The sequence below is a fragment of the Bos javanicus genome, chromosome 10, assembly GCF_032452875.1.
Source record: "Bos javanicus breed banteng chromosome 10, ARS-OSU_banteng_1.0, whole genome shotgun sequence".
Taxonomy (NCBI): domain Eukaryota; kingdom Metazoa; phylum Chordata; class Mammalia; order Artiodactyla; family Bovidae; genus Bos; species Bos javanicus.
The window spans coordinates 75,368,685-75,440,773 of record NC_083877.1 but is presented as its reverse complement, the minus strand read 5'-3'; the positions used below and the strand labels follow the sequence as shown (position 1 = coordinate 75,440,773).

The 72,089-nt window shown below is 40.2% G+C and overlaps 1 protein-coding gene and 1 long non-coding RNA gene across 6 annotated transcripts; one reads left to right on the top strand and one right to left on the bottom strand.

Annotated features, from left to right (window-relative positions):
* Window positions 1-17,255: 17,255 nt before the first annotated feature.
* LOC133254810 (uncharacterized) lies at window positions 17,256-20,774 on the bottom strand. Its single transcript, XR_009738772.1, has 2 exons — window positions 20,040-20,774; window positions 17,256-19,449 (listed from the first exon to the last, which is right to left on the bottom strand). It is a non-coding gene; the product is annotated as an uncharacterized LOC133254810 (long non-coding RNA).
* A 90-nt stretch (window positions 20,775-20,864) lies between these two features.
* On the top strand, window positions 20,865-69,973 carry WDR89 (WD repeat domain 89). Of its 5 annotated transcripts, none has more exons than XM_061429081.1 (4): window positions 20,871-20,954; window positions 40,950-41,014; window positions 58,960-59,096; window positions 67,707-69,973. In XM_061429081.1, exons 3-4 carry the CDS (start codon window positions 59,073-59,075, stop codon window positions 68,895-68,897), a joined length of 1,215 nt encoding a protein of 404 aa, XP_061285065.1. In that variant the 5' UTR covers window positions 20,871-20,954; window positions 40,950-41,014; window positions 58,960-59,072; the 3' UTR covers window positions 68,898-69,973. The 5 variants fall into 5 exon arrangements, with proteins under 5 accessions (XP_061285067.1, XP_061285065.1, XP_061285064.1 ...); XM_061429080.1 differs by having other exon boundaries at window positions 40,950-41,074; XM_061429084.1 differs by lacking the exon at window positions 58,960-59,096 and having other exon boundaries at window positions 20,872-20,954.
* Window positions 69,974-72,089: the final 2,116 nt, after the last annotated feature.

Genomic DNA, 72,089 nt, shown 5'->3' with positions numbered 1-72,089 from the left:
ACATGAGTTTGAGTGAACTCCGGGAGTTGGTGATGGACAGGGAGGCCTGGTGTGCTGCAGTTCATGGGGTCACAGAGTCTGACATGACTGAGCAACTGAACTGAACTAAAAACTCATTTGAAAAGACCCTGATGCTGGCAAAGATTGAGGGCAGGAGGAGAAGGGGACAACAAGGAGGGACAAGGAGGAGAAGGATGAGATGGTTGTATGTCATCACTGACTCAGTGGACATGAAAGAAAAGAAAGAAAGTGAAGTCACTCAGTCGTGTCCAACTCTTTGTGACCCCATGGACTGTAGCCTACCAGGCTCCTCCATCCATGGGATTTTCCAGGCAAGAGTACCAGAGTGGGTTGCCGTTTCCTTCTCCAGGGGATCTTCCTGGCCCAGGGATTGAACCCAGGTCTCCCACATTGCGGGCAGATGCTTTACCGTCTGAGCCACCAGGGAAGTTCAAACATGAGTTTGGGTAAACCCTGGGTGTTGGTGATGGACAGGGAGGCCTGGTGTGCTGCAGTCCATGGGGTTGCAAAGAGTCGGACACGACTGAGCAACTGAACTGAACGTATAAAAAACCATACCTTAAAAAGGTACTAAGATTTAAAAGGAAGTGGTACAAAATGAGTATTCTCTTTTTTTCTTACATATATCCTAATTATGGAAAGGTTTTTGTTGAAATTCCACTAGAAATATCTATCTTCCCTAATATCAGTCAGATGTTATATATTTGTATCTGACATATGGATTAAATATCTATTGTCACTCTTCATTTGGAAAATTTTCAAACAAGTTTGACAGTTCTGTTTCCCAATATCAGCATACTTGAATTTTTACAGATGACAAATCATTTTCAGCAATAAAGTCAGAGAATGTTAGAAACATTGCCAAACATGTTTTCAAATTGTACTTGTTTTTGATAAGCAGTTACTTTCCCATTCATTGTTAAAAGGTCACTGTTACCTTGAAAGAACAGATAAAGTGTTCCTTTTTTCTGTCCCCCAAAATATCTGCCAACATTGCATTTTACACAGTCACTTGTCAGCACAGGAACGGACAGGAAATTTGAAACTTTCCTTTTAGTAAAAGGAAAATGTGAAACTCATCTGCACTTTGGCCACTCTTTTAAGGATTCTGCCACAAATATCAGTAAACCTTTCTTTGTTGTAATAAATATTTTTATGCTCACTCTACAGATAATAAAAACTACTGTAAAGACCTTACACTGAATTTTTTGTCTTATTTTTTATTAAAATAGATGACATCCTACAGAAGTTCAGTCTGGTGCCAACTTCCCTGTCATTTAAGTTACCAATGAAAAATCTAATGATTTGATTTCACATGTGTCATTAACACTGTAACCAGGTTCCAGAGAATTAATTTATCCTGGTGAAATCAGTTGCTCCACTAAGAAAATCAGTTTTGTTTTCCCATGTAAAATTGTTTTTATTAGCAAAGTCATTTATTATTGAAAATATAACCTTTCTGGAATATATTTTTTTAATGGGTCAAGAGAAATAGTTCTTCCTATATTTCATCCTTAACTCAGAATTTAACAAACACCATAAGCTGAATCAGATGAGAAATACTTCCATCCAAATTAACAGGAGCCCTCCACACTGCATAATTTGTTTTAATACTTGAATCTTCAACTTTGCACAATATTTTCTACACATATACACTTTAGTATACGTTATCTGAATAATCTTAGTTTGTCTCTTTAAAAATTGTTTATTTTAGCTATTTTAACTGTTGCAGGAAAGATGTATTTCTCCAGTGGTGTATGAATTGATTTCTTTTTAGTTACTGCAATTTTTGTCTTGTTTTGTCTTCCACTTTTAGGTAAGAAACCGCAGAAGAAAACTTAGAAATCTAAACATTTACCACTTAGTTTAGTGCAATTGTATAAAGTGTTACATGTCACATAATTTTAAATATCATTCAAAAGATTGTTGAGATTTAACTTCATATTCTGGATGTATCAATTTTAAATACCTTGCAAATAGTGTTTTTATATTACCATCAGCTAATACCTCAATCCATTATGGCCACTAAGGCAAGATTCGTTTGCTAGAAAAGTGGATAGAAATCTGTATTTAAAATTATTTCTTTTGGGTTGCACTGGGTATTCACTGCTGTGTGCAGGCTTTCTCTAGTTGTGGCAGGCAGAGGCTATTCTTTCATTGCAGTGCATGGGCCTCTCATTGCAGTGGCTTCTCTTGTTGAGCACAGGCTCTGGGTGCACGGGCTTTAGTAGCTCTGGAGTGCAGGCTCAGTAGTTGAGACTTGTAGGCTCTGGAGCAGGGGCTCAGTAGTTGTGGTGTACAGGCTTAGCTGCTCCACAGTACATGTAATCTTCCCAGACCAGGGATTAGACACATGTCCCCTGCACTGGAAGTTGGTACAGTTGTACCACCAGGGAAGTCCCAAATAGTCTTCCTTTGAGTTTCTAATTATTTTGGCTGACTTGTTAGATCTCACTTAAAAAACTGTCATTTTTATCACATGTTTTGGATAAGAAGAGGTTGTCCTGAAAGGAGGAAAAATCTAGTCCTTCCTTTTGGTTATTGTTTTTGCTTTTATTATTGATCTTTTTGTCCTGTCTTCTTTGCATAACTGTTTTAACATCAAATATTTTACTATCTCATGTCAGTTTCTCAAGAAGCAGAGTCTGAGGTAAGGATTCTTGTGCCAGTGAATTTTGGAGAAACTGAGGGATGTCAGATGAAACCTGTAAGGCAGTGCAGGAAACAGAACAGCTCAGGGAAAGGGGCTCGGCAAAGATGTGGGTTTACCTGAAGTTTATCCTCAATCTGATCAAAAAAGCTCCAGTGCATGGATGGCACCATGGAGTTGTGTGTGTCACCTCCAAGAAGGGAGGCAAGACTTTTATATCCCCTTATCATTGAGTCATTGGCTATAGGCCACCTGGAGTTGGGGGTTAGAGGTTGGTGGTAATTTCTAATCTCCCTGATTAGGTAACTCCCATCATTTAAGAACAAGCCTGCCAAGCAGAAGGGTATAGCTATGAGCTGTTAGCAGCCAAGAGTCATATGAAGAATGCAATGACCAGTAAGGAGGATCTTGGCAGGGTACCAATATCCATTTTGTGAGATTAGTTTAGTTAAAACTAGGTGTCACGATTGGTAACTCCTTTACTTTACTACTGTACAATGTGTCACAATGTCCTGAAAAGGAATAATAAACACAAGAGGGTGACAGTTGTGGAATTCCTGCTTGTGTTGGTGGATACCCACTACCTTATGTGACCATCTGACCTTCCAACTGAGTAATGATGAAAGTGATATTCCACAGATGAATAAAAATTAACCTGTTTTCAGACAAAAAAAGAGACAAATACAAGTTCTAATATTTTTTTTTCTGAACCTCAGTAAGTCACCTTGCAAACTCTACCTTGGAGATCACTGTACCAGACTCTAATGCCCAGGCTGATAAAACAAGGACATGAGACCTATGAAATACGTGATAGAAAAAGCTGGTACTCTGCGTCCTTTCACCGCCTCTTTCAGTGTCTTTTTTCTTATGTGTATGCCCTGTCCTATGTTTGCCTGCTGTTTTCATACTGTATATCTTCAGGCTTGCCAGAAACTCTCATTCTCAGCACAGCCTTTCTTTCTTTTTATTTTAGCACAGCCTTTCTAAATAAAAAGTTTCTATATATAAAAACAACAACAACGATCCAACAAGGAAATGAGCATGAAATAGTTCACTGAAATGTAAACACACTTATAGATATTTCATGGAGATCAAGTTCGGCAGTACCAATCAAAATGTAAAATGCATACCCTTTGACCCAACAATTGTTTCTAATTTATACAAAAGATATACTTGTGTATGTGCATAAAGAGGCATGAACAAGGATATATGCATCTGTGGATTTGCAAATATGTAAAACAGAGCAACTCTTCTTACTACTCTTTCGTTTTGGAAAATATATTTTTCATAAAATATTATTTATATTACCATGTAATGTGTTTAATGATACTGTTACTTAAAATAAGTAAATATTTTAAAATTTTAATTTCAAATATAGTATAGATGTCAATGAATAATGGACATACACAAAAACTTTTGGGGGTCCTAGATAATTGTTAAGAGTATAGAGAGGTCCTGAGACCAAAATGTTTGAGAACTGTCTAGAAGGTCTAGAACTGTCTACAGAATGTTGTCTTCATCCACCTTTTCTCTCTCCTCTCTCCTTCAGCATTATCATATTCCTTCTAGTACACAGAGATTTGTGTTATTCCCTCTACTTGAAGAGATGGAACTCTGTATTCACTACAGTACCCAGCAGTGCTTTGCATGTAATGGAAGTTCAATGAGTATTTTTCCAGTAAGTATTTGCAGAATTAAAAAACGAATGTTGGTCTCCCATATTTCTTCTAAACCTGCTCTCCTTTTCAAATTTATCTTTATTTGACTCTGTTTTTCATTATAGGTAGCCATTGACTTATCTCTCTTTCCTTTCATTACCTTCTCAGATTAAAAGCTTCTCAGCAAGCTCTTCACTTCTCTTTTCACTTCAGCAAGCTCCATGCCAAGTGTGGTGACTTCTATGGGTGACAGCGTGAAAAGAAATTAGGCCAGGAATTCAGTCTTGCCTCTTGCTGACTAATATACCAAGCTTCCTTGGGTATTGGTAGTGATATATTATTCTTGCTCAACAGCCTGCAGAATCTATTTACCAGCTCAGGTGTAAGCACCTTTGTTTGTGTTTATGCTCACAACTTTATCCCACTTACCAACCTTATCTCCCATGAATTCAGAACATACCCTCTCTCTTCAGACAGGCTTCCACATGCTCTCTCCCAATGACAGATGTTTTGTACTGGCTAATCTCACTGCCTAGCTAGATATTACTTATATTTTAACCCATTTAGTTTCCATGCTGCTGCTGCTAAGTAGCTTCAGTCGTGACCGACTCTGTGCGACCCCATAGACGGCAGCCCACCAGGGATTCTCCAGGCAAAAACACTGGAGTGGGTTGCCATTTCCTTCTCCAATGCATGAAAGTGAAAAGTGAAAGTGAAGTCACTCACTCGTGTCCAGCTCCTAGCAACCCCATGGACTGCAGCCTATCAGGCTCCTCCATCCATGGGATTTGCCAGGCAAGAGTACTCTCCATCAAATCTGCAAATACCTTCTTTTCTTCCTATATCATCATAGTAAACATGTACCTTGCCAAGTGCCAAGCTCTGGACTAGACACTGGTGACAAAAGTCAAATTAAACACAATCCCTGTATCCAACAGGGAAGACTGACATGATCATAATAAATACTATGTTCTAAGCATGTGTGTGTTGTAAAATGTGTTATCTCATGTAATGCTCAACACAAGCCTATTATGTCATTTGCCTTACTTCTTACTTTCTTGTCTAAGAAATGAAGGAAGTGGATGCTAAATGGATGTGTCACTTGTTCTGTCACGTATCCAGCAAGTGCTAGAGTCTTCGACTCCCAGCATTGGAGTTTTTAGTCATTATCTTATGATACTTTCTGAGTGAAACAGAATCAGTGTTAAGGGCAAAGTGGTTGGGGAGCAAGGAAGAAAAAGCCTTTTTTTCTGGGAGGAACGGTTGGGTAGGAACTGTAAGAGAGGGTTACATGGTGTCCTTCCATATGGTCACAAAGAGCCCAAACACACAAACAAGCATCACCAAGGGCACAAAGCTATGAATGAGGCACCGACTTGGGCAAGTTGTTGCTACTTCTCTTAGATTCTCATAGAATAGGTCACTGTCTATACTTTCAGTCACACTTCAAACTCACTGAAGTGAGTTTATTTTTTATGCATCTGTTTCTACCATTAGACAGTGCAGTGAGGATGAGGAAGGTATCATATTCATCTTTTTATACTTTTTATATGTATTGCTCACAGTAGGTGCTCAATACATGCTCTTAAAGGAGTGAGTGACTGGAGTGCAGGATGTGTAAGGCTGGGGAGAAAGGGGTGATAAATGAAATCAGAAGGTAGGTGGAGCTTGATTTTAAAAAGCATGTTCTGGAATTTAAGGCTTATTTGTAGGTAAAAGGAAGCATGGAAGCAAAGAAGGTTTTTTGTTAACAGTACATACACTTTCCCAAAGTAATACAAGTCTATAGTTTTAAAAAGACATAGTACTGCCATAAAAAAGAATGAAATAATGCCATTTGCAGTAACGTGCGTGGACCTAGAGATTATCATAGCAAATGAAGTAAGTCAGAGAAAGATAAATACGTATTACTTACAGAGTCTAAAAAAACGATACTGATGAACTTATTTACAAAACAGAAATATACATAGACATTGAAAACAAACTTATGTTTACCAAAGGGAAAAAGAGGGGAGGGATAAACTAGGATTAACAGATATACATGATTATATATAAAACTTATCTATAAACAGAAAGGACCCACTGTATAGCACAGAGAACTATATTCAATATCCTGTAATAACCTATATGGAAAAGAATCTGAAAAAGAATATGTGCTATATATAATATGTATATATTGTATATATATAATTGAATCACTTTATTGTACACCTAGAACACTGCAAATAAACTACAATTAAAAAAAAAAAAGAATAGTACTAAAACAAGAAATAGTACTAAAACTCTTTTACAACTAAGAGTAGTTCCCTGCTCTTCTCCCAGTCCTGTTCACTAGGCAAATAGCCTCAATTCTTGTTTACTCGAATTTACAGCCATATTTCTAATCAGTGTTCTTAAATGGCTATTTTTAAAATTAATTTTAGACACTGACTTCCCAGCATGGTGGATAAGGACTCTTTCTGCCATGGTCTACTCCCTCATTATTGTGAATGCATGTTCACCCTGCATCAGCTCAGTTCAGCTGCTTAGTCGTGTCAGACTCTTTGCAACCCCATGAACTGCAGCACGCCAGGCCTCCCTGTCCATCACCAACTCCCAGAGTTCACCCAAACCCATGTCCATTGAGTCAGTGATGCCATCCAACCATCACATCCTCTGTCATCCTCCTTCTCTTCCTGCCCTCAATCCTTCCCAGCATCAGGGTCTTTTCAAATGAGTCACCTCTTCACATCAGGTGGCCAAAGTATTGGAGTCTCATAGTACTTGTCATTAGCTGAAATTACACTATATACTTTTAATATAAATTATACTTCTAGTGTCTTCCCACCGGAAAGTAAACTGTGTGAAGACAGGCACCTTATTTTAGCACTACAATTCCAGGAGGTAAAATATACCGAGTACATAACAGGTGATCTATAATATTTGTTAAATGAATTAATCAACTCATATTAAGGAGAAATATTTTCTAAATAAAGCACATTTTTTGTAAATTCCTGGCCATAATAGGTGTAGTTCTTATATTGCTTTTGCAGAGTGGTTTCCATTTCTCACTTTTTATTCTCCAGTTTCCTAACTATGCCCAGAGGCCTCTTTGTACAGAAGAAAGGATCATAATGGCAAACATTTCATGTTATAGTCATTTACCTCTATCTTACCATCTACCTACTTAAAGATCAGACAAAACTTTGATGTCCTTGCTTTTCCTTATCTCTTTTATCTGTGTGTGTGTGTGTGTGTGTGTGTATAGGGGGCAAGGCTGTGCTTGGACTTTGCTGCTTGGGCTTTTCTCTAGTTCCAGCAAGTGGGGCCTGTCTCCAGTTATAGTGCATGGGCTTCTCATTGTGGTGGCTTCTCTTGTTGCAGAGCATGGGCTCTAGGGCACTCAGGTTTTGGTAGTTGAGGCACCGGGCTCAGTAGTTGCGGCTCCCAGGCTCTAGAGCACAGACTCATTAGTTGTGCTCTAGACTTACTTGCTCCCCGGCATGTGGGATCTTTCTGGATCAGGGGTTGAACCTGTATCTCCTACATTGGCAGGCAGATTCTTCACCACTGAGGCACCAGGTAAGCCCACTCTTCCTTATCTTAGCTGATCAAATAGGCAGTCAAGGCATTTACAAAGAGGGAGATTTGTTTTCTCCTGCACAGAGCACTCTCTCAGAGGTGGGGGACAAAAAAAATAATTTAGGTCACTTAGTCTTGGTATTTATAACTTTGAAAGAAACCATTTGCTTCCTTTCACTGTTCATGCTGCTCTGCTGCTGCTGCTAAGTCGCTTCAGTCGTGTCCGACTCTGTGCGACCCCATAGACGGCAGCCCATCAGGCTCCACCGTCCCTGGGATTCTCCAGGCAAGAACACTGGAGCGGGTTGCCATTTCCTTCTCCAATGCATGAAAGTGAAAAGTGAAAGTGAAGTTGCTTAGTCATTCCCGACTCTTAGCAACTCCATGGACTGGAGCCTACCAGGCTCCTCCATCCATGGGATTTTCCAGGCAAGAGTACTGGAGTGGGGTGCCATTGCCTTCTCCGCATGCTGCTCTAAGTATAGTCAAATACATGTTTTGAAATATGTATTTTCTTAGTATGGAAGATTTATAGGAAAAATTAATACTTGCTACAAGTTTAAGTGGGAAATAATTACCAAAGTCATCAGTTTTGTAGTACAACCAACAACTACCATGCTACTGTTCAGCTTCTAAGTTGTGTCCAACTCTGCAACCCCATGGACTGCAGCATGCCAGGCTCCTCTGTTCTCCACTATCTATTGGAGTTTGCTCAAATTCATGTACTCTGAGTTGGTGATGCTATCTAACCATCTCATCCTCTGCCGCCCCCTTCTCCTTTGCCTTCAATCTTTCTCAACATCAGGGTCTTCTCCAATGAATAAGCTCTTTGAATCAGGTGGCTGACGTATTGGAGCTTCAACATAAGTTCTTCCAATGAATCTTCAGGATTGATTTCCTTTAGCACTGACTGCTTTGATCTCCTTGCTGTCCAAAAGACTGTTAAAGAGTCTTCTCCAGCATCACAGTTTGAAGGCATTACTTCTTTGGTTAGCTTTCTCTATGGTCCAACTCTCATATCTGCATGACTACAGGAAAAACCATAGCTTTAATTATATGCAAAAGGAAAGACATACCCATTTGAATGCAGAGTTCCAAATAATAGTAAGGAGAGATAAGAAAACCTTCCTCAGTGATCAGTGCAAAGAAATAGAGGAAAATAATAAAATGGGAAAGATTAGAGATCCCTTCAAGAAAATTAGAGATACCAAGGGAACAATTCATGCAAAGATGGGCTCAATAAGGGACAGATATGGTATGGACCTAACAGAAGCAGAAGATATTAAGAAGAGGTGGCAAGAATACACAGAAGAACTGTACAAAAAAGATCTTCACAACCCAGATAATCATGATGGTGTGATTACTCACCTAGAGCCAGAAATCCTGGAATGTGAAGTCAAGTAGGCCTTAGGAAGCATCACTATGAACAAAGCTAGTGGAGGTGATGGAATTCCAGTTGAGCTATTTCAAATCCTAAAAGATGATGCTGTGAAAGTGCTGCACTCAATATGCCAGCAAATTGGGAAAACTCAGCAGTGGCCATGGGACTGGAAAAGGTCAGTTTTCATTCCAATCCCTAAGAAAGGCAATGCCAAAGAATGCTCAAACTACCACACAATTGCACTCATCTCACATGTTAGTAAAGTAATGCTCAAAATTCTCCAAGTCAGGCTTCAGCAATACGTGAACCATGAACTTCCTGATGTTCAAGCTGGTTTTAGAAAAGGCAGAGGAACCAGAGATCAAATTGCCAACATCCGCTGGATCATGGAAAAAGCAAGAGAATTCCAGAAAAACATCTGCTGCTGCTGCTGCTGCTAAGTCACTTCTGTTGTGTCCGACTCTATGTGACCCTGTAGACGGCAGCCCACCAGGCTCCCCCATCCCTGGGATTCTCCAGGCAAGAACACTGGAGTGGGTTGCCATTTCCTTCTCCAATGCATGAAAGTGAAAAGTGAAAGGGAAATTGCTCAGTCGTGTCTGATTCTTCGAGACCCCATGGACTGCAGCCCACCAGGCTCCTCCATCCATGGGATTTTCTAGGCAAGAGTATTGGAGTGGGGTGCCATCGCCGTCTCTGAGAAAAACATCTATATCTGCTTTATTGACTATGCCAAAGCCTTTGACTGTGTGGATCACAATCAACTGTGGAAAATTCTGAAAGAGATGAGAATTCCAGACCACCTGACCTGCCTCTTGAGAAATCTGTACGCAAGTCAGGAAGCAAGTTTGAACTGGACATGGAACAACAGACTGGTTCCAAATCAGGAAAGCAGTACATCAAGGCTGTATACTGTCACCGTGCTTATTTAACTTATATGCAGGGTACATCATGAGAAACACTAGGCTGGAGGAAGCACAAGCTGGAATCAAGACTGCTGGGAGAAATATCAATAACCTCAGATATGCAGATGAGAGATCAGATCATATCAGTCGCTCAGTCATGTCCGACTCTTTTCGACCCCATGAATCACAGCACGCCAGGCCTCCCTGTCCATCACCAACTCCCGGAGTTCACTGAGACTCATGTCCATCGAGTCAGTGATGGCATCCAGCCATCTCATCCTCTGTCGTCCCCTTCTCCTCTTGCCCCCAATCCCTCCCAGCATCAGATATGCAGATGACACCACCCTAATGGCAGAAAGTGAAGAGGAACTACAGAGCCTCTTGATGAAAGTTAAAGAGGAGAGTGAAAACGTTGGCTTAAAGCTAAACATTCAGAAAACGAAGATCATGGCATCTGGTCCCATCACTTCATGGTAAATAGATGGGGAAACAGTGGCTGACTTTATTTTTGGGGGCTCTAAAATCACTGCAGATGGTGACTGCAGCCATGAAATTAAAAGACGCTTACTCCTTGGAAGAAAACTTATGACCAACCTAGAGAGCATATTAATAAGCAGAGACGTTACTTTGCCAACAAACGTCCATCTAGTCAAGGCTATGGTTTTTCCAGTAGTCATGTATGGATGTGAGAGTTGGACTATAAAGAAAGCTGAGTGCCGAAGAATTGATCCTTTTGAACTGTGGTGTTGGAGAAGACTCTTGAGAGTCCCTTGGACTGCAAGGAGATCCAGCCAGTCCATCCTAAAGGAGATCAGTCCTGGGTGTTCATTGGAAGGACTGATGTTGAAGCTGAAACTCCAATACTTTGGCCTCCTGATGCGAAGAACTGACTCATTTGAAAAGACCATGATGCTGAGAAAGACTGAGGGCAGAAGAAGGGGATGACAGAGGATGAGACGGTTGGATGGTATCACTGACTCAATGGACATGAGTTTGAGTAAACTCCAGGAGTTGGTGATGGACAGGGAGGCCTGGCGTAATACAGTCCATTGGGTTGCAAAAGTCGGACACGACTGAGCAACTGAACTGAACTGAACTGACTATATGGACCTTTGTTGGCAAAGTGATGTCTCTGTTTTTTAATACAGAGGTTTGTCATAGCTGTCTAGATTTGCCATACATAGCTTTCCCTCCAAGGAGCAAGCATCTTCTAATTTCATGGTTGCAGTCACCATCTGCAGTGATTTTGGAGCCCAAGTAAATAAAGTCTGTCACTGTTTCCACTTTTCCCCTTTCTAGTTGCCATGAAGTGATGGGACCAGATGCCATAGTCTTTCATTTTTTTAATGTTGAATTTTAAGCCAGCCTTTTCACTCTCCTCTTTCACTCACATCAAAAGGCTCATTAGTTCCCCTTCAGCTTCTGCCATTAGAGTGGTATTGTCTGCATATCTGAGGTTGTTGATATTTCTCCCAATAATCTTGATTCCAACAGCCTGACATTTTGCAAAATGTACTCTGCATATAAGTTAAATAAGCAGAGTGACAATATACAGCCTTGTCGTATTCCTTTCCCAATCTTGAACTAGTCAGTTGTTCCATGTCTGGTTCTAACTGTTGCTTCTTGACTCATATACAGGTTTCTCAGGAGACAGGTAAGGTAGTTTGGTACTCCCATCTCTTTTAAGAATTTTCCAGTTTCCCAAAGAAAGGCAATGCCAAAGAATGTTCCAAGTACCGTGCAACTGCGTCATTTCACATGCTAGGAAGGTTATGCTTAAAATCCTTCACGCTAGGCTTTCACCGTATGTGAACCAAGAACTTCCAGATGTACAAGCTGGGTTTAGAAAAGGCAGAGAAACCAGAAATCAAATTGCTAACATTCGTTGGATCATGTGGAAAGCAAAGGACTCCAGAAAAACATATACTTCTGCTTAAATGACTACATTAAACCTTTGACTGTGTGGATCACAATTACCCTGAATGGATTTTCAATTTGGGAATTTAAGGGTGAGAAAATAGTAATTAATTAGATTAATATATTCATGACTGAGACTTTATTTAATGTTCCTTTCCTCTTTTAACCTTTCACTTCATTAGCCTGAGAGCAATCATCTGTAATCATTTATAATCATCTGATTACAAACTGATGACTCTCAAGTCAAGCTTCTGACTCTCACTGTGACTCTGTATTTTATCACCATCATCACAACGTATTTGCTCAAAGGAAAGGAAACTTGATTTTGCTTCAATGTGATATTATTGCTCAGATATTAAGATGCTGGCAATCATGATGAGATCCATCTTTACAATTCTTTGCACAACTTAGGATTTTGTGTCATCTGGTATGGAAATTTATTTATTGTAATACACTGCTTAGAAAACTAAATCCAACTTCCTACTAAATATTTTTCTAGGATAGTGATGAGAGAGAATCAAACTATATGTAAATCCAAAAATGGGAAGACAATGAGTGGAGTTACCAGTGGTATTTGAGTCTGAGAACCAAAAGTTCCAGAAATCTTTCAAAAGAAAACAGATGGTGTTCATATTTCTTTTCCAGCTCAGATGAATAATTTTGTATTATACCATCATATAAACCAATTGGAAATCACATGAAAAAATGAAAAATCATAATGAGTCTGTATTTCACATAACTTCATATCAATTGTCTCTTTATTACTGCACTCTACTCTGCCTGTAACTTGGATCTACTTCATCATTTACACTTTGATTCCACTTCATGGCTGTTGTATAATCCTAGTGTTATCATTACATTTTTTTTTCAAGGATAATTTTTAACAACTAAAGGGCTCAGCAAACATCTTTTTTTATCATCCTTCCTAGAATCACTCAGAGCAAGTGGTATAAACGGACCAAGTGCTGAAATTTGAACCAGAGGCTCCTGAACACCTGTACTGTGGCAAGCACTGTGGGGAGGGCTTTATTTACATTGTGTTTATTTTCATAATCTCATTGAAAGGAATATATTGTCACCTGATGAATAATTTGAAGTTTAGAGAGATTAAATAACTTCTTCAAAATCATACAGTTTTGAGTAATAGTCCTTATTAAAATATTTGCTTATTTTAGTTACATTTGGTGGGGGAGTCATCATTTAGAGATACAAAGAATCCTATCTACAAATGAAATGACTTGCTTATAAATAATCTAATAGGAGATGTGGTGGGAAAGTGGGTGAGAGCATAGATATAAGTTTAGCCATCAGTTAAGTTGGTTGATAGGGTCATATACATAATGGTTCATGATACCATTTTTTTCTACTTTTGTATAAGATGGAACTTTCCCACACTGAAGTTTTTAAAAGTAGCCTGAAATGTAGAACTACAATAAAAAAGAAAGTGTAAAGGTGTAGCTGGACCACAAAGAGGGCTGAGCGCTGAAGAATTGATGCTTTTAAATTGTGGTGCTGGAGGAGACTCTTGAGAGTCCCTTGGACTGCAAGGAAATCAAACCACTCAATTCTAAAAGAAATCAACCTTGAATATTCATTGGAAGAACTGATGCTGAAGCTGAAGCTCCAATACTTTGCCCAACTAATGTGAAGAGCCAGCTCACCGGAAAAGACCCTGATGCTGGGAAAGATGGAGGACAGGAGGAGATGGGGGCAACAGAGGATGAGATGGTTGGATGGCATGACTGACTCAATGGACATGACTTTGAGCAAACTCTGGGAGACAGTGAAGGGTACTGCAGTTCATGGGGTCACAAAGAGTTGACAGACACAACTTAGCAACTGAACAACAACAAATCTGTAGTAGTGTTCACCTTAGCAATTCAAGAACTCTTTCAGCTATATCCTTTTAGAGCTGATCTGGAGGAAGAGCCCTGGATCAACTTTAACGTGCATGGGTAAATGAGTACTTCCATAACTTATTTAATAAAGAAGTGATGAGAATTCCCTGGAAGTCCAGTGATTAGTACTTGGCACTTTCACTGCTGGCCTAGGTTCAATCTCTGGTTGGGAAACTAAGATCCTGCAAGCCTGGCAACACAGTCAAAAAAGAAAAAAAATTTTTTTTCAAAGTAATTATTAAGATCCTAAGCTGCTACTGTTGATCCTAACCACACCTCTATAATAAACTATGGTCCTAATTCTTAGTTAAATAGAAGACCCAAGGACCAACGGTTTGTCAAATACTCTAGTCTTTCTTTCTTCTCCTCTTGACTCCATTTAGTGTGCTATTTTACTATTTGTTCATTCTTTTTAACTTCAAAGTAGCAGGAAGAGAACAAACAGCTTAAACCATTCAATTCACCACCTTTGAGCAGCTCTGTGGAGAGGTTTTCTGGAGGTAGGTGGTGTTTTGGGTCAATATAATTATCAGTTGCAGTACCAGTTCTGCCTCTTCTTCAACTCTCAGCTGTCTAAAGGGGTTATAGGAAAGTCCATCTTAAAACTGAGGGAATTAAAATACTGTCACTATCTTGAAAAATCCGCATGGTGACTGGAGTAAACCAATTGGCACCTGTTACAGGATGTTCTAGCCACCTCTCCACCCTGTGGCTTCAACGGCAATGTTGTTGACATTTTCAAAAGGTCCAGAGCGGGTAGCTTGCCAGGAAGTCCTTCTCATACAGAGGCAGACATGCCTACAGGTGGGCCTTTATACTGAGAAACCTCTGTGATTCAAGAGTTGGGCAACATATTCCTGATGCTAGGGAATCAAGCCAAAGGCTTCAAATGTAGGCTGTCAGGCCAACATCTCAAGGAATAGCCAAAGAGGCAGAAAGTTAGAGAAACAGGCTGGAATGGAGTTTGAAGGTAGAGCCATTCCTTTTAGACGCATTTTACCAGAGAGTGGAAATGGAATTGGTTTGTACATCCTGTGTGCTTATACTAACCCTCTTCCCAAAATACAAGACACAATCTCAAATATAGTTTCCGGGAATGAGCTGCAAGCCTGAACCCCAACTCTCAAAGATCTGAAGTTCTTTATCTGTGTGCTGCCATGAAGGTATTTTGTAGATGTAATTACTGTTCATTATCAGTAGACTTTAAATAAAGGTTATCCTAGATAATCTGGCCAGGCCCAATTCAATTAGCTGAAGGGCTTTCAGAGCAGAACTGAGGTTACTAGGAAGAAATTCTGCCTGTGGATTGCAACTTCAGCACATGCCTGAGAGTTCCAGACTCCTTCTCCTGACACACTGCTCTACAGATTTCAGACTCGTCTTCTAGCCAGCCCCACAATTGTCTAAGTCAATTCCTTGCAAAAAAAATTAAAAAATCCTTAATTTATATCTCTGACTGGTTCTGTTTCTCTCATTGAGCCTTGGTACAGTGATTGAGCCTGAATATTTCCAAATAGTATTATGTGTAATTCAGACTTCACATTTTAACAATAGCAAACAAAACTATTTTTGTGCATATATACCAGTCATAGATTTTATTTTCTTGGGTTCCAAAGTCACTGGTGATGGTGACTGCAGCCATGAAGTTAAAAGATGCTTGCTCCTTGGAAGGAAAGCTATAACAAGCCTAGAAACTGTGTTAAAAAGCAGAGACACCATTTTGCCAACAGAAGTCCATACAGTCAAAGCTATGGTTTTTCCAGTAGTCAGCACAGATGTGAGAGTTGGACCATAAAGAAGGCTGAGCCCAAGAATTGATGTTTTCAAACTGTGGTGCTGGAGAATACTCTTGACAGTCACTTAGACTACAAGGAGATCAAACCAGTCATTCCTAAAGGAAATCAACCTTGAATATTCATTTGAAGGACGGAAGCTGAAGCTAAAGCTCCTATACTTTGACCACCTGATACAAAGAGCCAACTCATTGGAAAAGATCCTGATGCTGGGAAAGATTGAAGGCAAAAGAAGAAGGGGGCAGCAGAGCATGAGATGGTTAGATAGCATCACCAACTCAACGGACATGAATCTGAGCAAACTCCAGGAGATAGTGGAGGACAGAGGAGCCTGGCATGCCACAATCCACGGAGCCACAAAGAGTTGGACATGACTTAGTGACTAAATAACAACAGGAGTGAGAGTATGTGTGGAGTGTATGTATATGTGTGCTCTTTTGACTAGGCTTGACCTTCAGCCCCATGTCCTTCCTTGCAGTGTTCAAGAATCCTATAGCAAGAATCTTGCTAAGGCAGTTAAACCAGAATCACCCTCTCTCAATATCTGATTGAGTGCCTCATCCTTCATTATCCCCCGGGTGATGTCCAATTATACCTACCAACTTTTAGTAAGAACTGTTGAGTAATGTAGCAATAATCCCCCCTAACCCTGATATTTCCTCATAGTAAACTTCCACCCACTGCCCCCCTATCCCCTGACTATAAATTCCTGCTTTCCCTGTTGGACTCAGAATTGACTCTAATCTATCTCCCTTTTTACAGAACCCTACCACAGTACCTACCTTGAAGAAAGTCCGCCTTACCTTCTTAAAAAGTGTCATGAATAACTTTTTTCTTTAACACTTCAGACTTTTTTGATCATATATTTCTCAATAATTTTTTTTTACCACTCATACATATGTAAACATATTTATATATATGTGATTAGGTTTCAAAGTTTATCCTGCTATATCATGTTCACAATTTTAAAAAATACCTATATATATATATATACACACACACATATATATAAAGAAAAGTGTTATAAGATTCCCACTGTCCCTACCTACTATCCAGTGAAACCACAGCCAAGGGAACGGGCTTGGCTGAATCAGCAGGGAGAGAAAACCCTGTTGAGACTGATTCTAGTCTAGCACGGTGAAGAGAAATGAGAGGTGTAGGATAAGTGGGAGGCCCCCGGCACCCCACCACCCCTGTGTCTGTGAGGGAGCGGGGTGGGGTGCACCGGCCTTGCAGGCCACCAGTGAAATATTCTGATCATTTTTTCACTGACCGAGTGAGGCGCAGGGGCGGGGAGAGGAGGGTGTGTGGCAGTGGCAAGCTCATTTCTGGTACCAAGTGCCCCGCCAGGGCCAGTGCCAGGTGGGGAGTTTGACTGAGGCTGTACACCTGCAAATGGTGTCCTAAGGCGAGCTCAGGGAGAACAGAAACCTCCCATGGAGCAGAAGAGCAAGAACTCGCTTGATCTTGATTTTCAGTATGAATACAGACCGTGAAAGCGGGTCTTCACGATCCTTCTGACCTTTGGGGTTTTAAGCAGGAGGTGTCAGAAAAGTTACCACAGGAATAATTGGCTTGTGGTGGCCAAGTGTTCATATAGTGACGTTTTTGATCCTTTGATGTCAGCTCTTTCTATCATTTTGAAGCAGAATTCACCAAGCGTTGGGATGTTCACCCACTAATTGGGAACGTGAGCTGGGACTAGACTGTGGTGAGACAGATTAGTTTTACCCTACTGATGATGTGTTGTTGCCATGGTAATCCTGCTCGGTAGGAGGAACTGCGGGTTCAGACATTTGGTGTATGTGCTTGGCTGAGGAGTCAATGGGTCAAAGCTACCATCTGTGGGATTATGACTGAATGCCTCCAAGTCAGAATCCCATCCAGGCAGAATGATATGGCAGCGCTGGGAATCCTTGGTTGGCCTTGGACAGCCAGTCCCCTGCCATCCCTGCCAGCGGCCTGCCACCCATGTCCCTCTATGCACAGCATGGCATGCCCTGCTGCGTGCTGGGACCAGGTCATACATTAGGACCGGATCTGGTGCAGAAAGCCTTTCGTCCTAAGACACGGGGCACAGCCAGAAAGATGGCTACCCCCTCGCCTGTCACCACCGCAGGTTTGTGGGGAACCTGGTGCTTAACCATTGGTAGATGACCTGCTTCTGGGTTGGGGTTTCATAGGCAGCAGAGCAGCTCCCTTGCTATGATCTATTGAAAGTCAGTCCTGGACACAAGGGTTTGAAAAAAGGAAAAAAGCAAAAAACATTTTTTAAAAGTGTTGATATTAAAAAGTAAACACAGGAACTTTCCCGGGTGGTCCAGTGGCTGGGACTCCACGCTCCTGGTGCAGGGGGCCCAGTTTGACCTGGTCAGGGCAATAGATCCCGTGTGCTGCAACTAAAAGGTCCCTCCTGTCATGACTAAGACCCGGGGCAGCCAAATAAATAAACAAGTAAATAGTTTCAAAAAGTAAACACAACCAGGGATTGTAATATTTGTTTCCTGTATCTCAAAAGTCATCTTGCATTTCTCTCACTTTGAGGTCATTTCTTAAAACTATTTCCCAACAGATGGTGTACAAAGATGATTCCTGGGTTAAAGGGAAGTAGTGGTGACTGCTGCAATTTCTGTTTTTAAATTCTGAGTTAAAAAAAAAAACAAAACTATTCAAGATGTTTCCCTTTAAATGGAATACTTTGACTGCTTCCGAAATACTCCAAAAGAGCGAACTTAGGACAGTTAATACAGATCAGCCAAATGTGCCCAGGATTCAGTTATTCAGTTGATTTGTCACTCTGCTGAACCATGCTAATCATAGTAGCAGTCTTGATATCTGCAATTTTTATTCTTAGTAATACAAATTTAATTAATATCCCAAATGGATCACTGATTTAAAATAGGGGCAAAAGAAAAATATTTTCAGAATGTTAGTTAATGGAAGGCATTAAAACTAACAAATTTACATTTTTGTCTGATGGTGATTTTCATACCAATATATTTCACTGAGTACATCATATCAAATATTTAAAGGAGAAATATAGTGGTGGTTACACTGTTTGGCTCTTTATGTAGAATTATAGAGAAAAAAAACCACTTATGTTTCTCATGTTTCATTTACAAAGAAAACCTGAGACCTTCTGTCATCATTTACAAGACACAAAAAATTGTAAAACCAATTATTCCAAGCATTAGTCATAACAGCAGTTTCTGCTTGGCTTAAATCCTCTAAATTGTCCTTAATTTTTTGTCCAGCAACAAGCCCTGTTTTTTTCTTACACACATGAATGTTTGTATTACATATTAAATAGAAAAAAAAAATGTTGTAAAGGGCCACTCAGAAAAACTTTTGGTATTTATAGATTTTCACTTTTCTTAAACACAAAGCAATGAAATATTACTAAACGTGCTCACAGACGTGAAAGAAGTTCATGATTCAATAAAACCAAGGAAGTGAAGTGAAGTGAAGTCACTCAGTCCTATTCGACTCTTTGTGACCCCATGGACTGCAGCCTACCACGCTCCTCCATCCATGGGATTTTCCAGGCAGGAGTACTGGAGTGGGTTGCCATTTCCTTTGCCAGAGGATCTTCCCGACCCAGGAATCAAACCCGGGTCTCCCACTTGTAGACAGATGCTCTACCACCTGAGCCACAAGGGGAAGTCCTAAAACCAAGGAAACTGCCTTAAACCAGCATGTTTCCAATAAGACTGAAAACAGACTTCATAATACAATGTTTAATAATATATAGTGTGTGTGTGCCTCCTGAAATTGGTCATGTTTGACATTTTAACTACAGCATTATTTTCCTATCAACACAGTAGCCAATTCTGCTTTTTATCAACACCTGATTTACGTAAACAGACGAAAAAGTATATATAACTGTCAAGTTTAAAGCACTTTTCAAATATTGTCGAGTGAACACGAACATGAAAATCAAATACCATTTTGCTGTAAAAGCAAAAAAACCAAGACTTTTACTATCTACTTTGTATGTTAATCACGAACATCTAGCAGAGGGCTTCGCTGGTGGCTCAGTGGTAAAGAATCAGCCTGCAATGCAGGAGACTCGGGTTCGATCCCTGGAAGAGGCCATGGCAACCCACCCCAGTATTCTTGCCAGGAGAATCCCATGGACAGAGGAGCCTGGCGGGTTATATAGTCCATAGCGTCGCAAAGAGTCAGACACGACTGAAGCATCTAAGCAGCATCAGCAGAGGCACAGTAGTGAAATGGTTTAAATACTAGTATTTACCTTTACATACATGAAGACCTTCTAGTTTTCCTAAGTGTCCTTTGGCTTTAATACTGCTGATAAGCGAAAGGATAAGAAAGCACAACGGAAAACAAGAAAACCACAGTAACTATCAGCGGTTGTTAACATGGAGAAGCAGCAACAACAATCACATTCAAAGCTATGGGACATATGCGTCCAGGACCACAAATCCCAGGATTGCCTGGGGTGGACGCGGAGCTACGTTCAAATTGATAACTTTTTCAGCCAATGACACAGGCAAGTCAAAGACCGCGAAAAGGCCAGACTCCTCTGCGTTCCAAAACTGAAGTCATTATTTTAAAGTTCTGAGTGTATATGGGTGTTTCAGGGCCCGATTCGAAGTACTCAGTATTTCTCACCCTCAGAAACTTACTGGTCAACGTACCGTCTACCCGAGTCTGGCTCGGTGGTAGTTCTAGCGTCTAAACGCTGAAAGGAACTCACGTCACCTTCTGTCAACGGAAGTACCCAGTCGCCCAAGAAAGAGGCGGAACTCACTTTCTTCTTGCCCTTTCTCGGACAAGGCGCCAGGAAACTTACGCCTTCGTTACAACCAATGAGTCACTAAAACTTCCGTTAACGTAACGTACTTCCGTAACCTAAAGGGCGATGTTGCCCGTCCCTATACGGAAGCTGGGTCTACGTCTGCGCAGATGCCTAGTGTTCTTCCAATCCGGAAAGAGGCCAACTCCCGGCGTTTCTCCTCACCTCCTCACCCCACCTCTTTCCCCTCCCCTGGGCAATGGCCCGCCTCTCTGCTGTTGACCAATCCTCTGCGGGCTCCTTTGCCCGTTTATCCAATCAGAGAGCTGGAGGGTGGAGTTCCGGTCGTCCGCTCGGCTCCGAGTCTGTGCTCGAGTCCGTTCCCGCACCAGTCGTGGGCGTCCTGGTCAGGTATATTTTCCAGGCCTGGGGTGGTTAAGGTTCCTGGGATGGGCAGCTATCTTGACGGTCGGCGACAGTGCCAGTTGACTCTAGAAAACCGAAGTCGCTGAGCCTGTAGCACTAGGGGCAGAAGGAAATTAGGGGAGGCGGTGAGAGGTAGCCACGTGTTGGGACTTCTGGTGCAGTGATCCGAGTCATACCCATGCTGTCACTGCTCCGCCGATCTTCTGAGGGTTAGGTTGGTGTCGCCGAAGCCGTCCTGTTTGGGTAAAAACTAAGCGCCTGTTTGTCAAGTGTTCAAGGAGGGGTAGCTGGGACCTATTTTTCCCCTACCCGCACTCCCTCCTCTCGCATTCTTTCCTACCCACCTCCTGGGTTGGTTAATTTTCGGGATCAGAAAAGCAGATTCTCCTTTGGGAAGAGAGGTCCTGGAGTATGTAGTACGAACTGTGAGGCTAGCTGCTGTGATAAGCGCTTTACGTGTATTATGTCATTTAATCCACACAGCAACACCTAGAAGGGTAGATACTCATTTTCATGCGGAGAAACACATTACTCGGCTATATGTTCTCTTCAGCTTCTTTCTGACCACTTGCGTATGACATTCGGTTTCTATGCACGTAAAATTAAAATATGGTATTGCTTGTAAAATGTTGATCTTGTTTTCTTTTCTAACTTGAAGTTATTTTAGAAGTTAATACAACATACCTAGACATTGCTGTTGTCGAGGTAAAATAATCTAGTAGAAAGACATCGGAGTAGGAGCCATTTACTAACCTTTAACTGGGCAAGTCACCCTCTCAGCTGCTGCTTTTTCCACTGCAGAATTGAATTCAGTACCAGACTTGCCTGCTTCCTAGAGTTGTGAGGATCAAATGAGATAATGAATATAAATTATTGATGTTAACTACATAGGACTCTTTCTGCTTTTCAGTTTCTTTCCTGTAGAAGCTAGACTACCTTTAACATGCAATATATAATATACTTAAAATATTATACACACACACACATACAGTGGATAACATGCAGCCTATTACCACTTGAGTTGAAATACCTCTTAAGCCTATGTGGCCCACTTAGCTGCTTATCCAGGGTTCAGGATCTTATTCCCTATGAATGCAGAAGTGGTACTTGTCTGGTTTGTATTCTTATCTTACACTGCTGTAGACAGCATAAAGCAAAAATAGTTCAGCTCGTTTAACTGCTTTTCTGAGTTCTGATTACTTCTGGAGACTCTGAGAGGAAGTCCCATTTCTTTGGTTTTTTTCAGCTTCTAGAAGCCACTTGTATTTCTTGACTTGTGGCTCCTGTATTTTAAAAGCACATATCTGAAATCTGTGTTTCCATGATCTTATCACCCTCTGCCTTCCTCTTAATGGGGCATTTCTGTTTACAAATAGGTCCCACCTAGATCAGTCAGTTCAGTCACTCAGTCATGTCCAACTCTTTGCAACCCCATGGACTGCAGCACACCAGACTTCCTTGTCCATTACCAACTCCTAGAACTTGCTCAAACTCATGTCCATCGAATTGGTGGTGCCATCCAACCATCTCATCCTCTGTCGTCCTCTTCTACTCCTGTCTTCATTGTTGCCCAGCATCAGGGTCTTTTCCAAGGAGAAAGTTCTTCACATCAAGTAGCCAAAGTATTAGAGTTTCAGCATTAGTCCTTCAAATGAATATTCAGGACTGATTTCCTTTAGGATGGACTGGTTGGATCTCCTTGCAGTCTAAGGGACTCTCAAGAGTCTTTCCAACAACACAGTTCAAAAGCATCAATTCTTTGGCAGTCAGCTTTCTTTATAGTCCAACTCTCACATCCATACATGACTACTGGAAAAACCATAGCCTTGACTAGATGGATCTTTATTGGCAAAGTAATGTCTCTGCTTTTTAATATGCTGTCTAGGTTGGTCATAGCTTTTCTTCCAAGGAGCAAGTGTCTTTTAATTTCATGGCTGCAGTCACCATCTGCAGTGATTTTGGAGCCCCAGAAAAGTCTCTCACTGTTTCCATTGTTTCCCCATCTATTTGCCATGAAGTGATGGGACCGGATGCCATGATCTTAGTTTTTTGAATGTTGAGTTTTAAGCCAGCTTTTTCACTCTCCTCTTTCACTTTCATTGTGGCTCTTTAGTTCTTTGCTTTCTGCCATAAGGGTGGGGTCATCTGTGTATCTGAGGTTATTGATGTTTCCCCCGGCAATCTTGATTGCAGCTTGTGCTTCATTCAGACCAGCATTTCTCATGATATACTCTGCATATAAGTACTACTCTGCATGTAAGTTAAATAAGCAGAGTGACAATGTACAGCCTTGATGTACTTCTTTCCCAGTTTGGAACCAATCTGTTGTTCCATGTCCAGTTCTAACTGTTGCTTCTTGACCTGCATATAGATTTCTCAGGAGACAGGTCAGGTGGTCTGGTATTCCCATCTCTTTCAGAATTTTCCACAGTTTGTTGTGATCTACACAATCAAAGACTTTGGAATAGTCGATAAAGCAGAAATAGAGGAAGTTCATGGTTCATGTACTATTGAAACCTGGCTCGGAGAATTTTGAGCATTCCTTCACTAGTATGTGAGATGAGTGCAATTGTGCGGTAGTTTTAATATTCTTTGGCATTGCCTTTCTTTGGGATTGGAATGAAAACTGACCTTTTCCAGTCCTGTGGCCACTGCTGAGTATTCCAAATTTGCTGGCATATTGAGTACAACGTTTTCACAGCATCATCTTTTAGGATTTGAAATAGCTCAACTGGAATTCCATCACCTCTACTAGCTTTGTTTGTAGTGATGCTTCCTAAGGCCCACTTGACTTTGTATTCCAGGATGTCTGGCTCTAGGTGAGTGATCACAGCATTGTAGTTATCTGGGTCATGAAGATCGTTTTTGTATAGTTCTTCTGTGTGTTGCTGCCACCTCAATATCTTCTGCTTCTGTTAGGTCCATAGCATTTTTGTTCTTTATTGTGCCTATCTTTGCATGAAATGTTCCTTTGGTATCTCTAATTTTCTTGAAGAGATCTCTAGAATTTCCCATTCTATTATTTTCCTCTATTTCTTTGTGCTGAGGAAGGTTTTCTTATCTCTCCTCACTATTCTTTGGAACTCTGCATTCAAATGGGTATATCTTTCCTTTTCTCCTTTGCCTTTAGCTTCTCTTCTTTTCTCAGCTATTTGTTTGGCCTCCTCAGACAACCATTTTGCCTTTTTGCGTTTCTTTTTGTTGGGAATGGTCTTGATCACTGCCTCCTGTACAATGTCACGAACCTCTGTCTGTAGTTCTTCAGGTACTCTTGTCTCTCAGACCTAATCCCTTGAATCTATTTGTCACTTCCACTGTATAATCATAAGGGATTTGATTTAGTTCATACATGAATGGTCTAGTGGTTTCCCACTTTCTTCAATTTCAGTCTGAATTTGAAAATAAGGAGTTCATGATCTGAGCCACAGGCAGCTCTCAATCTTGTTTGTACTGACTGTATAGAGCTTCTCCATCTTTGGCTGCAAAGAATATAATCAATCTGATTTCAGTATTGACCATCTGATAACGTCCATGTGTAGACTCTTCTTTTGTGTTGTTCGAAGAGGGTTTTGCTATGACCAGTGCATTCTCTTGGCAAAATTCTGTCAGCCTTTGCTGTGCTTCATTTTGTACTACAAGGCCAAATTTGCCTGTTATTCCAGGTATGTCTTGACTTCCTACTTTTGCATTCCAGTCCCCTATGATTTGCCAACAAAGGTCTGTCTAGTCAAGGCTATGGTTTTTCCAGTGGTCATCTATGGATGTGAGAATTGGACTGTGAAGAAAGCTGAGGACCAAAGAATTGATGCTTTTGAACTGTGGTGTTGGAGAAGACTCTTGAGAGTCCCTTGGACTGCAAGGAGATCCAACCAGTCCATTCTAAAGGAGATCAGTCCTGGGTGTTCATTGGAAGGACTGATGTTGAAGCTAAAACTTCAGGACTTTGGCCACCTCATGCAAAGAGTTGACTCATTGGAAAAGACCCTGATTTTGGGAGGGATTGGGGGCAGGAGGAGACGGGGATGACAGAGGATGAGATGTCTGGATGGCATCACCGACTTGATGCACATGAGTTTGGGTGAACTCCTTGAGTTGGGAGGACAGGGAGTTGGTGATAGACAGGGAGGCCTGGCATGCTGTGATTCATAGGGTCGAAAAGAGTTGGACACGACTGAGCAACTGAACTGAACTGATGATGAAAAGGACATCTTTTTTGGGTGTTAGTTCTAGAAGGTCTTGTAGGCAGATAATCCACCTAGAGAATCCAGAGTAATCCGTCAATCTCAAGATCCTTAGTTTAATTACAGAATCCCTTTAACTTGTAAAGAAACATTCATAGGTTCCAGGAATTAGAGAAAGGATGTTCTGGGGGTGCATTATTTTGGTTGCCACAAAGGGTATAAAGAAGGATAAAACAGGTTCTGTACTAGTGCAGCGTGAAGACCAGTAGGATATGCTGAAAGAAAAAATATTAAGTGACTTCTGGATTGCTGTGAAAAGATCCTTCTTAGTTACCATAGTTTGGTGCTTCAGCTTTTCTACTGGGGAATAGAAGAGGTAAATGAGTATTCCTGTGATAATGTGAATACAAAGCCTGAATTAATCCCTTAGAAAAGTGAAATTTCTTTGAATTCTAGTCTGCCGTAAAAGTTCGTGTGAGTTTTGCATTCAATTTCATAGTATTTGTGTTTGATACTGTGTTGAACTGTTGCCATATCATAACCTTGCTGTTCTAGGGAGAATAGAGTTTATTTTGTAGCTTCTTATAGCCAGTTTACTGTAGTCATAGGTGTGTCCCCTAGTTTAAGAAGCGTAACCTCAGAAGACGGAGATGTATTCAAAGGAAGTCAGTAAAGACTGAGTCTCATTCCTCCTAAGGCTGGAATATGCGTGAGTCTTCATGGAGACCTGGACTGATAGTCCCTCATCATTAATTCCCTCCAGTCCCCCCAGCAAGGAGACAGTAGCTCTGACGACTTCAGTTTTTACTCATATCTTCAGAAGGTAACAATCTGTTGCTCTCATGTCTGGTTGGAATTAATAATTCTCAAGAGACAGAATCTGATGAGTGTGTTACCATCCAAGTATAGATATATTGGAATAAGATAATACATGAAAGAACTCAGCTCCAAGTAGTCATTCAGTATTCAAGAACTCAGTTCAGTTCAGTTTAGTCGCTCAGTCGTGGACCCCAGGGACTGTAGCATACCAGGCTTCCCTGTCCATCAGCAACACCCATTCCCTTCTTCAAGAGGTCTTCCTGACCCAGGGATTGAAACTCGGTCTCCTGCATTGCAGGCAGATTCGTTACTGTCTGAGCCACCAGGGAAGCCCAAGTCCTTTTTAAGCTGGCTCCCTTCCTTTGCCATCATCAAATCCATAGGAAAAAAATCTCACATCCTTTGCCCTGAAAATAATGCATTGTAGTACAGCCATTTATCCTTGTTCTGTTTGAGCAGGTATCCAGCCACAGTCTCTTGGACCTTTCCAGGCATGGCTCTTGTTTCAACAGTTAGCAGGGTACCAGATCAAGGTCTGAGCTACTCTCATAAAAATGGGCATGAAGAAAAAATTCCACAGTATTTTTCCACAAATAACTTATTCCAAAAATGAATTTTTCAGCTTCTTTTGTGCTTTTATTCTTTAAAATGCATGTCATGCTACTGATTACAAAATTAGTTTTAGGCTACCTTCTTTGCAAGTCCAGTGTGAGTGGTCTGCTTCCTAACTTAGGACTGTGAGGGCATAGTACACAGTCTTAGACTCTAATATATTTTTGTATACTTAAGGTACAGTTTATTGGGTATTTTCTTGGGAATTTTAACTGATTTTTAAAAAAAAAATCTCCCAGTAGTTTGAATTTTTAAAAAAATCCAAACCTAAGGTATTTCACTTAGGAGAAGGAAATGGCAACCCACTCCAGTATTCTTGCCTAGAGAATCCCGTGGACAGAGGAGCCTGGTGGGCTGCTGTCCATAGGGTTGTACGGAGTCAGACATGACTGACACAACTTAGCATGCATGCAACATATTTCCCTTACTAAATGTTTCTCTTTGGTTCACTGGTCTTCTAGAGAAGAAAATGGCAACCCACTCCAGTACTCTTGCCTGGAGAATCCCATGGACGGAGAAGCCTGGTAGGCTACAGTCCACAGGGTCGCAAAGAGTCGGACACGACTGAGCGACTTCACCAGTCTTCTCTGTTTCTTTGCCCTATAGTAATTCACATGAAATAAATATAGAGGAATGAATATTTTTGAAACTGTCTTTGAAACTGATAATCTCTGGGAAGCTAACATTTAAGTGATTGAGATGAATGATAGAAGTGTTATTTTTTTTTTAATCCTAGAAAATAGTAGTATTGTAGAGTTACATTATTTCACATTTATGCATTTAAAATTGGTTTTATTTAGCTTTATTTTATTTATTTTTTATTTTGTGGCCATGGCATGCAGTAGATGAGATCTTAGTTCCCCTGCTTTAGAAGCGTAGAATCTTAACCACTAGGTCACCAGGGAAGTCCTCGCTTCGCTTTAAATGCAGATTTTTCTTGGGTTCCAAGTTTATTTTAGCTAAACTAACTAGTTCATCATTTCAGTTGGAGAACTTGTACATCATACAATAATGAGATTTTTAGCAAATAGACCATAAAACTTCATTATATTTTCTACTGTACCTTTTCCAACTTTTCTTGGCTATAAAGCAACTTGAAAAGTATAAAGCTTAAAATTTTGGCAGCATAATGTGATAAAAGAAGCACTTGGAGTCAGATCTATCTAGGCCGTGTTAACTATTTAACTTCTCTGAGCTTCTGTTTACTTATTAAAATAAGGATAATAAAGATAATAAGGATATTTGTCCTATTTCAGGGTTGTGAGAAGTAGATGAAATGACAAATACTGTAGTACTTAGAAAAATACTGGTTCTTTCATAAAATAGATTATATTAAGTATCGGTAGTGCCTGTAAAGAGTTGAAATATAACACTAATTCTATTGTGAACTCCACTAGTTCATGTGATTTTTGAGATTTTGCTGTTTCATAAGTTGACTGGACCAAAATACAATAAAAATGCTGTCTGTCAAGTCTTTTAAGTTAATATTAGTGTTAGTTAATATTTGTCTCCAAATTTCATTGCTTTGCTAACAGTAGAATTTCATAGGAAAATTAAAAGCATCCTCTGTGCCATTATAGTTAAAATTGTTTCTCTGGTAGTAGATTAGTTTCTCATATCAGTTAATATATTTCTTTTACATGGTCTTTGTATTGGTATATATACTGAGGTAAGTGATGGTGCCATTCTCTCTGTGGACATTCATTCTGATCATTATTACTTTTTATTGGCTTTAAAAAAAAAGAATTTCAGTATTTCTTTTTTATTATTATTACTTAATTGGAGGAAAATTGCTTTGCAATGTTGTGTTGCTTTCTGCCGTACAACAATGTAATTTAGCCATAACTATATGTATATATCCGGAGAAGGCGATGGCACCCCACTCCAGTACTCTTGCCTGGAAAATCCCATGGACGGAGGAGCCTGGTGGGCTGTAGTCCATGGGGTCGCAAAGAGTCAGACACGACTGAGCGACTTCACTTTCACTTTTCACTTTCATGCATCGGAGAAGGAAATGGCAACCCACTCCAGTGTTCTTGCCTGGAGAATCCCAGGGATGGGGGAGCCTGGCGGGCTGCTATCTATGGGGTCGCACAGAGTCGGACACGACTGAAGCGACTTAGCAGCAGCAGCAGCATATATATATATCACCTCCTCCTTGAGCCTCCCTCCTGCCCACCCCCATCCCACCTTTGTAGGTCATTGCCGGGGACCAGCCCCGGCTGAACCAGGGTATTCGAAGGAGAGACGGCGTAGGCGAAGATCAGGAAACAATTGCTTAATTAAATGTTAATTAAGGATATAAAGAGTAATAGAATGAGGATAGCTCAGTAAAGTTCAGTGGAGAAAAGAGGCTGAAATAAGGATAGCTCAGTGAGGAAATTCAGTGGAGAAAAGAGGCTGAATAATTCAGCCAGAAGGTAAGAGAAAGAACGACATGGTGAGACCAAGTTTCGGTGAACAAGGCCCGTACTTTATTTTTCAAAGTAGTTTTTATACCTTAAGTTATGCACAGAGGATAATGGGGGAAGGGGTAGAGTCAGGCAGCAAGCCAGGCTTTCTTCCTGCAAACTTATCATATGCAAAAGCTTAGGTGATTTGCATCATCTTCTGGCCCAGAGGCCTGTTAACATTTTAAGACCTTTTCTTCAGAAAACTTATTTTTCTCTAAAGGTGATTGGTCAGGAGCCACCCTCCAAAAGCATTAGATAAAGTTGCATTCCTGCAGAGCAAAGGTGTGGTGGGCTACAACAAGAAAAAGAATTAACTCAAGGGTCCCAGGTTACAAACATTAAAGCTACTATTTACACCAATTATATTAATCAATACACTGCCAGGGACACAGCAGGTAAGGGATATGGAAACTTAGCAGCAAACATTGGCCCAACAAGTGAAAATCCCTTCACCAATACAATTTCTAATCAATCTTTTAACTACTCAAAAGAATCTGTGTTTAGACAGTTTAGGACATCTCCTGCCTCTCACAGTTGGGAGGCTCCGAACAATCACACGAGGCCAGAAAAACCTATTCAGGCAGGCTAGAGGATTTCCAAAGGAGTTTGTAGGTTAAACACTGTCACACCCAGGAATTATTAACTGGAGCTGTAAGCTAACTTTTTTCAGAGAGGTAGTGGGGGACAGCCCCCCGTAAAGTCAGAGGTGTAGGTGAAAGCACAAAGCAGAAAGTAGGCAGACTCTGGTTTTGGGGGGGTCATCACAGAGCAGCAGTCTGGGCTCCCTGTATTACACAGCAGCTTCTCACCAGCTATCTGTTTCACATATGGTCATCTATGTATGTTGATGTTACATTCTCCATTCATCCCACCCTTTCCTTCCCACACTGCGTCCACAAGTCCATTCTCTATATCTGCATCACTGTTCCTTCACTGCATATAGGTTCATTGATACCATTTTTCTAGATTCTATGTATATGAGTTAATATGCGATATTTGTTTTTCCCTTTCTGACTTACTTTACCCTGTATAACAAGCTCCAGGTTCATCCACCTCACTAGAACTGACAAATGTGCTCCTTTTTATGGCTGAATAATATTCCATTGTATATATGTACCACAACTGCTTTATCCATTCACCCTTTGATGAACATCTATTTTGCTTCCATGTCCTAGCTATTGTAAATAGTGCTGCCATGAACGTTGGGGTACGTGTGTTTTTTTCAGTTATGATTTTCTCAGGGTATATGCCCAGTAGTGGGATCAGTGGGTCATATGGTAGTTTGGGGCTTCTCAGGTGATGCAGTTGTTAAAGAATCCACCTTCAGTGCAGGAGACTCAAGAGACTCTTTTCCTGGGCAGAAAAGATCCCTTAGAGAAGGAAGTGAGAACCTATTCCAGTATTCTTTCCTGGAAAATTCCATGGACAGAGGAGGCTGGCGGGCTGCACTTGATAGGGTCGCATAGCACTGGACATGACTGAGCATGTATGCACATGTGTAGTTCTATTCCTAGTTTTTTAAGGAATCTCCATACTGTTCTGCATAGTGACTGTATCGATTTACATTCCTACCAACAGTGCAAGAGAGTTTCCTTTTCTCCACATCTTCTCCAGCATTTATTCTTTATAGATTTTTTAATGATGGTCATTCTGACTGGTGTGAGGTGATACCTCATTGTAGTTTTGATTTGCATTTCTCCAATAGTGATGTTGAGCATCTTTTCATGTTTTATTGGCCATCTGTAGGTCTCTTTGGAGAAATGTCTGTTTAGGTCTGCTCATTTTTTGATTGGGCTGTTAATTTTTCTGATATTGAGCTGTATGAGCTGCTTATGTATTTTGGAGATTAATCCTTTGTCAGTTGTTTCACTTGCAATTATTTTCTCCCATTCTGAGGGTTGTCTTTTAATCTTGCTTATTGTTTCCTTTGCTGTGCAAAAGCTTTCAAGTTTAATTAGGTTTCATTTGTTTAATTTTATTTCCATTATTGTAGTTCAGTTCAGTTCAGTCCCTCAGTCGTGTCCGACTATTTGCAACCCCATGAACCAAAGCACGCCAGGCCTCCCTGTCTATCACCAACTTCCGGAGTCCACCCAAACCCGTGTCCATTGAGTCGGTGATGCCATCCAACCATCTCATCCTCTGTCGTCCCCTTCTCCTCCTGCCCTCAATCTTTCCCAGCATCAGGGTCTTTTCAAATGAGTTAGCCCTTTGCATCAGGTGGCCAAAGTATTGGAGTTTCAGCTTCACCATCAGTCCCTCCAGTGAACACCCAGGGCTGATCTCCTTTAGGATGGACTAGTTGGATCTCCTTGCAGTCCAAGGGACTCTCAAGAGTCTTCTCCAACACCACAGTTCAAAAGCATCAATTCTTTGGCGCTCAGCTTTCTTCACAGTCCAACTCTCACATCCATACATGACCACTGGAAAAACCATAGCCTTGACTAGACAGATCTTTGTTGACAAAGTAATGTCTCTGCTTTTTAATATGCTGTCTAGGTTTGTCATAACTTTCCTTCCAAGGAGTAAGCGTCTTTTAATTTCATGGCTGCAATCACCATCTGCTGGAGAAGGCAATGGCACCCTACTCCAGTACTCTTGCCTGGAAAAATCCCATGGACGGAGGAGCCTGGTAGGCTGTAGTCCATGGATCACTAAGAGTCGGACACGACTGAGTGACTTCACTTTCACTTTTCATTTTCATGCATCAGAGAAGGAAATGGCAACCCACTCCAGTGTTCTTGCCTGGACAATCCCAGGGATGGGGGAGTCTGGTGGGCTGCCGTCTATGGGGTCGCACAGAGTTGAACACAACTGAAGTGACTTAGCAGCAAGAGCAGCTGCTGCTGGTGGGCTGCCATCTATGGGGTCACACAGAGTCGAACACAACTGAAGCGACTTAGCAGCAGCAGCAGCAGCAATCACCATCTGCAGTGATTTTGGAGCCCAGAAAAATAAAGTCAGCTACTGTTTCCACATCTATTTGCCATGAAGTGATGGGACTGGATGTCAAGATCTTAGTTTTCTGAATGTTGAACTTTAAGCCAACTTTTTCACTCTCCTCTTTCACTTTCATCAAGAGGCTCTTTAGTTCTTCTTTACTTTCTGCCATAAGGGTGGTGTCATCTGCATATCTGAGGTTATTGATATTTCTCCCGGCAATCTTGATTCCAGCCTGTGCTTCTTCCAGCCCAGCGTTTCTCATGATGTACTCTGTATAGAAATTAAATAAGCAGGGTGACAATATACAGCCTTGACGTACTCCTTTTTCTATTTGGAACCAGTCTGTTGTTCCATGTCCAGTTCTAACTGTTTCTTCCTGATCTCCATATAGGTTTCTCAGGAGGCAGGTCAGGTGGTCTGGCATTCCCATCTCTTTCAGAATTTTCCACAGTTTATTGTGATCCACACAGTCAAAGGCTTTGGCATAGTCAATAAAGCAGAATTATTGTAGAAGGTGGGTCAAAGAGGATCTTGCTGTGATTTATGTCAAAGAGTGTACTGCCTATGTTTTTCTCTAAGAGCTTTATTGTTTCTGGTTTTACATTTAAGTCTAATCCGTTTTGAGTTTATTTTTGTGTATGGTGTTCTGAAGTGTTCTAGTTTCATTCTTCTACATGTAGTTGTCTTGTTTTCCTAGGACCACTTATTGAAGAGTGGTCCTATCTTTTCTCCATTGTATAGTCTTGCCTCCTTTGTCAAAGACAGGGTGCCCATAGGTGTGTGGGTTTATCTCTGGGCTTTCTATCTTGTTCCATTGGTCTATATTTGAGTCTATGTTTCTGTTTTTGTCCCAGTACCATACTGTCTTGATGACTATAGCTTTGTAATATAATCTGAAGTCAAGAAGTTTGAGTCCTCCAGCTCCATTTTTCTTTCTCAAGATTACTTTAGCTATCTGGGGTGTTTTGTGTTTCCGTACAAATTGTGAAATTGTTTGTTCTAGTTCTGTGAAAAATTCCCTTTGGTAGTTTTGACAGGGATTGTATTGAATCTGTAGGTTGCTTTGAGTAGTATAGTCATTCTGACAATATTGATTCTTCCAACCCAAGAGCATGGTATATCTCTCCATCTGTTCATGTCATCTTTTATTTCTTTCAACACTGTCTTACAGTTTTCTGCATACAGGTCTTTTGTCTCTTTGGGTAGGTTTATTCCCAAGTATTCTTTTTGTTGCACTGGTGAATGGGATTGTTTCCTTATTTCCCTTTCTGATTTTTCATTATTAGTATATAGGAATGCAAAGGATTTCTGTGTATTAATTTTATATCCTATGACTTTACTGTATTCATTGATTAGCTCTAGTAATTTTCTGGTTGCATCTTTAGGGTTTTTTTACATATAGTATCATGTCATCTGCAAATATCACCGTTTCTTAAATTTCAACAGAGCTAGTGAGGTTAAGAGCACAGATTCTTAAACCAAACTACCTGAGTTGAATACTGGCTCCAATTATAACTACTTTATAGGCTGTTAGGAGAGTTAAATGAGTAAATATTTGTGAAGTGCTTGAAACAGTGCCTGACACACACTATTTTTTTTTAATTTATTTATTTTAATTGGAGGCTAATTACTTTACAACATTGTATTGGTTTTGCCATATATTGATGTGAATCAGCCACGGGTATACATGTGTTCCCCATCCTGAACCCCCTCCCACGTCCCTCCCCATCCCATTCCTCTGGGTCATCCCAGTACACCAGCCCTGAGCACCCTGTCTCATGCATCAAACCTGGACTGGTGATCTGTTTCACATATGATAATATACATGTTTCAGTGCTATTCTCTCAAATCATCCCACCCTCACCTTCTCCCACAGAGTCCAAAAGACTGTTCTGTACATGTGTGTCTCTTTCGCTGTCTCGCATATAGGGTCATCGTTACCATCTTTCTAAATTCCATATATATGCGTTAGTATACTGTATTGGCTGACACACACTATTAAGTAAATTCCTTCCTTGATGATTTTATTCATATATCATTCATCAAGTATTAATGTGAAATACTAGCAACAAGAGAAGAAGCTCTAGATGATGGCTTATATTTTAAATTATATCTTGTACCTGACATTATTTTAAATCTTTCTTTAAGCCTATAAATACTTGGAAATTTGCACATCTAGGCATCTAAAATTGGCACTGGATTTCACATCATTGATATTACCACTGTCTTTTTAAAAACTTCCTTAGTATGAAGATTTTCCACATATATATGCTTTAAATATTTTAACTATATGTCACTTGGTTGTATGAATTCATTTTTGTTAGTGCCAGCACCACTTTATATTAAACTGTTTATTTTTAATTTGGCTACGCTGGGTCTTCATTGCAGCATGCAAGATCTTTTAGTTGCAGCATGTGGGATCCAGTTCCCTGACCAGGGATTGAACCCAGGCCCCCTGCACTGGGAGCACAGAGTCTTAGCCACTGGACTTCCAGGGAAATCCTGAATGGCCATTTTAAAATGCTTTGTGAAATATGTTCTTTATATAATTTGAGAGGTAGTATAAGGAAGTATTTAAGACTGTGGACTCTGAAGCCAGATTTGAGTTCCAGTCCCTGTTCTACATTTGTGAGCTGAGTGACCTTTGGCATGTCACCTACCCTTTCAAGCTTTACTTCCTAATTATAAAATAGGGAAAGTAAGCGTATCTACATTGTAGGGTTGTCTGGGAGGGCAAATGAGATATTCATATAAGGCATTTAGAACAGTGCCTGGATTATAGCACGAGTTCAGTCTATCCTTAGTTACTGTTAATGTCACTGATGTATACAGAAGAATTGGTAAACACAGTAAGTAGAAATGTGAGGATTCTGTGAATTACTGAGGGTCACATGAAAAAAAGAAAAAAGTAAGGCCCCTCACTTCTAGTGCAGATGTTTTCCCATGAAAAGAATGTCTCCTTTTCTAACATTAACACCTTTTTGCTCACACATAATGACTAGGTACATCCAAGAGACATGTTCCTTCATTTTCCATTGTGTTTCCAACTCTTGGCTGCTTGTTAGAGTATTTTTATCTTGGTTCTAATTCTGTCAGACTGCTTCTCCATGAATCCTTCAGTCCTGCAGCATGCATGACAAGCATCTATTTTCAAGAAAGGAGAATAGATATTGAAACTAAATTTTTCATAATGGTTAGTTTATTTTAAAACATTTGACTTCATTAGCCTTTCGTTAATTTGTATTTCATGTAGCACTGAATTATTTTTGCAGAGCTATTTTATTCTTTCTAAACTTACCCTCCACTCCCCCCCCCCGAAATTATAAAGTCGAACTGAAGTTATTTCTTAGGAACTAAGAAAGGAGCTTGAAAAGCACACAAATACCCTGAGCCATTCTAAAAATAGGAAAGATGCAATTTGTGAATCATCAGTTTATTTTTTTTAATTTTGAAAGATTATAATTTGGATGTATTTTTTTGGCATCAAAAACATGTTTATATCATATGAGCAAAGCAAGTAGTATTTAGTGCTTTATACTGGAATTTTGAATTTTTTTGATCCTGTAACCTGTTTTGTGAAGGAAGAGTTGCATCTTGAACATATTTGCTCCGAATTTGGGTGTGTAGGACTAGTTATTAAATTACATTCAAATCATCAGGTGTTTGTTCGCTAAATACTTTCTACATATAGAGTGATGTTCCTAAATCCCAGCCCGTTCTTCAGTTGTGCTTTCATGGTGCTTTCTAGGAGGTCGAGTGAATTGACCTCAAAACTGTGGTTATGGGTTGTTGTTGTTGTTGTTGTTTTAATCAATATTGATAAGATTATTACTATTTAATTTCTCTAGAAAGGGGATAGCTGCTTCTAAAGGTTGGTCTGTGTGTATGTGTGTTTCCCGTCTTTGGCTGTCATTGTTTTACATCTGCGGGTAGTTCCTTATCTTTGCCACCTTGTCTGCCTCTCTTGAGTGTGTTTCGTATCTGTTTGTGTTTTTACACTCCTCTCATGGGAAGTAGGATTTCCTGAGGCATGCTGTGGAGTTAGTCTCTAGCTGATAAAAGATTGATATTAGAGAACTGAAAAATATAGTTCCTGTCCTTAAGAAATTTATACTTTATACTGGGAAAGAAGCAAATATAAATATATAACACATACAACTAGGGATAAATAACATCTTAGTATATTTAGTATGTGATTGCTAAATGAGTAACAGTTGATATTTTGGCATTCAGAGTAAGTAGAAACACTTTAGGTTAAGAAGGATTTTGTAGTACTGGTGAACTTTTAGCTGGATCTTAAAGCATGATCAAGATAACTCAAAATGATGTAGGATTCTTGGGAAGAGTAGCAACTCTTTTAGCAGCTGTATTGTGGAGAAAATATTTTGCCTATTAAAATGTTGAGTCTAGGGTTGCTATAAAATACATTGTGTAATTCACATGTTCAAATGTCTGCAGCCCATGTGAAACAACAATAGAACATATGTCATACTTTATGAAAATTATTCAGTTTTATGAACTTAAATGTTTGTGAAATCATATATCTGCTTTTATTTCTGATATACTGAATGTCAATATTTTTTACAAGATGAAGTTGGCATCTAAGAATAAAACGCTTACATGCTGTTTCTCCTGTGAGAAGTAAGAAATTTTCCCATTCTTGCCATCTTTGTTCAGGAGTCAGTTAGCTGTTGAATCAAGTGTTTCCTGTCATGCTCCGTATCAGGCACGGAGGAAGTTACTGTAGTTGCAGATGAGAGGTAATGGAAAGCAGGAAGACAGTGGCAGGGCAAACAGTGAGGACGTGGGTGTGAAGGGCGATTTTCAAGGTAGGCTGTATTAGCTGGTGGAATCTTGTCCTTGGCCTCCCTTTAATCAAAGGTAATTCTGAGATTTTTTTTAACAGAGATGAAGAATATATGTTTGAGTTACATTTTCAGTATATTTAATTTCAAGTTTTAGCAATATGTTCAGGGGTAGAGGTCTAGGCAGACATTAGAAAAACAGGATTAGAATTTTGAAGAGAGATCAGTGTTGAGGATAAAAGCTAGGAGTTCACATAGAGGTAGTAATTTATATTGCCAGAGGAAGAGAGGAAAAGAACAACTAAGAAAGTCTTAGTTGTCCTGGGAGCAGTTTAAATATCTTCTGTTTAGAGACTTTGTAGTTAAGTCCTGAATGATGTTTTTTGTCATTCTCTAATTTTTGCAGCTGTTGCTTTTTTTCTTAATTAATTAAATTGGAGGCTAATTACTTTACAATATTGTGATGGGTTTTGCCATACATCAACATGAATTAGCCACAGGTGCACATGTGTCCCCCCCCCCATCCTGAACCCCCCTCCCGCCTCCCTCCCCACCCCATCCCTCTGGGTTCTCCCAGAACACTGACTTTGAGTACCCTGCTTCACGCATTGAACCTGCACTGGCTGTCTGTTTTAAATATGGTAATATACATGTTTCAATGCTATTTTCTCAAATCATCACACCCTCATCTTCTCCCACATAGTCCAAAAATCTGTTCTTTACATTTGCATCTCTTTTGCTGTCTTGCATATAAGGTCATTGTTATTGTCTTTCTAAATTCCATACATATGCATTAATATACTGTATTGGTATTTCCTTTTCTGACTTACTTCACTCTGTATAATAGGCTCCAGTTTCATCTATCTCTTTAGAACTGACTCAAATGCATTCTTTTTTTTATAGCTGAGTAGTATTCCATTGTGTATATGTACCACAACTTCCGTATCCATTCATGTACTGATGGACATCTGCTGCTGCTGCTGCTAAGTCACTTCAGCTGTGTCTGACTCTGTGCGACCCCATAGACGGCAGCCCATCAGGCTCCACTGTCTCTGGGATTCTCCAGGCAAGAACACTGGAGCATGTTGCCATTTCCTTCTCCAGTGCATGAAAGTGAAAAGTGAAAGTGAAGTCGCTCAGTCGTGTCCAACTCTTAGCGACCCCATGGACTGCAGCCTACCAGGCTCCTCCGTCCATGGGATTTTCCAGGCAAGAGTACTGGAGTGGGGTGCCATTGCTTTCTCTGGATGGACATCTAGGTTGCTTCTGTGTCCTAGCTATTGTAAACAGCGCTACAATGAACAATGAGGTACATGTGTCTCTTTCAATTCTGCTTTCTTTGTGCACCTGTTGCTTAATGGTGCTAATCATTGGTGCCAAGAGCAAAGTAGGCAAGTATTAAAAAAGAATTTGATAGTTTAAGTCCAAGCTAAATGTTTCATGTTTCAGTTCAGTTCAGCCACTCAGTCGTGTCTGACTCTTTGCAACCCCATGAATTGCAGCACGCCAGGCCTCCCTGTCCATCATCAACTCCTGGAGTTCACTCAAACTCATGTCCATCGAGTTGGTGATGCCATCCAGCCATCTCATCCTCTGTCGCCCTCTTCTCCTCCTGCCCCCAATCCCTCCCAGCATCAGAGTCTTTTCCAGTGAGTCAGCTCTTCACATAAGGTGGCCAAAGTACTGGAGTTTCAGCTTTAGCATCATTCCTTCCAAAGAAATCCCAGGACTGATCTCCTTTAGAATGGACTGGTTGGATCCCCTTGCAGTCCAAGGGACTCTCAAAGAGTCTTTTCCAGCACCACAGTTCAAAAGCATCAATTCTTTGGCACTCAGCTTTCTTCACAGTCCAACTCTCACATCCATGTTTAGTAAAGTTAAAATTGACAGTACATTATTTTCAGTCCTTTTTATCCTTCACATCAGATCTATATAGTAAGTGTGGAATTTTTTGTCTCTTAATATCCGGCTTTTGCAGGATGATTCAAGAATTACTCCTTCTGTTGGTTATTTCTCTGATATCAGGATCTTTCACTGTGTTCAGAAAAAAGGAAATGAGTTTAGAACTTAACTACGTTCTTATCTTCCTGTGATATGGCACAGAGTGATTAAGAGCATTGGTCTGTCCTATTGAATCTTTACACAAACATAAAACTATAAATATTTATGTTTAAGGGTTTTTACCACTCTTTTGATTTCTATTTCAACAGATCCCTTTTGGCCATTCACCTAATTTAGAGTAATAAATAGTGAACCTAGACTTTGAAATGTAAAAGATGTCTTTAACTATCAATTTATAAATATTTATAAAATATAGCCTTTTGTATGAGAGATATGGTGACATGATTATAAGCTCTCCAGTATCAGGAAGCCTCATTCTGGCTTAATCTTAAGTACTGATTAACAGTGGAAATTAAAAGAATGTTAAGGTGTTCTTCCCCCAGTATGTATATTCAATTTCATGTCAGTTGTCATGGTTAATCATGGGCTTCCCAGGTACTGCTAGTGGTAAAGAACCCACCTGCTAATGCAGGAAACAAGAGACACAGGTTCCATCCCTGGGTCTGGAAGATCCTCTGGAGGAGGGCATGGCAACCCACTCCAGTATGCTTGCCTGTAGAATCCCATAGACAGAGGGGCCTGGCAGACTATGGTCCATTGGGTCACAAAGAGACACGACTAAAGTGACTTAGCACAAACACATTGTTAACAGCATGGGTGTGTGTGTGTGTGTGTGTGTGTGTGTTTGTATATGTGTGTAAAATCTAATAAGTTATTCTGCAAGTTTATCATTTGACATTTGCATTTCTTTGAAATTTTCTATGCTGACACTTACTAGTCTTATGGGCCAGCCATCATTTTGATCACTTAATATGTAGTAGTTAATTTGTATCTTACAACAACCCTAATAGGTTGTCTTATAACAACCCTATTAGGTTGGAACTGTTAACCCCTGTTTAAAGATTAGAAGCTAAAACACATAGCTAGTGAAGCCAGAATTTGAACCTTGACAGTCTGGCAGTATACTCATCCTCTTAACTATTGTACAGTATCTATTTCTCTAAGTCTCAGTTTCCTCACCTAAAGGGCAGTAATAAAAAGATTATTTTTTAGAGTTACTGATTGGTAGGACTAAATAAAGCAATGCTTGTGAAGAGACTGATTTAGGATCCTAGATATTAATGATCAGTTAATACTTATTTGGCTACTTTTTTTGGGTTCTTCTGTTTCTTTTTTCTTTGTCTCCTTTAGAGTTTTTATTTTTCCTCTGCCCATTTCTTTTAACTGGTGTTTCAGGGTTCCATTCTTGACTTGCTGTTGTATATCATTCTGTATAATTCCCCTTCAGGAGGTTCATCCACTTCCCTAGTTTTTAACTACTGCCTACTTCCTGTAGGTCAGTGATCCAATTCTATACTTTCCTCCTGATGTATCCAAATGTCTGCTGTACATCCTCCTTTGCCTACCCCCCACATGTCCTTCCAGCTTGACTTGGATAAAACTATAAAAGGTTTTAATCTAAAATGAAACTAAAGGATATGAAATGGAGAATCTCACACGTTAGCTCTCAGAACAGTGAAACTTGAACACTAAGAGACTGATTTTCCATAAATGCCTGATTTATAAAAGATTGAAACTTAACCTCTCACCAATGAATTGCTCCCCATCTTTGAGCCAGTTAACTCTGCATGGCTCCTAATTGGGCTCTCCCCTTTCACACTCCTTGCCCATGAATGCAACCCATTCTTAACCTTCTTCAGTGGACTCACCTATAGCTCACTGCAGCTGCATGTCCTGAATTACAATATCTCTGCTGCTGCTGCGGCTAAGTCACTTCAGTCGTGTCCGACTCTGTGCGACCCCATAGACAGCAACCCACCAGGCTCCCCCGTCCCTGGGATTCTCCAGGCAAGAACACTGGAGTGGGTCGCTATTGCCTTCTCCGAATATCTCTGCTACTCCAGAATAAACTGGATTTTTGGTATCTCGTGAAGAAGGGAATGGCAATCCACTCCAGTGTTCTTGCCTGGAGAATTCCATGAACGGGGTGGGGAGCCTGGCAGGCTACAATCCATGGAATCACAAAGAATCAGACATGACTGAGTGACTAACATACACACACATTTGGTATCTTGAGTTTGCCTCAGCTTACCTCTTTTCTTTTAGGTTGACCTTACATGGTGTCATAAGTGGAATCTGAAGGCACCAACCACTTGAACCTCTGGAGTCAAGTGAGTTTCCTGTACTTGAGTCCTTTGCACTGTTAGCTTCTGTGAGCCATTCTAACTTTGGTAAGTCTCCTCAGAGCTCAAGCTGCCTTCTTTTGTTTGAGCTCTCCTACTTTATTCAGGATCTAGATAAAGACAGCTTGCCCTTCTGGTAAGTACTCTTGTTTCTGATAATTGTATCTAGTCATCTGAATGTACTAAAGGTACATTTAGTATTGAATGTACTAAAGTACCCCCCCCCCGCCCCCCGCCTGCAACAACCACCACCTTGAGGGATCCTAGCCAGTTTTATGTTAAAAAAATTTATGGTCTTTCCTCATGTGCATGTTTGACTAAATAGACCAGTTTTACTAAGGATAACGCAGAACTCCAATGGCCATTATGTGGAAACTTTGATCTCTGCAAACTTGTTTTCTTTGAACTAAGTTAGAAGACCATGGCTACAATATTAAGCAATCTGAGTAGGATAGTTATTTTAGTTGGTATCTAGAGGCTACTAAATGTTCAGGATTCTAAAATTGCCTCCTTATTGTTTCTAAATTAACCGAAGCAAATAAACAACCAAAGATGGATTTAAAAAATCCCAGGTCTCTTCCTCAGTGCTAACTAAGGTCCTTTCTAACCCCACTGTTCCATCTCTATATCTCCCTTTACCCTTCCTGAGTCTCTTCTCTGAATTTACTTTCCTTACCAAACAGAACCCATTAAGACCTTCTTTTTCAAAATTAGACCTTCTGAGGATCCTACTAAAAACTGCCCTAGATTTCCTACACCCCATGGACAAAGGGCAACATAAGGGCTATAATAAAGGATTTCCCCTCGGTAACTGAAGATCCCAATATATTTGCTGAAGAATTCAATGCTGTAACCCAAACCCACCAACCTCATCTCCCTAATCTCTGTTAATTAGTCTACTTGCTTGTTGGAGAAGGTCAAGCCCCACAGTAGATTAAAACTGCAGCTTGGGGAAACCCTGAACAATTTCTAGGGTTTAAGTTAAACCAACCATTAGTCCTTTTATATGGTTAATCTCATGACAGAGCCAAACGGCTACACAAAGCCATCCCTGGAGCCTTCCCAAAACCTGCGGACTGGAATTAAAGTCAGGTATGCATCCAAAAGCCTGCTGAACCCTTCCATGACTATTACAACAATCTCCAAACCATTTCCAAAGGGAATTCCGGACTCCCTATAGCTGTTGAGTCCTCTCAGGTGGCTTTTAATTCCGTATGTATAAATGGCCTACATAAGGACTTATCCTTGTTGGTCAAAAGAACCTGTATCAAAGGGAAGGAGTGTTCACCCCTGACCTTGTCAATCTGGCTAATAAATTAGCTCACACCATATAAGATGACTCCAGAAAGAAAGAAAAAAATGATAACTAAGATTTTGAATCTACAGCACCAATAGATGGAAACTCCAAAGCAAATCCATCCTACAAGAATGTGTCATTATTGTAGAAAACCTGACCAGGGGAAAGGATTGCTACAAATTGAACTCCAAATAGTTACAACCTTCTCAGAACCCTGGCCAAATCCACACCAATGATGGGGCTTCAAGGACACACAGAGACTGTTCCTGTTCTGCCATTAAATAGACTGGGGAAAACTACTCTCCAGATCAGGGACAAATTCCTTACAGTGTAAACTGGCACAGGGGCTGCTCCTGTCAGTGCTCCATCCCACTGCAATTGAACAGGCCCTTCCCTAGAGTAGTATATATGTTCAAATAGTGGGAGTCTTAAGTAAACTGCAGTGTAAACTGCAATGTGTCCCTATTTCTCAGCCCATATTTTTTGATCTGGACCTTTTGTAAGGCAAATGTCTGCTTCTTAGTGATTTGGGTCCCGGACATTTATTGGGATGAGATTTTCTGGAGAAACACAGTGCTGCCATTTTTTTCTCTCAAAACGTGGAAGTTAAAAAAAAAAGGTGGAAGTATCTCTTGAGTTTAAGTTCAACATTCAGGAAAATTCAACCCCCATTGCCATTATTTGCATTCTACAACCCAAGGCAGTCCAAACTTTGCACTCATCTGCTCTATTAAACCCAGAATTCTCTGATCTATCTTTGGGTAAAATCCTTAACTGAAATAGGCACAATTCATAGTGCCCCTCCCATTATGATCCGGGTGGACCCCACAAAACCTCTCCTAAGAATAAACAAATACCCTATGAATAAGGAAGCGTACACAGCATAAGGCAAATTATAGAGGACTGTAAGGCCCAGGCACTTACTCTCCTTGGTACTATCCTTGTGTTAATAATACCCTTATTTTGCCTGTAAAAAGAACACCAGTGGCTGTGCAAGACCACAGGGCAATACATAGCACTGTAATTCTCTGCCATCCTGTCTTTTCTAATCCCTGCATGCTATTAGTATCCATCCATGCTGGAAGCACCTTTTACATTGTAATCAGTTTAGGCAGTGAGTTTTTAGTATCCCTGTTGAAAGGGATAGTCAGTGTCTCTTTGCCTTTACCTGAGAAGGACAACAGTACATCTGGACAGTCATGCCTCAAGGCTCTACTGAGGCCTTCTTACTTCTCACAATTTTGACAGGCTGATTTAAATGACATAAAATTCTCTAGGGGCTCCACCTTACTACTACCTTTGGATGAGCTTCTTTTTTGTTTGCCCTCCTAATACTTCTTGCAAAAAGAAGTATTTGCTGAAAATCTCAGCCCTTAAGGGACACACAGTCTTGAAGGAGAAATTACAATTTGTCCAAACTCAGGTTCAATCTTGAGGACATTTAGTCTCAAAACAGGTGCTACACGTAGATGCTGATAGGCTTCAAGGCATTTTAAACTTTTCAAACCATAAAAGCAAATGTTTCTTGGTTTTGGTTTTTTGGCCATGCCATGCAGTTTGTGGGATATCAGTTCCCCGACCAGGGGCTGAATCTGGACCTTGGCAGGGAAAGCCCAGAATCCTAACCATGAGGCCACCAGGGAATTCCCAAAAGCAAATGTTAACTGTGAGGTTTTCTTGGGCTAGCTGGCCATTGTCATAATTGGATCCCAAATTTCTTTTTGTTGGTTCAGCCCCTGTATTCCCTGCTAAAGAACACCAGCCTGACCCCATAGTTTGGGATGATCAAGATTGCTTGGCCTTTAAGATCTTGAAGGAAAGCTTAATAAGTCTACCTGCCCTTGGACACCTAAATTGTCAGCTACCCTTTTTCCTTTTTGTATATGAGAAAGAGGGGAATACCCTCAGGTTACTTACCCGAAACCATGGGGCTATCACCAACCTCTAGGTTGCGCAGCCAACAATTAGACGCAGTGACCTGAGGATACCTCCCTCCCATGCCTGAGAGCTGTGCCTGCTTCCACTCCTTTAGCGAAGGCTACTGAAGAAATTGTTATAGGATCCTCTTTAATCATCTTTGTGCCTTAGCCTGTTGAGCCTCTCTTAAATTTCATGCCACGCTCAACATCTTTCAGCGAACCATCTTACCACCTATGAAATCCTCTTACTTACCTCCCCTCGTATCACTCTTATTCACTCTTAACAGTCTCAACCCTGCTCTCCTTCTTCCCTCTTGCACTGATGAAATTCCCCATGTCTCTTTGACTTTGATGGATCACCTCTTGACCCCTCATGATGACTTACAAGAAAGATGTAAGATGTAAGAAGAAAGATGTAAGATAACTTAGAAGATTCATAAGCTCTTACCCTTTGAAATAATTACAGGACAGTCCCTGCTTTCTTTGACCTACAAATAATAAATAGGGGATACACTTCAGTTTTGCAAAGGTGTAATTAAATCCACTGAGAATAATAATATTTTCCATAATAATGCTTTGGAAAAATAATCTTTCTATGGCATGCTCCCAGGAAACAAAGATGTCAAATACCACATTTGCAGCCTGGTCTATTGGAAAAGGCATCTCCATAAAGTTTCCTTCCAACCTTGTTGGAAGGGCCCCTCACAGGTGTTGCTGACTAAAGCCTGTGTCACTAAGCTCCGAGGGGTGGACTCCTGAATTCCTGTGTCTCTTCTATAAAAAGTATATCTGCCACCTAACTGGTGATTCAGAGGTAAAATTTTCTAATGACTGAAGCCAATGACATCAGAAATAGATAGCTTTCCCGAGATAACCAGACCAGGCCTGTGTCATGCTGCTTAAAGTTCTAATGGTCCTTTCTCTGGATTTCTTGCTGCCCCCTCGTTTAGCTTTAGCACATCCTTTGGTTCCCTGCTTAGAAAAACTCCCAAGATTCTGCCAACCTTACTGATAGTTTGATTTGTGCCAGAGCTAATAACACTCATGATGAACCTGAACTGGTAGCCTGGCTATTATCCTTAGAAGGATGGCAAGGTCTCTCTGGCAGAGATGTAGTATTTTCCTTTGGTCCCTTTGAACTGTTACACATTCTTCCTTCTGGCAAATTGGCAGCAGACATTATAACATTCCACTGGGTGCCCCCCACCCACAAAGGTATACCCCTCACTCAAGTCTGGACTCTTACCCATAATCTTCCTTTGTGTTTCAAAAACGTTAATGGGACTGCTAAAAACTTTGTGGTGGGGTAACAAAAATTATAACAGTACTGGGGGATGAACAGCGGATGTCCTTCCATTCAATGGTAATTTGGTTGATAAGAAATCTAGTAAGTGGTGGGAACGTACCTTCTCTCTGGAGATTCCCCAGACCTCCATCAGAACCTCACCCACAACAATCCAACTCTCCCATTATTCCAAATATATAGAAATTTAAGATGTTCTTATAGCCATTTCCACCATGCTGACTATCATGAGCTATATGTAAATGACTCTTTTTGGTCATGAGAGCTCTTCTTTTATCAGAGGAAAAAAAATACCTGGGCTAAAGGGCCCACTTATGCCCTTTATTCAGAAAACACTGGTTATTTCTTTCTGTGTGGAAGGAATATGTGTTCCACATTCCGCCTTGAATGGAAGGGACACTGCAGAGTTGTTTCCCTCACTCCTGACGCCAGAGTCAGGAAAACCCTCCCTTCCACTGGAAGAACCCATTTGGGTTCTTTCTCCTCACAACTTAAAGGAGCATGTGAACCTTTTGTTTAGTTAAAGTTGTAAAACAGTTGTTGTGGGTTTAAAATATATCCATAAATTCTTAGATATTCTTCCTTTCAATAGGTGGAACCTAATTGTCCTACCTTAAGTGGGCTGTAGTTAATGACTCTCATCTATCAAGTAAAATGTGTCAAAAGTGGCAGTGTGGTTTTCAGGACCAGATCGTGAAAGGCATAGTGGCTGTGTGTGTGTGTGTGTGTGTGTGTGTGTGTGTGTGTGTGTGTTCTTTCTCTCTGCCTCTCTCTTGGATCACATCTTCTGGGGAAAGTCAGTTGCCACATCTTGAGGACACTCAAGCAGTTCTGTGCCGAGGTCCATCTGATCTGGAATTTAGGCAGCCTGCCAATAACCAGTGGAGAGGTGAGGCCTCATCCACAGTGAGGAAGCATTCTGGGGAAGAAAGTCCTCCAGCATCGTCAAGCCTTCCGCTGACCACAGTCTTCACCACCATCTTGACTGTAGCTTCATGTGAGACCCTGGGTCAGAAACACTCGTCTAAGCCCCTCTCTTACTCTTGGAAACTGTGTGAAATAACGCATGCTTATTGTTTTAATCTGCAAAGTTTTGAGTAATTCACAATGCAAAAAAATTAACACACCATATTATCTTTGTCATAGGGGTTTAATTTTAGTAAAATGTGAAAACTAAAAAATCAATGTGAAAACAAACAGAAAAACTAGAATGGATATAATTTTGGATGGATGCCCTCTGATAACCCTGTAGTAGTTAGAAAGGGATTTGAGTGTGTCTTTGGCTATCTTTTCCCCCTTGGGTTAAAGTAATAGACTGTGAAAAAGCAAGTCGAAACCTCTCCATAGTCATGGGAACTACCTTCAGTGCTTCTCTTAGAGCTTTTGAATAGCAGCAAACCCAGATATACAGCCTAGCAAAAGTAGTCTTACAAAACCACAGAGCCCTAAACCTCCTTACTGCACAGTAGGGAGGAACCTGTGCCTTGCTCTGGGAAGAATGCTATTTTTATGTTAACAAATAGGGAGACACAGTGCCCGAACTAAAAATGATGGACAGTATCAATCTCTTAACTGAAATACGCCAAGCCCTAGGACTTAAGATGTTTTCAAGCTATTAAGTATAGGTAGCTGGGGAAACTGGTTGAGAAGTTTGTTCCAGTCAGTAGCTATAATTGGACTTCTGACCCTGGGTATAATCCTTCTAATGAAATGTCTGCTGTCTTGTTTCAATAGGCAAATGCCTTTCTCTCAGATATACATACAGAATAAAGTTCCTAAGGCTTATCTTGAGGCTTAATTGACCATGAAACCAAATTGACTCCCTTAGAGGAGTGTGACTGAGATTCTCCATGTTTAAATGAGGCAAAAAATCAACTTGTCATGCCCTCTTCTATGGGACAGAGCATCCTGGGTTGGTCCTTTGCAGCTTCAAGGGATTCACAGCCCAACATCTAGCAACATCTCAGACTAAACAAATACCCAAGGTTGATCATCAGTACTTTTCTATGAAAGATCTTGTTCAAATGAGAAAAAAGTAAAAGGATTTTAATGTAAAATGGAACCAGAGGATATGAAATGGAGACCCATGCATGTGCCCTCAGAAAAGCAAAACTTAAAGACTGAGAGACTAATTTCCCATAAATACGTGACTTAGAGAATTATCAGTTCAGTTCAGTCACTCAGTTGTGTCCTGACTTTGCGACCCCACGGACTGCAGCATGCCAGGCTTCCCTGTCCATCACCAACTCCTGGAGTTTGCTCAAACTCATGTCCATTGAGTGGGTGATGCCATCCAGCTATTCCATCCGCTGTTGTACCCTTCTCCTCCTGCCTTCAATATTTCCCAGCATCAGGCCTTTTTCAGGTGGCCAAAGTATTGGAGCTTCAGCTTCAGCATCAGTTCTTTTGATGAATATCCAGGACTGATTTCCTTTAGGATTGACTGGTTGGATCTCTTGCAGTCTCTTATAGACTCTCAAGAGTCTTCTCCAACACTACAGTTCAAAAGCATCAGTTCTTCGGAGCTCAGCTTTCTTTATAGTCCAACTCTTACAACCATACATGACTATGTGAAAAACTATAGCTTTGACTAGACAGACCTTTGTTGACAACGTAATGTCTCTGCTTTTTAATATGCTGTCTAGGTTGGTCATAGCTTTTCTTCCAAGGAGCAACTGTCTTTTAATTTCATGGCTGCAGTCACCATCTGCAATGATCTTGGAGCCCAAAATATAAAGTCTGTCACTGTTTCCATTGTTTCCCTATCTATTTGCCATGAAGTGATGGGACTGGATGTCATGATCTTAGTTTTCTGAATGTTGAGTTTTAAGCCAGTTTTTTCACTCTCCTCTTTCACCTTCACCAAGAGGCTCTTTAGTTCTTCTTTGCTTTCTGCCATTAGGATGCTGTCATTTGCATATCTGAGGTTATTGATGTTTCCCCCAGCAATCTTGATTCCAGCTTATGCTTAATCCAGCCCAGCATTTTGCATGATGTTAAATAAGCAGGGTGACAGTATATAGCCTTGACATACTCCTTTTCCTATTTGGAACCAGTCTGTTGTTCCATGTCCAATTTTAACTGCTGCTTTTGATCTGCATACAGATTTCTCAGGAGACAGGTCAGGTGGTCTAGTATTCTCATCTCTTTAAGAATTTTCTACAGTTTGTTGTGATCCACACAATCAAAGGCTTTGGCATAGTCAAGAAAGCAGAAATAGATGCTTTTCTGGAACTCTTTTGCTTTTTCGATGATCCAGTGGATCTTGGCAATTTGATCTCTGGTTCCTCTGCCTTTTCCAAAACCAGCTTGAACATCTGGAAGTTCATGGTTCACGTACTGTTGAAGCCTGGCTTGGAGAATTTTGAGCATTCCTTTGCTAGCATGTGAGATGAGTGCAATTGTGTGGTAGTTTGAGCATTTTTTGGCATTACCTTTTTTTCGGATTGGAATGAAAACTGAACTTTTCCAGTCCTGTGGCCACTGCTGAGTTTTCCAAATTTGCTGGCATACTGAATGCAGCACTTTCACAGCCTTATCTTTTAGGATTTGAAATAGCTCAACTGGAATTCCATCACCCCCGCTAGCTTTGTTTGTAGTGATGCTTTCTAAGGCCCACTTGACTTTGCATTCTAGGATGTCTGGCTCTAGGTGAGTGATCACACCATCGTGGTTATCTGGGTCATGAAGATCGTTTTTCTATAGTTCTTCTGTGTATTATTGCCACCTCTTGTTAGTATCTTCTGCTTCTGTTAGGTCCATTTCTGTCCAAAGGACCATTTCTGTCCTTTATTGTGCCCATCTTTGCATGAAATGTTCCCTTGGTATCTCTAATTTTCTTGAAGAGATCTCTAGACTTTCCCATTCTATTGTTTTCCTCTATTTCTTTGCACTGATCACTAAGGAAGGCTTTCTTATCTCTCCTTGCTATTCTTTGGAACTCTGCATTCAAATGGGTTGTCTTTCCTTTGCTCCTTTGCCTTTAGCTTCTCTTTTTTCTCAGCTATTTGTAAGGCCTCCTCAGACAACCATTTTGCCCTTTTGCATTTGTTTTTCTTGGTAATGGTCTTGATCACTGCCTCCTGTAGTGTCACGAACCTCCGTCCATAGTTCTTCAGGCACTCTGTCTATCAGATCTAATCCCTTGAATCTGTTTGTCACTTCCACTGTATAATAAGGGATTTGATTTAGCCATACTGTTTTTGCTGACTGTATAGAGCTGTATAGAGGATTATCAGATTTACAGATTTATTGAAGCTTAACCTGTGACCTTCCCTTGTAGCTCAGTAGGTAAAGAATCTGCCTGCAGTGCAGGAGACCCAGGTTCGATCCCTGGGTTGGGAAGATCCCCTGGAGAAGGAGATGGCAACCCACTCCAGTATCCTTGCCTGGAAAATCTCAGGGACAGAGGAGCTTGATGGGCTACAGTCCATGGGGTCGCAAAGAGTCGGGCATGACTGAGCGACTAACACTTACTTAACCTGTGACCAATGAGCATCCTCCAAAACTTTCTTCCCACCTTCAAACCAGTGAACTCTCTGCATATCTCCCAGCTGGACTGTCCCCTTTTGCACACTTTGTTCATAAAAGCAACCCACCCTAAACCTTAACAGGCTTGTCTGTAATTTGCTACAGCTTGGTGTCCCGAATTGCAGTTCCTCTACTGTTCCCAAATAAACTTCATTTCTGGTAACTTGAGCTTCACTTCTTTTAGATTGGCGTTTTATTTTCTTAACCAATATTCAGAAAGCAAAAGTTTTAAGTTTTAATTAAGTCAAGCTTTTCTTTGCTGGTTTGTGCTTTTGTATACTAAGAAATCTTCACCTAACCCAGGGTCATAACTTCCCTACTTCTTTCCAAGAAGTTTTGTAGTTCTTGCCCTCACATTTAGGTTTATGACAATTTTAAGTGAATTAATAGTCCTTGTTCAGACCTCTCCTTTATCTGATATTAATAAGCCACTGCAGTGTTGGGTTGTAAGTTAGTATGTTGTTGTTGTTTAGTCGCTAAGTCTTGTCCAACTCTTTTGCAACCCCATTGACTGTAGCCCACTAGGCTTCTCTGTCCATGGGATTTCCCAGGTGGCTCAGTGGTAAAGAATCCACCTGCCAAGGTAGGACATGTAGCTTCAACCCCTAGGGTGGAAAGATCCCCTGAAGGAGGGTATGACAATCCACTCCAGTATTCTTGCCTGAAAAATGCTATGGACAGAGGAGCCTGGTGGGCTACAGTCCATGGGGTTGCAAAGAATCAAACACGACTTAGGGACTGAGCCTGCAGTATTGGGATGCCGGAGGGCTTTCCTCATTGTCCCTCCTCCACTCATAACTTTAGGCAGGCACTGCTGTGCTGTGCCAGATAGGGGATTTCTCACCTCACCCTTCCTCCTTCAGCAGTGGACTTGTTCCTTTTTACTCAGAATGAGAATCTTGATGGAGGCTGAAGGTCATTCTCCTCCATGATGGCTTGTTTTTTCAAATTTGTACACATCTGTGTATCATCACCACTCAAAAGTCCTCTTGCTCTCTTTCTCAGTCTGGATCCCACCAAAAGATAAGCAGTATTCCAGTTGCTACCATTACACATTTGTTGTTTCTGTTCTTAAACTTTGTGTCAGTGAAATCCTGTAGCACCCTGTTCTGCCAGGCTTCTATCATTAAACATTTCTGAGGTTAATCCACCTTGTTGCACATACTGGTGGTTTGTGGCTTTCTGGTTTCTTTGCTGTGTATAATTCTATTATATTAATATATCAATACCACAATTTATGAGCTTCCCAGGTGGCGCAGTGGTAAAGAACATGCCTGCGAATGCAGGAAACATAAGAGATGCAGATTTCCCTGGGTCAGGAAGATCCCCTGGAGGAGGGCATGGCAACCTACTCCAGTATTCTTGCCTGGAGAATCCCATGGACGGAGGAGCCTGGCGGGCTACAGTCCATGGGGTTGCAAAGAGCTCGACACTACTGAAGTAACTTAGCACGCACATACGCTCCACAGTTTATAAAGACTATTTAAACAATTGGATGATTAATTATCTAATTAATCATCTTTTAATTTCCTAACTCCTAAAAGTAACATGCCAACGGTCTATCCGCCTTGTCCCTGAGGCCAGAAACCTAAGAGTCATCTTTGACTCTTCTCGTACTCCTCTTGAAGTTTAATGAGAAAATTCTGTTTATTCCTCTTTTGTCATTACAGCCACAATCCAGCCACTTCTCCCTATTTTCGTATCTCTTGTCCACAGTTGTGCATCAAGGCTTTTCACTGCCTCATTCTTACCCAAAGGTGTGTTCTCCAGGCTGAGCCAGCCAAGGAATCGGTCACAAGCGATTCTCAGCTGCCGTCAACCTGCAGTGGCTTGCTTCCATACCTGAGAGTAAAAGCTGAAGTCCTTACCGTGGCCTGCAAAGCTCTTCTCTGACTCCAGCTACCTCTTCAACCATAATTCCCACGCCAGTTTCTTTCCCTGATGCAGCTTTAGCTGCTCCGGCCCACCTGCTGTTTTTCTTTGCCCAGGAGGCTTTTGGCTCACATGGTCCAATACTTCGCTTCCGAATTTTATTCTGGTCTCGGCTCAAATGTCACTTCATGAGAGAGGCTTGCCTCTAATGACCAAACCTAAAAGGCTCTTCCTGGGACTCCCCTGACAGTCCAGGGATTAGGTAGGACTTCACCTTCTAAGGCAAGGGGTTCAGGTTCCATCCCTGGTCAGAAAGTTAAGATCCCACGTGCCATGTGGCCAAAAAACCAAAACGTAAAACAGAAGCAGTACTGTAACAAGTTCAATAAAGACTTCAAAAATCATCCACATCAAAATAAAAATCTAAAATAAAATAAGTAAAAGGCTCTTCCTGTCTCATGTCCTGACTTACACATTATTTTTTATGATACTTATCCCTGTTTCCATTAGGACTTCCCAGATGGCGCTAGTGGTAAAGAACCTACCTGCCAATGCAGGAGACATGAGACGCGGGTTCCATACCTGGGTTGGGAAGATCCCCTGGAGAAGGCAATGGAAATCCACTCCAGTATTCTTGCCTGGAAAATCCCATGGACAGGGGAGCCTGGCAGGGTATAGTCCCCAGGGTCTCACAGAGTCTCACAGAGTCAGACACGACTGAGGAGGCTTAGTACGCACACACGGTTTCCATTATAATCATCTACGTATCTGTCTGTCTCCTCACCACCCTCTTTTGAGAGCAGGGACTTTGCCTGTGTTCTTTGCTAAATCCATTGTGTTTTAGGCCTGTCATATCAGCCATTCGAGAATTATTTCTGAATTACTGAATAAGGATTTAATGATATTGCTTATCGGTTTCTAACTGTAACAGTATTCAAAAGACTGGTTCTTTGATGTTAACATCGTTCTATTGTAAGCCATGATTCTTTTTGTTCTCCCTCCTATCTTCCTTTTTCTTTTTGGAGTTTTTAAAGAGAACATTTACTTAATTTTTAAAAGCATCTATTGAGAATTATAAAAAGAAGTCGTAAACATAGAGTACCAATTCAAGATTTGAACTCTTCCACGTTGCTACTGTCTGTTCCAATTAAGACATCTGGTGATTGGGGAAGTTTGGTTCCTCTCTGTTTGATTCACCAGCTGCTTGTTCTGGAAGGGCAAAGGCAATTTATTGTTGTTGAAAGAAGCTGGGTGTTCATAGACTTACTACGGAGGATGGAAGATTTATTTGAGAAGCTGGACACCTCAAGATGTTACTGAGAAAAATGTCTGTTTTTTAAAAGATACTTTGAATGTTATATCTGGAAGCTGAAGGATAATCTCATACTGCTTGAGGGAGTGTATGTCATTTGTTCCTACCCCCTCCCCCCTTTCTGTTGGTAACAAATTCCTGCACTTTAAAAACTGTGCTCTCCCTAAGAATTTTAGTGTATTTAATGCATGTAGTACCATATGTTGCTGCAGGCAGTATCTTGAACATTCGTGTGAATAAGAATAGCATATTCAGCCTCACTAAGCCGGATTAATTTACAAAGACATTAAGTCTCAGTCATTAATGAATGTGATATTTGAAATTACACTGAAATTGTAGCAGATGTCAGTTTAGCATACCTTCCATTAAATATGTAGCACTTCTGCCCGATTTAAAACAAATGGTTGACAACATAGAGGATTGAATGTGGTGGGAGGTAGGAGGGAGGTTCAAGAGGGAGGGGACGTATGTATGTCTATGGCTGATTCATGTTGACATGTGGCAGAAACCAGTATTGTAAAGCAATTAGCCTTCAATTAAAAATAAATTTAAAAAAAATTTAAAAAATAAAACAAATGGTTTCTTGATCAGATCAGATCAGTCGCTCAGTCATGTCCGACTCTTTGCGACCCCATGAATCGCAGCACGCCAAGCCTCCCTGTCCATCACCAACTCCCGGAGTTCACTCAGACTCACTTCCATCGAGTCAGTGATGCCATCCAGCCATCTCATCCTCTGTCGTCCTCTTCTCTTCCTGCCCCCAATCCCTCCCAGCATCAGAGTCTTTTCCAATGAGTCAACTCTTCTCATGAAGTGGCCAAAGTACTGGAGTTTCATTTTTAGCATCATTCCTTCCAAAGAAATCCCAGGGCTGATCTCCTTCAGAATGGACTGGTTGGATCTCCTTGCAGTCCAAGGGACTCTCAAGAGTCTTCTCCAACACCACAGTTCAAAAGGATCAATTCTTCGGCACTCAGCCTTCTTCACAGTCCAACTCTCACATCCATACATGACCACAGGAAAAACCATAGCCTTGACTAGATGGACCTTTGTTGGCAAAGTAATGTCTCTGCTTTTGAATATGCTATCTAGGTTGGTCATAACTTTCCTTCCAAGGAGTAGCGTCTTTTAATTTCATGGCTGCAGTCACCATCTGCAGTGATTTTGGAGCCCAGAAAAATAAAGTCTGACACTGTTTCCACTGTTTCCCATCTATTTCCCATGAAGTGATGGGACCATATGCTATGATCTTCGTTTACTGAATGTTGAGCTTTAAGCCAACTTTTTCACTCTCCACTTTCACTTTCACCAAGAGGCTTTTTAGTTCCTCTTCACTTTCTGCCATAGGGGTGGTGTCATCTGCATATCTGAGGCTATTGATATTTCTCCCAGCAATCTTGATTCCAGCTTGTGTTTCTTCCAGTCCAGCGTTTCTCATGATGTACTCTGCATATAAGTTAAATAAACAGGGGTGACAAGATACAGCCTTGACGAACTCCTTTTCCTATTTGGAACCAGTCTGTTGTTCCATGTCCAGTTCTAACTGTTGCTTCCTGACCTGCATTCAGATTTCTCAAGAGGCAGATCAGGTGGTCTGGTATTCCCATCTCTTTCAGAATTTTCCACAGTTTATTGTGATCCACACAGTCAAAGGCTTTGGCATAGTCAATAAAGCAGAAATAGATGCTTTTCTGGAACTCCCTTGCTTTTTCCATGATCCAGCAGATGTTGGCAATTTGATCTCTGGTTCCTCTGCCTTTTCTAAAACCAGCTTGAACATCAGGAAGTTCATGGTTCACATATTGCTGAAGCCTGGCTTGGAGAATTTTGAGCATTACTTTACTAGCGTGTGAGACGAGTGCAATTGTGCGGTAGTTTGAGCATTCTTTGGCATTGCCTTTCTTTGGGATTGGAATGAAAACGTAGTTTAAAACATACACACAAATTTCTCTACATTTGTTATATAAAAGTTTTCTGAGAAATGTTCAGCTGACATTAAACCAATGTTGCTTTTTATCCCAAGATATTCTCTAGGATATATTGGTAATGCATATGAGTGACTGTTCTTTAATGTCCAGTATAGTACTTTTGTTTGGAGAAGGAAATGGCAACCCACTCCAGTGTTCTTGCCTGGAGTATCCCAGGGACGGGGGAGCCTGGTGGGCTGCCATCTATGGGGTCACACGGAGTCGGACATGACTGAAGTGACTTAGCAGACTTAGCAGCATAGTACTTTTGTAACTACCATTAGATTTTTCCCGTTTGCCATCGACCTTGCCAGTAGCACATGTCATGAGACATCAGCAGTTACTTCTTCCAAATTCTCTGCTAACACCTCTTCCCTTAAAAAAATAAGTATAGTGTATGTTTATTATACAGATAACATAGCCTACGGAGAAGGAAATGGCAACCCAGTCCGGTATTCTTGCCTAGGGAATCCTGTGAACCGAGGAGCTTGGTGAGCTGCCGTCTGTGGAGTTGCACAGAGTCGGACACGACTGAAGCGACTTAGCAGCAGCAGCAGCAACATAGCCTACACCTATTTCTAAAAAATCTGCTAAGTGCTTATGATAGAGACAGTATAGTATAGGAGTTAATTGTATGTATGGGCTCTGGAACAAAAATACTTGAGTTCAGAAGCCAGCTTTTTCAGAACCTCCCTCCCGCCTCCCACTCCATCCCACCCTCTAGGTTAGCTGCATGTTAGCTGTGCTTTTCTTATCAATTTAATGAACATAATAGTACTTATGGGATTATATCATCATTGTTAAAAATTTTAACAATATGGAAAAAGTACTGAAGAGAAGGCAACATATTCCCTCCATACACACACACATACATATACACATGCACTCCAGATACTTGAAATACATTTTATGAACATTATTCCAAGACCTTTCTTGTGTATATACAGATAAGCTGAACAGAAGCATGCATGAATAGGAAAATTTTTATTAAATATAATATTTACTATTTATATAATATTTATTATTATATATTTTCTGTGAATAGTATTGCATTTAACTTGGGTTTAATTAAAAAAAAATGAAAGAAATAGCTAGAATGTTGGTGTTTCTTTGATATGAGTTCCTTTGCAAATTCCCTTTGAGTTAACCCAAAGAAAAGATGAATGATATTAAAAATTGGAGTCATTATGCTGTGGAGTTTTTCAAACTACATCTTTCAGGTAGCGTCTACATTGACGATTAACTGATGCAGGCAGATGTAGGTTTTTCTATTCTGCAGTTAGCCTTTCATGTGATGATTGGCAGAATCAGACTCCTTTCATTTTATGACTCAACCACTCTTTTTTTTTTTTTTGGTCGCACTGAGCCTTTCTTGCAGTGTTCGGTTTCTCATTGCGGTGGCATCTCTTGCTGCAGAGCACAGATTTTCAGTGTGCGGGCTTCAGTAGTTGTGGCACTCAGGCTTAGTTGCTCTGTGGCTTGTGGGATCCTCCTGGACCAGGGATCGAACCCGTGATTCCTGCACTGGCAAGTGGATTCCTATCCACTGCACCACCAGGGAAGCTTGACTCAACCATTCTTTAGGGCCTTGGAATCCTCTGCATCCAGCCAGCAGGTGGGTGAAGAGAAGGTGAAGAAGGCATCACCTTTTGATCACCTGACCCAAATACAACCATTGCTTCACTACTACTGGCAGAAAGTCATCACAGGCTAGGGCTGAGGCAATCTTTGCTGGGGGACCTGGACTCTTTTCCCTTCTGGGATGCCGTGAATGTCCTGTACCAAATCGCAGGTATATCTATTCCTGTGGGCTGCTTCTCATGTCCTAAACTCAGTGTGGAGACCTTAGAAATATAGTAGGCAGCCCTCCTTCACCCTTCTGTACCCTTCACATAGCCATGATACATTTGTCAAAACCAGAAAACAATGGTATAATACTATTGACTAAAGTACAGAATTCATCTGGATTTAACTGGTTTTCCCACTGATATGCTTTTTTTGGTTAAGAATCTAATCAAGAATACCACCAATCTAATCAAAAATACCACCAGTCTCTCAGACCTTCCTTCTTTCTCATGACTTTGAAATTTGAAGAGTACTAGCCACATATTTGTAGGTTGTCCCTCAGTTGAGTTTGATGTTTTCTCAAGAATAGGCTGGGGTTATGAATTTTGGGGGCTTCCCCAGTGGCTCAGGAGAAGGCAATGGCACCCCACTCCAGCACTCTTGCCTGGAAAATCCCATGGACGGAGGAGCCTGGTAGGCTGCAGTCCATGGGGTCGCTAGGAGTCGGACACAACTGAACGACTTCACTTTCACTTTTCACTTTCATGCATTGAAGAAGGAAATGGCAACCCACTCCAGTGTTCTTGCCTGGAGAATCCCAGGGATGGGGAGCCTGGTGGGCTGCCGTCTATGGGGTCGCACAGAGTCGGACACGACTGAAGCGACTCAGCAGCCAGTGGCTCAGCAGTAAAGAATCTGCCTGCATGTTAATGTATGGCAAAACCAGTACAATATTGTGAAGTAATTAGCCTCCAATTAAAATTAAAAAAAAAAAAAAGAATCTGCCTGCAGTGCAGGAGCCACAGGAGACACAAATTTGACCCCGGGGTTGGGAAGATCCCCTGAAGGAGGGCATGGCAACCTACCCCAGTATTCTTGCCTGGAGAATCCCACGGACAGAGAAAACCAGTGGGCTACAGTCCATAGGGTTGCAAAGGGTCGGACACAACTGAAGTGACTTAGCACTCAGACACGTGAAGTTTTGAGAAGAATGTCACAGAATGTCATCACATCACATCAGGGGGCAAGTGACAGCAACATAATTTACCACCAGTGATATTAACCTTGATTGGTTTTTAAGGTGGTATCTTCTGGTTTTCTCTGGTTAAAGTCTCTTTTTACTCTTTCCTTACTCTGTTCTTTGGAAACAAATAATTAAGTCCAGCCTATACTCTAGGAGAGGAGAGTCATTTATTTTTATCAATACGGATTCATGGCTATTTATTCTTTTTTACCTAACCCAGTGTTATTTTGCTGCTCAAATTGGTCTAGAGTGACCAATGGGAGATCATAGCTCTTGCGTCTTTTTTTTTTTTAATCACTTCTTTACTTTTGGGCACTATTTGTTGCTTTAGGCTCATCTTCTAGTTCCCCTGTCTGACACCTAGATTCAGGCCATTTTCCCAAGAAGATCAAAGGGTATTTTTAATAGGATAGATATTAAACCTCTCTAATTGGTACCTAACTTAAAGAATCTTGGAGAAGTTGACTGAGAACTTGAGTTTCACTTCAGTGAAAGTATATTTTCTTCTAAAACATATTGAAGTTCATTTACTATTTAGAAATGTATTTTTCATTATGAAATGAAAAAATCTTAAAAAACACTCACTCAATTTGATATGTCAATGGTTTGTTCAGAATTGAGAGTTATTGGTTTGATATTTGTGTTCATGAAATTTTGGGTATTGATTCATTTTTTAAAGAATAGTTTTAATATAAAAGTAACAGACTGCTTTCATTTTTTTTAAAGCTGTACAATGGTAGTTTTTAAAACGTGAATGTGAAATGAAATAAGGCAAATCAAATGAAAATTTATTAGAAAGGAAATCAATATTTGCTTTTTTTTTATGCCAAGAATTATGTTCACTACATCCTTCTGTGTTCCATGATTTCTTATGTCCTTGTATCATCACTGTATATTGTAATTGTTTCCTGGTCTTTCTCCCAGCCTTTTGAAGACAGCAAGTGTGTTTCTCATCTGAATCTCCATCATTTAGCATTTTACTTGGCTATAAAAGGCACTCAATATCAAGAATATCCATTTCTATCCCCATTTTAAAGATGAAGAAACTGAGGCTTACAGAGGTTAGGTTAATTTGTACAATGATGACTTTGCTAGTTTGTGGTAAACAAGGATTTGAACTTAGGATGTTTTATTCTTAAACATATTGCTTTTTTATTGTACCACATTGACAGACTATTGACATGCTGGAAATTAATTCACTGCATTATTTCCAAATTGACAATCTCTGAAAGTATTCATAAGAAACATAACATTTGACACCTCCTGCGAGAGGAAAGGGGCTTGAGGACAGAAATGTTCTGGAAAGACATTAGTTTTGGAACCTTTTGAATTTTGAACTGTGGGGCTATTTTAGATATTCAAAAATAGATTAATTTAAAAATACACAGAAACTTAGCAGATAGAGTTTTATATTAAGTTTTAAAATATTGTATCATTTCACTGGTTCATTTTTTGTTGTTGTTGTTGATGTCTTTAGAATCAAGGATCCTACCAGTATTACTTGGCATAGATTTTTATAGTCTTCTGACAATTCCTTTTTGTATCCAGTTTTTTCCCTTTTATTTTTGGGAAAAAAAAAAAACAAGTAAAAAGGTAGGAAAGGGAGAGGATAGAATGATCAAAATCCCTCTGTTTAAAATGAGTGAAATTTGACTTTTTAAAATATGTTTCCTAAGTCTTTCTTTTAGAAGCCTCTTACATTAAGTCAGAATAATAAACAATGAAATCTTGGTAATAAAACCCAAAAGTAGGAAGTCAAGAAACACCTAGAGTAACAGGCAAATTTGGCCTTGGAATATGGAGTGAAGCAGGACAAAGACTAATAGAATTTTGCCAAGAAAACGCACTGGTCATAGCAAACACCCTCTTCCAACAACACGAGAAGACTCTACACATGGACATCACCAGATGGTCAACATTGAAATCAGATTGATTATATTCTTTGCAGCCAAAGATGGAGAAGCTCTATACAGTCAGCAAAAACAAGACCAGGAGCTGACTGTGGCTCAGATCACAAACTCCTTATTACCAAATTCAGACTTAAATTGAAGAAAGTAGGGAAAACCACTAGACCATTCAGGTATGACCTAAATCAAATCCCTTATGATTATACAGTGGAAGTGAGAAATAGATTGAAGGGACTACATCTGATAGATAGAGTGCCTGATGAACTATGGACTGAGGTTCGTGACATTGTACAGGAGACAGGGATCAAGACCATTCCCATGGAAAAGAAATACAAAAAAGCAAAATGGCTGTCTGGGGAGGCCTTACAAATAGCTGTAAAAAGAAGAGAAGCATAAAGCAAAGGAGAAAAGGAAAGATATAAGCATCTGAATGCAGAGTTCCAAAGAATAGCAAGAAGAGATAAGAAAGCCTTCTTCAGCGATCAGTGCAAAGAAATAGAGGAAAACAACAGAATGGGAAAGACTAGAGATCTCTTCAAGAAAAGTAGAGTTACCAAGGGAACATTTCATGCAAAGATAGGCTCGATAAAGGACAGAAATGGTATGGACCTAACAGAAGCAGAAGATATTAAGAAGAGGTGGCAAGAATACACAGAAGAACTGTACAAAAAAGATCTTCACGACCCAGATAATCACAATGGTGTAATCACTCACCTAGAGCCAGACAACCTGGAATGTGAAGTCAAGTGGGCCTTAGAAAGCATCACTACGAACAAAGCTAGTGGAGGTGATGGAATTCCAGTTGAGCTATTTCAAATCCTGAAAGATGATGCTGTGAAAGTGCTGCAATCAATATGCCAGCAAATTTGGAAAACTCAGGAGTGGCCACAGGACTGGAAAAGGTCAGTTTTCACTCCAATCCCAAAGAAAGGCAATGCCAAAGAATGCTCAAACTACTGCAAAACTGCACTCATCTCACATGCTAGTAAAGTAATGCTCAAAATTCTCCAAGCCAGGCCTCAGCAAAACGTGAACCGTGAACTTCCAGATGTTCAAGCTGGTTTTAGAAAAGGCAGAGGAACCAGAGAGCACTTTGTCCTTTCTTGGTTTTCATGGTGGAAGAATAAGGCTCATGGATTTTAGCCAGTGGTTCAGTATTAGGCTTCTCTGGTGGCTCAGAGGTTAAAGCGTCTGCCTGCAGTGCAGGAGACCTGGGCTCAATCCCTGGGTCGGGAAGATCCCCTGGAGAAGGAAATGGCAACCCACTCCAGTATTCCTGCCTGGAGAATCCCATGGACGGAGGAGCCTGGTGGGCTACAGTCCATGGGGTTGCAGAGAGTCAGACACGACTGAGCGACTTCACTTTCACTTATTATAGCCTTTTTCCATGTTGGTGTGTTTTTTGGCAATCATCCTGCTCCCTTTTTTCTTCATCTGCTTATGCTGATGTGTAATTCCTCCTCTCAAAGCCTAATAGGCATATTCTTTAATTAAAGTCAACACTAATATTTTAGTACTTACACAGAAGAATAGCATAGAATTGAAATGAACACAGGTTCACAGGTTTTGAAGTTACAATTTGGATTTCAGATCAAACTCCCCCTGTATTTTCCGCTTATTACCTGTGAGAGCATTGGCAAGTTACTCAGTTTTTCTGAGCTTCAGTTTCTTCTGTGAAATGGTGATAATAATGCCTATCTCATAGGGTTAAATGATTAAGATTAAAAAAAAAAAATACTAGATGTAAGTTTCCAGCACACAGTCTAGCATTTGTTGAACTCCAATTATGATTGTTTTCTTCTCTACAAGCCTCTGCCGTCCTCGCCCACCTTGCCAGTTGTTTTAGTATTATTGTAGTTATGTTATTAATGTGGATTGTGTTGTTGTTAAAGACCATCCCGGAATGACTTTTCTCATTTAGCTTCTCCCTACATTTAGGACATTAGCTGAATCTCTGCATTTTACCATCATCAGAGTTCCTTGTGGTCAATGGGCAATATTAAGTATGAGCTGTGGGGAATTGGATTTTCTGACCCAAGTCTGATAAATTGTTTCAAAAGAAAACTAGTCGTTTATCCAACATATAGTTTAAATACAACTGTTATTCTTTAGTAGAAAACTGTAATAGTATTTGTTGCTTATGCTGTCAGATCTTTCAAGTATGATGAACATTCATACTGGAAAGATAGAAATGCATCTATTTCTAAACATACTGCTCATTTCTGACTTCCTACACAATAATACATGGCCAAGGATTTTTAGTATATTGCCTTTTGTAATCAATAGTTTCTAAATAGGTATAAAATGTGTGTTTTCTTTTAATACTTTTTTCCATCTTGTTTAAATGGGAAAGAAAACTACTTCCTCTTCCATTATCTGCTTCCCTGTGGCTCAGCTGGTAAAGGATACGCCTGCTATTCAGGAGACCTGAGTTCAATCCCTAGGTTGGGAAGATCCCCTGGAGAAGGGAAAGGCTACCCACTCCAGTATTCTGGCCTGAAGAATTCCATGGACTTCTTCTGTAGTCCATGGGGTCGCAAAGAGTTGGACACAACTGAGTGACTTTCACTTCCATTATGGAATTATTTAAGCTAGCTAGGCTGTCCCTCAGATTTCATATTCAAACTTGGTCAATTCAAAAATAAGAGGAATGCCTAGCTGCAGTTAGATGTATTTATAATGTACTTTATATATAGAAATAACACTTTATTGGGTTTATTTTAATAGGAAATAAAATGAACATTTTGATTGATAAAGATAACTTAACTCTTACTAAGGCAAAAGCCCCAGAAGAAATACTTAATGTTTAGGGATGTTGTTATCAAGTAAATCAGCTCTCAGTTATCTAAGGACTGTTCCTCAGATTAGAGATTAATGAGCATTTTCCATCTAGTGTGTTTCAAGATGGCTTAATGAAAACGTTTTAGCCAACATGGCTTTAGACTCTACTGAACTTCCTTTATCTGGACTTCTCCTCCTCATCTCTTCTCCGTATTGGGAAAGTACAAAGTGCAGTGTGATTTAAGAGGTGGTGGCAGTAACTGCCTTCCCTTCTCTTTCTGTTCTGTTCTCTTTGGGCTTATCTTCATTCCTCTTCTTTTCTCCTCCCTATTCTTTGCTTCAGTATTCTTTTCTGTTCTTTTCTATTTGTGCCGTTTTTCATTTGTGTGTGTGCATTAGTATAAGAAAGGCGTCCTCAGCTCTCACTAGCCTCTTGAGATCTAAAATGCTGACTTAGCTTCCTTTTATGTATCTAACAGAAACAAATAGGGAAAATATTAAAATTATGGTTAATCTTATTTGTTTTCTTTATACATTTTTGTTAGGTTGAACCGTATAAAGTTGTCAATATTGTTTTAATCTCCAGAAATAGATTGAACCTTATACTTCAGTTAGTAGCATGCAGCAAAAGATTTGAAAAGGGATTGGATGAGAGCCTGAATAGGAGAATTGGATATTCCCCAGAGATTCTGGCTTAGGTAATTGAGTAGATGAGAGTGTTGTCATGGTGCCAATACCATCGACCAACATGGAGAACATTGAAAAGCATAATTTGGTTTTACTTTTAAGGAGAATGTTTCATGGAGGGGAAGCATAAATAATCAATTTAACTTGGAGTTGTAGTGGGATTCAAGGAGAGATGGCTAGTTGACACTTGGAAATACGGACTTGTAAATAGATGAGCTCATTGGCATGTAGGTGGCACTTGAAAACATGAATTTCAATGAGGTTACTAAGTGAGAAGAAAAGAGAGACTATGGCTTATCTTGAGGAATGGGAAGAGAATCATGCAAAAAAAAAAAACCTCAGATAAGGGCATACACAGAAGTAAAAAGGTTTATTTATCATTTTACAATGATTCATTAGTGTGTAAAATTAAGATTAACTGTGTAACCTTGGAAGTTATATTTCAAATATGGCTCATTTGCATAGGCATATTAATGTGTTAAAACGTAAGTCAGAGGTTTTCATCTTTTCCCAAGGAGGTTAAAGTAATATTTTACTTTATTGGATGAATGAATATAAGCTCTATAATACTGAGAGCATTGTGGGATCTACCTGTCTTCTAACATCTTTCTCTTTTTTTGAAGCACTGTACTGCATTTAAACGGTGTGTCAGGTGGAACACTACTGAGATTGTTACCATTACTGCTGTCTTAAAATGTTGGTTTGCTGTAGCATTCCATCTGGGCCTCACTCTGCCTGCATCATCGATCCCAGAATCCTTTGGATTAAAGCCTTGTAGGGGACTGTTCCAACGCGAAACAGACTCTCTGGGCAACACTGTTGGGGGGAGGAGTACAGCACTGCTATATTGCTTGGGGGTAGCAGTGCACAGCCGTAGTCCTATAACTTACTGTTAACTTAAAAGTCACATTCAGCTTTCTTATTGCTTAAAATTCTCATCAATCTGATATTTCATAGGCAGAGATCAATATGAAACAGTAGCAAAGAATTCTTTTGTAATCTTATTAACACTTTGATTATTTCAAGAATGGGTAGTTTTTTTTTATCTGGAATTAAAAAGGATTTTTTCCTTGAAGTGTGTAGGCAGTATACTCTTAAGTGAACATACATTTTAGGACCTATTTGAATAGCTTGTAGTAAAAAAAAAAAATTATGTTAAATAATGTTTCTTTCACAAATATAAAGTCTTTATATTTCCTTTTTGTGCTTTATTTAAAGTACTGCTAAAGAATGCCATTATGTTACTAATTTCCATAAGCAGAGCTCTCCCTGCAAACATACAGACATATGAGATATCATTTTAGGTTTATTCTGCTTCTCCTGAAGCTCTTCAGCTCTTTATGCATGAAAGCTGAATCAATTATTCATTCATTTATTCAACAACCATATTGATAACAAAAAAAGCAAGAAAATCAGGTAAAATCAAGTTTTTCAAAAATATTGAGTGAAAAGAGCAAATTGTAGCAAAGATAACATATAAATGTGATGCCATTTTTAGAATTTCTTAATCAGAAGTTGTATCTATCGTTTCATTTGTTTAAATAAAAAACTGAGGCAAATATGGCAAAATGTTAACATCTGTTAAATCTAGGTAATCCAGTATTTGAGTATGTTTCCTTTTTTCTACACTTCTGTGTACATTTGAAATAGTTCATAATTAAAGCATTTTTAATTTTTTATTTAACAAAATGGGCAATATGATAGGGATTGACCAGCCACTTCAGGTTGGTTGATCAGGGAGGTTCTCTCTGGGGAGGTAACATATTGAGACCTGAATAACAGGCAGGAGTTAATCACACAAAAAATGTACAGATAGTATTCCAGACAGAGAAGTAGCTACTGCCACAGTCCTGAGACAGAAGCATGACGTGTTCAAGGAGAGAAGGCCATTTAACCTATCTGGTTATAAAACCAACAATTATGCTGTGGAGGTAAATGATCTTCTAGTCTCTGAATACTTAAAGGAAGCTCACTATTTTCGGACTTAGTTTATTCTTATACAGAGTTGTTCCATGTAGGGACTTACAGACTAATCGTGATAATGACATATCGAAAGCACACAGAAGCTGGCCTGAGGAGTTTCTCAGTGGTCAGGTCAGAGACAGTTTGAGCACCAGCAACTTAAGGAAGTGATCAAAGTTGTTATTATGAGCCTCTATGATGTGATGCAGTAAGAAGTCCCCAGCATCACATAACAGAGAAGGTGATGGCACCCCATTCCAGTACTCTTGCCTGGAAAATCCCATGGATGGAGGAGCATGGTAGGCTGCAGTCCATGGGGTTGTGAAGAGTCGGACACAACTGAGCAACTTCACTTTCAGTTTTTACTTTCATGCACTGGAGAAGGAAATGGCAACCCACTCCAGTGTTCTTGCCTGGAGAATCCCAAGGACAGGGAAGCCTGGTGGGCTGCCGTCTATGGGTTCACACAGAGTCGGACACGACTGAAGTGACTTAGCAGCAGCAGTAACAGCAGCATCACATAAATTGTATCCCTGATAACAATGTTAAACTGGAATCTAATCTCAAAGAGGAGACAATTAGAAAAATCTAGAATATAGGACATTTTATGAGACAACTGGCTGGACTTTTCGAAAAATTCAATGTTAAGAAAACAGAAGATTGGGGAGGTTCTCTGTGTCAAAGTATTTAGAAGTGAGATGATATTTTGTCTGCAGTTCACTTTCAAATAGCTCATCAAAAATGCATGTGTCTGTGTTTATAGAGATAGAAGAAAACAAGTTGGTGATCCTCGGAGGTGAAAGACTGTGTATGTGTGTGGGTGTCCATTGTACTATTCTTTCAACTTTTGTTAAGTTTTAAAATGTTCAAGATTTAAAGCTGGAGAAGATGCTTATTCTTCTTTTGAACCTCAATCCAGCTTTTAATATTTTTTGCCTGTTGGTTTAATTGTGCTGTTTGGAGCCACTCGGATAGATTTGCATTCTCTACCATGTGGTGTTAGTGTTATTGGTAATGGTGATCCTGGTCATTTTTATGTAACATTTGTTGAATGCATACCATGATATGCCAGACACATAATTTCAGTTAATCTTTCTAACCACTCTTGAGTTCATATTCATTTCTCCTTGTAAAGATGAAAAGACAGACAGCTAAAAAGCTATCATTAAAGCAACAGAAAAAAAAAAAGCATTTCATCTTACGAATGAAAATGTGAATTTGTGAGGCTGGCAAGAATATTCATTTGGTGAAACCAAGATAGAAAAACTTGGGATAAAGTCACTAGACTTTATGCATATTTTTCTGGCCTGGAACTTGTTCTATATACAACCTACCATTGAGAAGCAATCTGGTGTGGTGGTGAAGATCACCGTTTCTGAAGCCGGAATGCCTGGGTTCAAATTCCAGCTCTACCATTTGCAAGCTGCTCCTGCCTGAGAAGCACATCTCTGCAATTCCTACTGGGTACCTCTATTAGCTTTTTTTATCACTGCTGTAACAAATTACTGCAAAATTGGTGGCTTGAAATGACATACATTTTTTATAGCTCTGGAGGTCAGAAGTTCAAAATGGGTCTCACTGGGCTAAAATCAAGGATTAGCAGAGTTGCACTTTCACGTGGAGGCTCTAAATGAAGCTATTTCCTTGCCTCTTCCACTCTCTAGAGGCCACCCAATTATTGGCTTCCCGCGCCCAAACCAGTAATGTATCTCTCTGAACCTTTCTTCCACAGGAACATCTCCCATTGATTCTCATATTCTGCCTGCTTCTACTTTTAAGGGCACTGGTGATTACTTTGGGTTCACCCAGATAATCCTCAATAATCTATTTTAATGTCAACTGATTAGCAACCTTAATTCCATTTATGACCTCAATTCGTCTTTGCCATGTAACCTAACATACTCATAGGTTCCTGGGATGAAGGCATGAACATCTTTGAGGGACTATATTTCTGCCAACACATCTGTGTTAGATTCTATAACTGTATAAGGTAGCTGGGGCCAGGAGAAGATGATCCCAAAGTAGAGATCCTGGCTAATGCTGAGGACCATGAGTAGGACCAATAATTAGGTTTGAGCTGAAAGGAATTACTAAGCAATGTATGTACATGTACATACATTTTTATAATCTCTTACTGGCAGTAGATTCAGTATATAAAAAGTGGTTGAATTAGAAGGAAGCAGCTGAGTTTTAGTTACATCATGGTAGGGGAATGATTAAAATATTAGATTTTATTTCTGTTTTCTTGTGCCAGCTCTCAGAAGGAAATGTTCTTGATTTAATTACAATGTAGAGACACTTTGGGTTTAATTTCAATTTTTGTTTTTATTACAGATTTTTACTACCCTTGGATGCACTCCTGATATGGAGAAGATTGAAGAACAATTTGCCAACTTGAACATTGTTAAACGTTCCTCAGAAACTAAAGAGCCTACTTACCTGCTTGGCATAGACACATCAAAGACTGTACAAACAGAAAAAGGAAGCTTGGTTGCTGTTTTGTGTTCTAACGGATCAATCAGAATACATGATAAAGAAAGGTTAAATGTAATACGAGAATTTAGAGGGTATCCTGGACTTAATGGAGTCAAGTTTGCGAATTCCCATGACAGTGTGTATTCCTCATGCACTGATGGCACTGTGAAGTGTTGGGATGCTCGACTGGCCAGTGGAAAACCTGTCCAGCTGTTCAAGGGTTACCCTTCCAATATTTTTATCAGTTTTGATATCAGCTCTAATGATCATGTCATTTGTGCTGGTACAGAAAAAGTTGATGATGATGCGTTGTTGGTATTTTGGGATGCAAGAATTAATTCTCAGGACATGTCTACTACCAAAGAGCCACTTGGTGCATATTCAGAGACACATAGTGATGATATCACTCAAGTACGTTTCCATCCCAGTAATCCAAACATGGTAGTCTCAGGTTCAACTGATGGCCTGGTAAATGTATTTGATATTAGCGCGGATAATGAAGACGATGCACTGGTCACAACCTGTAACTCAGTTTCATCAGTAAGTTTTATTGGTTGGTCTGGGAAAGATTATAAACAGATTTACTGCATGACACATGATGAGGGATTTTGTTGGTGGGATCTTAATCATCTGGATACAGATGAACCAATTACATGTTTGAACGTTCCTGATGTCAGAGAAGTAATTAACGTGAAAGAAGGGATTTTGGACTATTTGATTGGTGGCCTATATCATGAAAAGACGGACAAATTGTTTGTTGTCGGAGGGACAAACACAGGAATTATTCGCATAATGAACTGTATGACATCAGGATTGGTCCATGTGACCAGCCTTCAAGGAGGGCATGCTGCTACGGTCCGGTCCTTCTGTTGGAATATGCAGGATGATTCTTTGCTAACTGGAGGAGAAGACGCACAGTTGTTACTTTGGAAACCTGGAGCAGTAGAGAAGACATTTACAAAGAAAGACAGCATGAAAATAGCATCCTCTGTACACCAGCGAGTTCGCGTTCACAGTAATGATTCTTATAAGAGAAGAAAAAAGCAATGATGTTACATTGGGCATTTACTTGATAGGTTTTATAGTTGCAAATAATTATTTCTGTGTACTACCTGTGGTAGACATGTTAAAAGCTCATATATAAATAAAAACAAGCCAGTTAGCAAACAATCCTGGGAAATGCTGAGAATGGTTTAATTCAAGTCTTCGTGTATTCTAAAATTATTTTTTTAAAGCTGCCAGTTGAGTATATAATCAGTGAGTTGAAAGTAAAATTACATTCCTCATTTTAAAAACCCATCTGTTGAATTAGTAAATGTTGGGTTTGAAGAAATAGCTTTGATAAGGGTTTTTTAGAAGTAGATGGCTGGTGTGACTTTTAAAAACAGGTGGTTTGGGTTGTATTTTTTAAGCTCAATTTTTTACTTTTTTAATCATCTTTATTATTTATAAAACCAAATAAGACTTTTTTCTTTATTTGAGAAGCCCCCACTTGCTTAATACATGTAGACTACACTAGCATTGTAAGTTGAGTTGCAAAATCATGTTCAACTCTTTGCGACCTCATGGACTGCAGCATGCCAGCCTTCCCTGTCCTTCACTGTCTCCCAGGGTTTGCTCAAATTCATATTCATTGAGTCAGTGATGCTATCCAACCATCTCATCATTTGTCATCCTCGTCTCCTTTTGCCTGCAGTCTTTCCAGCATCAGGGTCTATTCCAGTAAGTCAGCTCTTTACATCAGGTAGCCAAAGTATTAGAACTTCAGCTTCAGCATCAGTCCTTCCAGTGACTATTCAGGTTGATTTTCCTTGACTGGTTTGATCTCCCTATAGTCCAAGGGACTCTCAAGAGTCTTCTCCAACACCACAGTTCAAAAGCGTCAGTTCTTTGGCACTCAGCCTCCTTTATGGTCCAACTGTCACATCCGTACATGACTACTGGAAAAACCATAGCTTTGACTAGACAGACCTTTGTTGGCAAAGTGATATCTCTGCTTTTTAACATGCTGTCTAGATTTGTCATCGCTTTTCTTCCAAGAAGCAAGTGTCTTCTAATTTCATGGTTGCAGTCACCATCTGCAGTGATTTTGGAGCCCCCAAAAATAAAGTCTGTCACTGTTTCCACTTTTGCCCCTTCTATTTGCCATGAAGTGATGGGACTGGATGCCATGATCTTAGTTTTTTGAATGTTGAATTTTAAGCCAGCTTTTTCACTCTCCTTCCTCCAGCCTGGCATTTCACATGATGTGCTCTATATATGAGCTTCCCTTGTAGTTCAGTCTGTAAAGAACCTGCCTGCAGTGCAGGAGACCTGGGTTCAATTTCTGGGTCGGGAATATCCCCTGGAGAAGGCAGTGGCAACCCACTCCAGTATCCTTGCCTGGAAATCTCATGGACACGAGCCTGGTGGGCTGCAGGCCATGGGGTCACAAAGAGTTGGGCACTACTGAGCGACTAACACTTACTCTATAAGTTAAATAAGCAGGGTGACAATATACAGCCTCGTCTTACTCCTTTCCCAATTTTGAACCAGTCATTTGTTCCATGTAGGATTCTAACTGTTTCTTCTTGACTTGCATACAGATTTCTCAGGAAACAAGTAAGGTGGTCTGGTATTCCCATCTCCTTAAGTGTGTGTGTGAGTCACTCAGTTGTGTCTCACATGCGTTTGAGACCCCATGGACCATAGCTCAGCAGGCTCCTCTGTCCATGGAATTCTCCAGGCAATAATACTGGAGTGGGCACCATTCCCTTCTCCAGTGGATCTTTCCAACCCAGGGATTGAACCTGGGTCTCCCGCATTGTGGGCAGATTCTTTACTGTCTGAGCCACCAGAGAAATATTTTCCACAATTTGTTGTGATCCCCACAGTAAAAAAAAAGCAGACTGGTGGCACTAGTAGTAAAGAACCCGCCTGCCAATGCAGGAGACATAAGAGATGTGGGTTTGATCTGTGGGTTGGGAAGATCCCCTGGAGGAGGAAATGGTAACTATATCTTTTCCTGGAAAATCCCATGGACAGAGGAGCCTGGCAGGCTACAGTTCATGGGGTCACAAAGAGTCAGACACGACTGAAGTGACTTAGCACTAAAGTCAAGACTTTAGTGTAGTCAATGAAGCAGAAGTTTATGCTTTTCTGGAAACCTGTTGCTTTTTCTATGATCCAGTGAATGTTAGCAATTTGATCTCTGGTTCCTCTGCCTTTTCTAAACCCAGCTTGTACATCTGGAAGTTTTTGGTTTACATACTGCTGAGGCCTAGCTTGAAGGATTTGAGCATAACCTTACTAGCATGGGAAATGAGCACAGCTGTGCGGTAGTTTGAACATTCTTTGGCATTGCCCTTCTTTGGGATTGGAATGAAAACTGACCTTTTCCAGTCCGGTGGCCACTGCTGAGCTTTCCAAATTTGCTGACATATTGAGTGCAGCACTTCAACAGCATCATCTTTTAGGTTTTTAAATAGCTCAGCTGGAATTCTATCACCTCCACTAGCTTTGTTTGTAGTAATGCTTCCTAAGGCCCACTTGACTTCACACTCCAGGATGTTTGGCTCTAGATAAGTGAACACACATTGTAGTTATCCGTGTCATTAAGACTCTTTTTGTATAGTTCTGTCTATTCTTTCCACCTCTTAATCTCTTCTGCTTCTGTTAGGTCTTTACTCTTTCTGTCCTATTTATATTTAAATACACTGACATATTTAAATATAAATACTCTAAATAGAATTAAACTTTTTCAGAAATAGTGATTTTCATTTTTGAGAAAAGTATATTTAGTAAATTTGCATTTATACTTTTAATACTATTTGCATTTTTGAGAAAAATATGTTGAGTAAATTTGCATTAGTACTTTTAATATTATTGGTTAAACAGGTATTTCACTGATGAAAAGGAAAATATCTTGCAAAATTCGTTTTGAAACTCAAAGTAAATATACAAAAGTGAAAGTATTTATAAAGCAGAATGACTTTTTAGTTTCAAAAGATTCCAATATTTTGTGATAAAATTTTCTTCTAAAGTGTTTCCTCCATCCATAATTTTAAACTTGAGTTTTTGTTTACTGCTAATTTTTCCATACTTCCTTTTAACTATTTCTCCAAAGAATCTTAGTTAAAAAGTTGATCCTTCTAAAGGTTTGGTACCTTATCTATGAGACTGTAGCACTAGGGGAAATTTTTTTTCTATAGAACATTTGTAACTTAAATTTAGATATGATCTAACTTAACTCAAGTGAGACTG

What these genes read in the sequence shown, in the direction of transcription:
- WDR89 (XM_061429081.1), top strand. Translation starts at nt 59,073, where the DNA reads ATGAAGAAACTGAGGCTTACAGAG. An exon ending in AGAAACTGAGGCTTACAGAG is followed by an intron (nt 59,097 to 67,706) that starts GTTAGGTTAATT and finishes TTTTTATTACAG; the next exon opens with ATTTTTACTACCCTTGGATG.